This window comes from Sceloporus occidentalis, unplaced genomic scaffold (assembly GCF_023333645.1).
Source record: "Sceloporus occidentalis isolate IW3139 unplaced genomic scaffold, rSceOcc1.0.p SCAF_26, whole genome shotgun sequence".
Lineage (NCBI taxonomy): Eukaryota > Metazoa > Chordata > Lepidosauria > Squamata > Phrynosomatidae > Sceloporus > Sceloporus occidentalis.
Window position 1 is genome coordinate 6,075,427 of NW_028317006.1, and position 72,089 is coordinate 6,147,515.

General features: G+C 41.7%; 1 protein-coding gene across 1 annotated transcript; it reads left to right on the forward strand.

Moving 5' to 3' along the window:
* The first annotated feature begins 41,024 nt into the window (after window positions 1–41,024).
* On the forward strand, window positions 41,025–57,732 carry LOC149300044 (retinaldehyde dehydrogenase 3-like). Its single transcript, XM_089485614.1, has 13 exons — window positions 41,025–41,123; window positions 47,950–48,054; window positions 48,587–48,727; window positions 48,964–49,093; window positions 49,683–49,744; window positions 50,717–50,845; window positions 51,202–51,315; window positions 51,759–51,861; window positions 52,885–53,069; window positions 54,549–54,713; window positions 55,652–55,809; window positions 56,224–56,298; window positions 57,660–57,732. Exons 1-13 carry the CDS (start codon window positions 41,025–41,027, stop codon window positions 57,730–57,732), a joined length of 1,539 nt encoding a protein of 512 aa, XP_089341740.1.
* Window positions 57,733–72,089: the final 14,357 nt, after the last annotated feature.

The window sequence follows — 72,089 nt, forward strand, 5'->3', positions numbered from 1 at the left end:
AGTAGCTGAGATGGGCTTATAAGACGTCAGAAGGTTAAAAAGAAGCCCTTTAATGTTTTAATGGAACTTCTGAAGCGCAGTATTAGTAACAGCAGGAAAAACTTCAGTAAGCATCTGTTTTGAACCTGTTGTGTCACGTGTTGAGCTGGGTCTGGCTGAAACTGGCAGGAATGTTCATGAAAGTATCCTGAGCTATCAACATCAAAAGGTTAGATATGATATATCGCTTCAGAGAGATGTATATGTGTAGACAGGGTGGGTGCATGCATGGAGGTCTGCATCAGATAATGATCCAACCCTTTGAGGCGCCAGTAAACACATAGGAGGGCCATCATATAGTAATTTTATATACACGAAAACTTTATATCAAAACACTAGGTAATAAGTGGTGGCTTTGAAACAATCCAAACTGCATGATAATCAGGAATTTGAAGGTAACATAGTGTACAAGTCAATTTTGCTTTCTTGTGAGACTTGAAAGCTACTTTGGTATTATATATAAAATGAGATCATTGTCATGGGGAATACCGTAATTTATGAATAATGTTCTCACATCCTTAGACTCTTGAAATATATTCTTCAACAGTTGGAGTCTGGTCTTCATGAGTAGTAAAAGTGTTTAGCCCATTGTGGTAGAGGAGAAATAGTAAGTACTTGTTATCTTTTTGTCAATTTATTGAGTTCTATATTAACATAATTCAGAATGTTTAACCATGAGGCATAGAATGAGTAGGCTAAAAATCCATCACATTTTAGTCCCGGAAAATTGTGGGTCAGGTTCATGTATGGTTCATCATGAGTTACCCTTGGTTTTTCCACTTTGGTTTAATAAAGTAGAACTATTGTAATATGGTTTTGAAGCTTTTTCCTGGATTCCGGTTCAATTTTCTCCAGCCGGCGGATCAGTGTTTGCCCACTCCGTGCCCTCTTGCCTCATACACCCTGCCCACTTATCTTTTACTCCACATCCCTAAAAGCTATCTGGGTTAACCCCATCCATATGTGAGGCTAGTTTTGCCCCTACATATAAACATTCCACAAGAAGAGGGAGAGCCTCAGGTAGCTTACCCTAGAAGGATTATAGGTACGTTTACTGCCCTCAACACTTCCTGAAGTGTCACATACATCATGATGTTACAGGCAATCACGTTATTGCCCATTTTCTAATTTGGACATTTTTTGTTACTCGGCTCTAGCACCAGCACGCATTTTGAAAAAAAAATAACAGAAAGCACAAAAGGCTCAGGACCCCCTGTTTTCCCGAGTGTAGTACTCTACACAATCCCATTTATGTTTCAGTGGTTATTCTTTCCCCTTAGTTTTATACGTTTCAAACCACCTGTAACCACTGAATGCAAATTCCCTTTCACTGCTTTAAACTAAACCCTTCACTTAAAATAGAAACATATTTTACTGACTTTGGTCAGGTAATAAAATGCTTATTCTAGTTAATGCTAGCAAAGACAGAAGATGATTGTAGAGAGCATGTCCTGCCTGAACCTGTTCTTGTTTTCCACAAGCAGGTGGTTTCTCAAGCTCTCACACCTTTGAGAACATCCTCTCCGTGCAATGTTTACTCAGAACGTATACCTTTATAGAGGACACATTCAACAATCCAGCAGGTGTATCTGTAGGGTCCACACCACTTACCTGGCTTCTGCATGGTGGTTAAGTCACGGATGCATAATTAAGTCATAGTTGAGACATAGACAAAGCAAAACAATTATATTGACTTATTGACATCTGACAACCCCTGTGGATGTCAACAGCTATGAGCAATTATATAGGAAAGGCTGGCCACTCAGCTTCACTTGGAGCAAGGATGAGTATCTTCTCTCCGTGTTTGTTAGATTTCAACATCTGGTATGAAAGGGGTTAATCCATCCAGACATAATTTGTGCAAAAGTACATAGTGCGGCCTCGAGCTGTGGTGATTAAACAAGGAATTAACTGTCCCCTTGGCAGAAATGATGAAATAGCCACTAAAAGCGATGAAAGTAAAGATACAAAAATGGATCAAGATGTTGTCTTAAGTAAAAACATTCAATAAATGTTAAGGCAATTAGGCACTTCAAGGACATGTTTAATGTATGCCACAAGGGCTGGGTGCCCCCAAAGGAAAAGTATTATCCTCTTTTAACCTATTCCAGTCATAAAAGTCAAATACTCAAAGTATGTAGGATAGGTTCTGATATTTGGGAGACTTTAGTAATTGGCACTATGTTTATGGAAGAAGCATTTGAAGTTTTTATCTGTATCTGTCATTAATATTATCATTATTATTTTAACCCCTTGGCTGCTAAGCCATTTCCCACCCTGGTGCTAAGGTGGTTTTCGGCATTTTGGTGCATCTCACGTTTAAACGCGAAGTACATTTCTTGGGAATAAACTATACAAACCATATATTGTTTTTTTCAGCACACCCAGCAGATTCCAAATATACCATTTTTATATGTGTATGTCTCATTAGTTTTGCAAAATAAAGCCAAAAATGGGGGAAAAGTGTAATTTTTCACTTCCGACTCAATAAAAACTAGTTTGTCATTTTAGTTTTCTAAACTCTAATATCAAAAGCTGTGTTGCTAAATATTTGTAGTAGGTAACCGGTCTAAAATAAAGAGAAATTGAGAACAGTAGACTGTTTTTCTAATATTTTATTGCTAAAAGTTAAATTTATTAGACTATCTCAAAAGACATCTTTAAATGTAATGCGTGGCTGCCGTCAACTAAACAGCTCTAGCTGCCCGGGATGTTAAAATATGCCAACAAAACTATATATTTTTAGAAACTACACCCCCAGCTGCAGCAAATGAGGTCTTATTTGTATTTGTATCACAAATCTGACGTGCACAACAAATAAGTGAATTTCACACTTCTAAAAATAAAAAATAAATTCAATTAAAAGCGACAAGTTCATTTATGTGTTGTGCACTCCAGTCTTGTGCTACTAATACATGCAGCCCCTCATTTGATGCGCCAAGGGGTGTAGTTTCTGAAAATGTATACTTTATGTACCATAATTTAACTTACCAGCTGTCTAGAGCTGTCTAAATGCAGCCATCACCCCTAAATGTTTTAAGACAATTTTTTAACAAGATTCTCAAATCTGCCATATCTGAAGTTAAAGTGGTCTAGACATCTGGGAAGTTAAATTAGAGTACATAAAGTACACATTTCAAGAAACTACACCCCTTGGAGCTTCAAATGAGGGGCTACATCTATTTCTAGGACAAAAGTTGAGTGCACAAATAATGACGGAATATGTCGATTCGGCTAGAAAATATGTTTTTTCTAACCATAGCGACATGTTCATTTGTGTCTTGCGCACTCCAGGTTTGTACTAGAAACACATGCAGCCCCTCATTTGATGCGCCAAGGGGTGTAGTTTTTGCAAATGTATACTTTTTGTGCCATAATTTAACTTCTTACGTAAGCAGTAATGCCACGTCAAGGCTTCAACCCTAATTACTGACCTTTCATATCTCCATTCACTCGTAGAAGCACACACCATACTTTCCATACATTCACTCGCGGAAGCACACACCATTCTTTCCCCCTTACAATCCCAAAGAAATGATGGTAAAGGGAGAAAAAAAATCACTTTTACAGCAAAAATAAGTTTTACTGTAAAAATGCAAGGAGCTCCAGGGATGAGATGGTTACTCATGTACAGCACGGGCTAAATGGCTGATTTTAATAATATTTGCAGTTAATTTACAGTTCATCAAGATTTCAAAAGTTGCCTCCCTCTACCACTGGCTAAATTTAACCCCATGAAAAAAGGGATCATGGGGTTAAAATTTAGTATCGGCCATTTTTAAAAAGGGAATGTGACTTTTCATAGCTATATGATCGCTGTGGTAACATTGGCTACCACAGTGATCATTTAGCTAGAATACTTAAACTTTTTTTTTTTTTAAGTTAAACTAGTTTATGTTTAGGTAATTTAATTTGGGGGTCTCTAGGCAATTTTGATCTTTATTTATCTGCCTTTAGAGACCCCCAAATCATTTTTTTTTACTTTTTTTATATTTTTATTTTTTTTACTTAATATTTTTTATTCTTTCTTTCATGTTGGGGGTCTGTAGCTGCTTAGATTCCTGAGATACAGGCATCTAAGCAGAATGCCCCCATACCTCTTTAACTGACAATTGTCAGTTTTCAATAAAGTTGCCCAGTGACGTCATCGCGTCACTACGCGCGACGTCACCGGCCGGATCGGGTGCTCCTGGTGATGCCCTTCAATGTGAGGGGCAGATCGCCGGGGTGGGTAGTGATGGAGGTCCACAGACCCCCATCAAGGTAGGGTAGTGCTAGCGATGGCATGGTGCCGTCGTAAGCACCTGACTGGGACTGCTAGCGACAGCACCATGCCGTCGTTAGCAGTCAAGGGATTAATAGAACAAGAGATTGTTGGCTGAACTTTCAAAAGAGGAAGAAGAGCGCAGTTTATAGAATAATGGATACCTAGATTTTCCTTCCAACTGCAGTTGAAAGTAGACTTGGGCGCCAGCCAACTCTTCGTGTTCGTCTTTTAACCCCTGCGATGCTACATAGACAAGGTAGGCTAGAGGAGAAAGGGACCAGGGAGATTAGTTTGGAGATATATCGTGTTGTGTGTCTTCGTGTCTGTTTTACCCCCACCATGTTCGTTTCTTCTGTATTTGGGCTGAACAACGAAAACGCACCCTTTGTGTTCATTTTCATGTTTGCCCGAATACGAATGCACAAGTCTAGTTGAAAGACTTCATAGATTGTAATCTTACAAGAGCAGGACCTTCTTCTGTATCCTTACTTAATACCTCATAGGACATCACATGTCGTAAGGGTGTGAGGGACTGCAGGAGCCAGATTACACAGATCTTTGCAGACATGTATTTGCTCTCATAGGTATTGTAAAAAAAGATATGTGGGGTCAGCTGCATTGGACCTTTGGCCCCTGAACTGAAGAGAAATATTAGGCATATAAACTAGGGTTACCTCTTGAAAAGAGAAAGCTGGTCCTGGCCCCCAGGTTAAGGGACCATAGATTTTATGGTCATAAGACAAGGCCAGGCATAATAAGGTTTAAGGTCATTCTTGTAGGTGAAAACCATGGGCAGACTAGATGGGCCAAATAGCTGTAATCTTCCATCAAGTTCCACATTTATTTGTTGATAAAAAATCCCTTTTTATGGAAACATTTACATTCTGTTATCTTGTTTCCTATATCTTGATGATTTTGCAGCTATTCACTGCTGACATGGATAGCTATGGCTGAGTCTGGCTCTAGCTCCTGGACACATCCCAGCTTTATTAAGACATGAAGGTTTGCTTGTACAGCAAAAAAAAAAAAAAATTACTGGGAAGATTCAGTATTTTTTTACTTGAGACATATCATAACACTGAGATTACGTTTGACTTCGAGAGTCACAGAGGAGTCGAATTTGGCCAAGTATGAGAAATGACCCTGAAAATTCATTCGCAACACGTCAGTATGTTTTGTGAAACATGAGGGGAATGGAGAAAGGACAAGAACAGATGAGGCATAGAAAAACAGAAATATTAGATACGTATTCATTTTTGACTGCATAGTTTTATTGATTAGTATCAAAACTTGAAGCTTTGTTTATATTTAGCTTTTTATTGAGCTAAGAAAACAATGTATATGAAGACTTAAGCCAGAGGGGCATGTAGGTAGAGTTTCCAGCACTCTAAGGGACATATGCTTCTGGCACCCCGTTCTGCATGCAACTGTCTGCTAAGACACGAGAGAACCAACCCCCCCTACCAGCTCAGTACCATAGGCAGCTGCCTAGTGTGCCTAAAAGACAGAGCCAGCCCTGGATGTAACTAATATGATTAATCCCAGTAAACCTTTATCACTCCTTAAAGGTCAATTTATGAATCCTCAAGGATTAGGTATTGAGTTAAGAGGTAAAAACTGGATAAACCAGCCACTACACTTATCAACTCTTTCTCACACTAGGGTGACCACATGAGCCATGTTATCCAGGACATGTATTTTTTCATGTTGCTGACCAGCATAGTATGTGCGATGTATAGACTGGAAGGAAACCAATTAGTTAGTTATACATCCCCTATATTGCAGGGCAGCAATTTAACTGGGCTGGTTAGCACTATGAAAAAAGTATATGTGTCCTGGAAAATATGGCTGCTGTGGTCCTCCTACATCACAAGAGCATTAATATGTAGTTGCCTTCCTCCTTTGCTGCTTTAATAGCCTCTACTCTCTTGGGAAGGCTGGTAGTCCGTTTAGCCAAAAGAACATTTATGTGCCACTGAATGGGGTTGAGGTCAGGGGTGTGTGCAGACCACTTGAGTTCCTCCGCACAAAACTCGTCAAACCATGTCTTTATAGACCTTGCTTTGTGTACAGGGGCATAGTGTCCAAACCCTGAAAAACAGCCCCAGACAATTATCCCTCCTTCACCAAACTTTACAGTAGTCACTATGGCACTGCTTCATGGCTGAGCTGTTGTTACACCTAGAGATGCCTCCAACTCACAATAATAGCACTTATAGTGGACCTAAAGTGGCAGAAATTTCCCAAATTGACTTGTGGCAAAGGTGGCATCCTATGACAGGAAATCTGCAACTTTCTACTGATCTCCGCTGAGCTCCACAGACAGATAAAATGTACTACAAGTTCAACTTAATAAACACCATGTTGGTTCTCAACCATAAAAAAGATTTGAAAGACCTACATGATACCCAATTTAAGCAATCTGAGATAGTCTAAAAATGTGGGGAATTACAAAACACCCTTTTACTGGCACGTTATGCCTTTGTTATGTGACATACAATATAGTTGCACGCTGGTCAGCCCTGGAACACACTAGATGTAACATAGGAGCCCGGGCTAATGAATCCCTTCAGAGCTGTAGGATTTCAGTCAAAGTGAGTCATTGTGGGAAGAGTTAGGAAAACAGATCAGGATGTATTCTGGCTATTTAGAGCCGTGACACATGCTGCCAAATCCTTATAGATGATTCTTTTTTGATAAATTATACAGCGAGATAAAGATTGGGCTGGAAGACAGATCTTTATCCCTTCCTTAGGGCAATAGGCCTGAAATCCCATCCATCAGAAAGAAAACATCTAATAAGAAAGTGCCAAAAAGATGTAACAATTTCCCTCGACGATGTCTCTCCTCACACTCTGTATACCATGAATAAATATATTTACCTTTAAACTGAAATAGGTAATCTTCCTGTCTCAGAGAGAACCAAATTAAATGTCAATTAATATTTATACATACAGTATAAGTATATAGGAAACACATAGCAGGCCATTTAAGAAAAATATGTTTTTAGTGGAATGTTCCCGCTGAATGGTCCAACTTTTCCTCCCTTTTTCCTCTTTTTCCTTCTCCCGTTACAGTAACTACAGAATTCTATCTGTTGCACACAGACACATGGACGTTAGAGTACTGATACCAGCGAAGTATTTCTGCATGTCACGTGTCCTACTCCACCAGTGTGTGGAAGTAATTACATCTCAGCTGGTCACAGAACAGGACACTTATGATGGATTGCAGTGGTTTTGGTAATTAGGAGGCTGAGTAATTTTGGATGAACTGATTTGACCTGTTTGATGACTGTATTAATTAAAGATATGCATTAATAGCTCATAGTTAATGGGATGAGTTAATCAAAAGTAGATATCAAACAGTAGAATGCACTGGCTGAAACTCTAAAAACACATTTATTTCCAATAAGAAAACATGTGGTTGGTTGCAAAATGTTACAAAACCTGGAGACCTCAAAGCACTACCCAATATGACGGCAGTGCCAAAACAAGAAAAAAAAAACCAGACAGCAGTGCCAAAACACAAGATAATGTAGTGGTGCTTTTTAAAGTCTGTACTACAAGTCAAGAAAGGATCAAAACAAGGGTAAATGAGGATAGTTGTTAACAACGTGATAATAAACATGCTGCATGAATGTGAATGACAACAGAATAATTTATAATTCATTTTAATCAGGCACACATTTTAAATATGTATACTACAAAAAGCATTTTTATATATATATATATATATATATATATATATATATATATATTGTATCTTTTTAAAGGAGCCAGCTAGTCAACTTTTTACATACACTAATGACTTAGTGGGGAATCCAGGTGGCCAGTGCTTATGAGGGATTCACATATCTATTCACATGAATTAAAATGATAAGAATTTCTAAGCATGTGTTAGTTTGGTGAAAAGGGAACTTATATTATCAAGTTAATGCCCTAATAATGACAGATTTGATTTTCATGTGAGGGCAGGCATATGATCCATATTCCTTTAGAGTATGATATCCTATCTCACCTTTAATATCGGGACATGCATGTCCTACTCCTGCTTTCAATTTCCCAAGTTGTGTATGGGTGGGCAGAGGTTACCCTTACGTGGGGTGCCATTTGGTGTGAGTCTAGTCCTGCTCGACATATTGCTACATATATTGCATTTTGATATTTCCATAGCCAAACATAAACAGTTCTTAAGTATCAAAAACACTTAGAGCTTGTATGTATGTATTAATCTAGACCAGGGGTGGGCAATTAATTTTCCCATGGGGCCACATGAGAAATTGGAATGGTTTTAGAGGGCCAGACCTCTACAAACTACAAACTCCGAAGCCTTGTCCATTTTGTTAACTTATGTGCTGTTTAATAAAGTTATTCAAGCCTACGTCATTGGTAGAGGTGCTTGAATAAGTAAGGCCTGAATAACTATTAGCACAGCACAGAAGTGAACAAAATGAACAAGGCTTCGGAGTGCATACCGTATTTTTCGCTCTATAAGACGCACCTGCTGATAAGACGCACCTAGATTTTAGAGGAGAAAAAAAAGGAAAAAATATTTTGAGCTAAAAAATGGGCTAAAATATTTATTACAATAACTGAATAAGCTATGAACACAGTAAGACACACGCAGTAAGACACACAGACACAGTAAGACACACACAGACACAGTAAGACACACACAGACACAGTGAGACACACACAGACACAGTAAGACACACACAGACACAGTAAGACACACACAGACACAGTGAGACACACACAGACACAGTAAGATACACACAGACACAGTGAGACACACACAGACACAGTAAGACACACACAGACACAGTAAGACACACACAGACACAGTAAGACACACACAGACACAGTAAGACACAGTAAGACACACACAGACACAGTGAGACACACACAGACACAGTAAGACACACACAGACACAGTGAGACACACACAGACACAGTAAGACACACACAGACACAGTAAGACACACACAGACACAGTGAGACACACACAGACACAGTAAGATACACACACACAGTAAGACACACACACACAAACACAGTAAGACACACACACACAGTAAGACCTCCCTCCCTAACCCCCCTTCTCAGTATCTCCCCTCTAACTCCCTAACCCCCCCTTCTCAGTATCTCCCCTCTAACTCCCTAACCCCCCCTTCTCAGGATCTCCCCCCCCGCCCCGGTCACTTACCTTAAACTCCTGTGTTGGAAGCGTGAGGCGTTTGTCTCGGGTGCCGGCGCTTCACTGCTGATCGCCGGCGTCTGACGTCATATGCCGGCGCCCAGCGTAAAGCGCCGGCACCCGAGACAAACGCTTCCAACACAGGAGTTTAAGGTAAGTGACCGGGGCGGGGGGGGACACCGGACTCATTGGTGAGTCACCAGGACACTCTTTGCGGGCCGGTCCGAGCTATTCAGCGGGCCGGATGTGGCCCGCGGGCCGTGCTTTGCCCAGGTCTGATCTAGACAGACAAGGGTGGCTAGATTTTCTAATTGTTATTATTTGACAAGATGTGGCTTTAGCAGGGCACAATAGGGATTCAATAAAAATCTGTCCTTGTTCATCTACATGAATGCCACAAATAACAGAATAAAACAGAATAACATTACCTTTTAAAATAATAAGATTATATAGATTATATATATATAAATATAAATCAATAAAGGACCACAAATGTGGGCGAGCAACTTTCAGGGACATTCAGGGACAATTACTTGCAACTGAGGGTGTTGCAGTATAACCCCTATCATTATATATTGATCCAGACACAGATGGTGGTACAGCATGACTCCAATCATTATATAGTGAGCCAGACACAGTGGTACAGGATGCCTGTACATACGGTACATGTGGTACATACGGTAATTGCTCCTATTACGATATATTGAACCAGACATTAGCAGTGGTACAGCATAACTCCCACCTCTATATCAGTCCTGAGGCAGACATTGATGGTGGTACAGTAAAACTCCCATCACTACATACTGAGCCAGATATTGGCGGTGGTATACCAAAACTCCCATTGCTATATACTGAGCCAGACATTGATAGTGGTACAGCATGACTCCCATCATCATTTGCATTTCTTTGCTTTTTCCCTCTCACTCTTACTCACTCTTACCCTTACCCACACTCTCTCTCACGCTTTCTCACTCACTATTACTCATCGCTTCTGGCTTCCTGTTTCCTTTCCTGCAGCTCTGCTCCTTCCCTTGCCTTGTCTTCCTCTGTCTGCTTTATTTCTTTGCTTCTCCCAGGTATCAGCTCCATTTACCAGGCTTTCCAGAATGCTTCTGCATAAGGGCAGAGCCTCCGCACACCACTTGGACAGCCTCCCCTGACTGGATTAACAAGAAGGCTGTCCACGTGGTTCGTACTATTTAATATTTTAGCTCTGAATAGTATTGTATTATTGAATTAGAAATATATACAATGCATAAATGTTTTAATTGTTTCAAAACTGTGGCTTGTTTTCGACTAAAGAGGTCCCTCACTGCACAACAGTTGTTTTTGGTGTTTTTCATCACTAAAACTTTTTCTGCTATAGTACTAAAGTAGTATGGTTTTTTATATGCAAAAATAATAGTATGGTATTTATTTATTATTCCCTTAACCAATGTTGTGATGTGAGTACACAATTTTACATTATTTGTAAGAACAGAAGCTATATCATATATCTTGTGGTATAATACTCTTTTGTACTTCAACTTGTTAGAAAAAAGTGTGGTGATTTGCTGAAGGTTATTCAGGAGACAAATGGTTAATGATAAGAATCAGCACTTGAGTTTCTATCTGTGCTGCACATAGATATCTTATCCATGACTTCTACATTATCTCTGCCCCTCTCTTGGATTGCAAATTGCTCTGGTCTGATCAGACAAAGGCATATCTCATTCACCAAATTACTGAGTACCCTACAGAATAATGTGGGAATAAAGAGGAAGATATCCTCTCTCAGATCAAAGCTTCAAGCCTTGTCATGCACAGGTATGGTATACGCCTCTTCACTACCAAAGAGGTGAGCATTGTTGATAACTTGAAACATTTATCTACCAAAATAGCCCCAATAACCCAATGTACAGCACAGAAATAGTGTTTCCAATATTTTTCTTATCTACAAAAGAGCCTTGGGTTCATGAACAACAACTACAACCAAAAACCTGAAAAGTCTGGGGTACAGTCCACATGGTCTCAAATACAAGCACCACTACCCCTTACTGGTTCTAATGGGTTATCTAGTACTTTGCACTGGAGCCCAATCCAAATGTAGAGAACACTCAGGTATGGGTGCATGGCTCTGTTGTATGTAAGAAAAAGTAATGTACCAAAAAAATTGTCATCATTTTTAGCAGAGAGAAATATATTGTGCATGATGAAAGTAAAATCATGCCCTTTTTTTTTCTTCAGACATTAGTAAAGCAAACAGTGTTCTCCATTGTTGTTCTTTCAACAAAATGAGATACGTTTCAATTAGAAGTACCATCTATTGCCACTTTAAGGCCCATATTTGGATGGTATTAAGAAATACCATCCCTGCCACTTTAAGGCCCATGGCCCTGATGACATAGGTATATCAGGCATATCAAGAAGCTGGACACACCCTGCTGGAGTGGCAGATCGGGTGAGCGTGGGGTGTTGATGGCCAATGGTCTACCAGGCATTTGCCAAGTGTGCCACATAGCCACTCCAAGCCAACTTATTCTGCTCCCAGAGAATCCCCAGAACCAAGCCCTGCTTGGTCCCATCCATGCTATAGGCATACATGAGAACTTCCCAGGTGCTTTGTGGGGGTGGGGCTAGCCCTAGACACCCTTAAGTAATAGGGGAAGTGGGCGGGAGTGGGTGTGGCTTAACATCTAACCATGTGGAGGAAAATGACCCGGAGACCCTGAGAAGATGCACTTCACCTGAAGACTTTGGTATGGCTATAAACAGTCTAGTATCCAAGATCAGTGAAAAGAGAAGGGAAGTTGCACTTAAAAACCTTCTACTTAGCCAAAGGATACTGTAGGATTTCCCTTTTTGGCCACAATGAACTGCCGTATTGAAAACAAATGGACAAAAAAATCCTTACAAAAGCCACAGTGAGAAACTGTTCACAATAAATCAAAATGCTGACCACACAAATATTACATTAAAAACAAACATTACCCACTCCAGATATGCACACTGTTGCCAAAACAGGTGCAGTGATCCCAGTCGGCAGGAGACCATTCAAAAACACAAAACAAACCACAATGACTGATTACGTGCCCCTTGCCAGGCTAATTCAGACAGGAATGTTGGAAAAAAACAATAAGTATGTTTATTAAAAAATAAAAAGGTCTTTGGTTGATTGAGTCATCAGGCTAGTCAGGCTAACATGTTATGCCTTTACAGATGGACATTTTCTCAAATGAGTGATGGAGGACTGAATTGGAAAGCCTGGAGAACACTTATGAAGACCAGGTCTGGACTGGCCACCGGTCACATTAAGCAAGTGCCTGATGGGGCATTGCCAGAACAATTTGCCTCTCTTTAATGCTACTTGTACAGCTGTAGAGGTGGCCAGGGCTGATTTAATCCCCAGTGCTCTCCTGATGAGGACCAGTGTACTCTATGTTGTTGTCCTGAAAAAGGAGACAACCAGTGCATCTGGAGAGCTGCCATGTGGGATGACATTGTGGTGGGATTCCTTATTGAACCAAGCTGGCTCTATAGCATATTGCACTGTAACTGCAGTCTACAGTATAGGGGAGGCTTGGGGTTGTCGTGTGTGTGTAAAATGACATGACACAACAGCATTTTAGCTGTTTTTTTTTCTTCTTCTTCCTCTCTCCCCTCCACCCAGCTCATAACTGCTCCTTACTACTAGACTAACAATGTCTTGTGTAATGTTTTCAGACAAATGCCAAGCAAACTTTTCCACACAAAAAATGTGTTTTCCACACGTACTGAGATCAGAGAATGAGAACTTAAAACACGGAGCGGGACAAGATCCAATCTTTGACCCGCAAACCTTGCCCAGCATTAAAGACAATTCTCAATTCACATGCGTATGTAGAGTTAAGCTTCTGAAAGCTGTAAGCTTGGGGGTTCCTTTCAAGACAGTAAATATCATAATTGTGCCAGATTTTGCCACAGATTTTATCTTCTTTGATATATTAACGTTTGAAACCATCATCTACCTTTTATTATAGCAGCAGGGACTGACGCAGGTGCTAGTGGATCAGCGTATAATGGGCCAGCCATAGTGTAGAACCCTACGCTGCTGGTGGAGGTCAGTTGACCATGAGAATAAATGACTGCCATTTCCAAGAACAGTTAATATGCAATTCTCTGGCAGTGCTAAGATTTGATATGAGGAGATATGTTATGCTGTGGGATTTCAGTTTCACGTTGAGAGACGATTTACTCGCTAATAGAATCAGTGCTGTCCTGATATTACATCTTCCATAGTTACTGGATTACAATGATAATTTCCTCACCCTCCAGCTGCCATGATGTAGTTACTAGCAGTTACTGGGACAGTTTCCAGATGCAAAGGAGTTAACATTCCCCACTGCTTTTTTTTGGTTACATAGGAAAGTATTTTAGTCGAATTACCCTTGTCTGATATAAGAGGCCTGACTGTATATATACAGCAACACAACCAGCTGGGAACAACCCATTCAACCAGCACGGCTTCTGTATCCTCCCAGGACAGTGAAAAGGTCCTTTGTTCCGGACCCAAACACCTGGGCGAGCCCTGCCTGTAGCTGTGTTTCGTGGGTATAGCAGCTGCTACACGCATGGGAGAACATGGCTGAACCCCAGCCAAAATCTCAGCTCCCACTGCGCCTTAGCACTGTATGTCCCAAGGGTTTCAGAGCCTGTAGGCTTGTTGGTTCTGTGGTAGCGCAGGAATAACACCCTGCTTCCAGGATCCTACACTAAATACATGGACAGATAAAAGAGATTTTTTTTTGGTTGAAAACATTCAGCAATTATTATTTAGCCACCAGCTTATACAGTAACCTGTTTGGTTTCAGTGGAAAGCTAAGACACTACCATATAGTCTAAGAATCCATCCTCAAAAGATAGAAGGGATAATGATACACATAGTGATGTATTTGAAGGCATGGTTTTAACTGAGATGGTGTAATTTTGGAGAAAGGTTGGTAGAGTCGTATAATATCTCCCTGGTATAAGTGAATGTGTCTATAACAGTGGCATTTTCACATGGTAGGTGTATACACCATCTATCTTTCAGTCTAATATTCCATGCATCCCCCCATGAAATTATACATAATAAAGTACTTATTTTAAGAAATGAAACCATTTTTCTTTAAAAGAAGCCGCAGAGTAATGTCCTTTTCCATGGTCTCCTTTTTGCGCCACTGATTGACTGCTTGAAACAGCCAATCGGTAGCAGGAATCTACTAACCTTGAAATCAATGGGAGCACCTTCTGCATATGCCAATATGACCACAAGGTCGCAGGCAGAAGGAGATGTCTTTGGGGAAGCATCCCGCTAACCAAGGAGCTGTGGGAAGCAGCAAAGAGGCAAATGCATATGCATTTGTAAGGTTGACCACATGAAAATGAAAAAGGACCACTCAGCTATAATATGCCCTACATAATAATAATAACAATAAATGGTTGGTTGGTTGGTTGGTTGATTATACACATAGATGAAATTTAAAATGGTAAATTTATATGCATTTTAATTAATATATAAAAGTTGTGGTCACTTTTCTGGCTTGTTATAATAGATCCTGTGAAATATCTGGAAACGCTTGTGTAATTGGGGTCCCCGGCACATTGTACACATTATCTGTGTTCTGTCCCATGGAACAGGCCTCAGCCAACGGGTGGGAGAATGGAAATTTGTTTAAAGAAGTGTGAGGTTGCTGATACTTTCAGTGTGTGAAGCAATTAGTAAATATTTGAAATTGAACCAATATAAACACAAATACACATCCTCTGCTCTCTAATTGGGAGGGTCTGGGATCAACCGAATATTGTTATGGGTTAATGGCAGAATGAAACACTCTATTATTCCATTAATTAAGTGAAATTCCTTTTTGTGTAACGCTTTTCAGAATTGGTACTGGAAGGGGAAAAAAACCAAAACAAAGCTAACATCCAGGGTTAAACATCCCCCGAGGACTGCAAGGGACCAACTTAAGTAAAAGCTGTTTGGGGAAAGATTTAATTATTGGTTTGCAGTGCGCCAAATACACTTGATTATAGCATAATATGTGCCTCTAGGGGTTAAAATGCTATATTCAGGCCCATTATGGATCTGGGACCCAGGAAACTGAATGTGTATGTGTTTTATACTTTTTAGACTGCGTGTGCCTCTATTTCTGTATGCTTTCCGTGCTGTGCATCTTTGCAGGTTCTGACCAAACCTTAGAGTTGAGCAGCCCTCCTACCACACTCATTGGCCTCATTAAGATCCGCCTCATCAACGGTGTCCAGAGAAGGCTTTAAATGGCTCGAGAGTCTTATTTGGGTTAAAATACAGTGCAGTCCATTGATTCAGCTCCTTGGTAAACAATATTGCTGAGGAAAATTAGACAGGACTCTACAAACTTGTGGTGCTTTGACGTAGTGGTGAGTTGAGCAATATATGGCCATATAGTGTTATGGAACCCCCCAATATTTATCCCTTAGATAGTTGGTTTTTGAATGATATTCGCTGGGGATGCACTGAATTCTTGCTTCATTTTGATTATTCAGACTTAGATTGGCCATCTGGCACACTGGACAAATGCAGAAAGCGCCACATACTCACCCACGTATGATGGGCTGCTGCAGTGAGAGGCTTGCAGTTGTATATGCATGAGCATAAAAACAGTGTGTGGTTGGGCATATACAGGGTCAGGGCTACCTCATCCTTGTCAGTTGACAGTGGCTATATCGTCTAGTCTGTTACCCTTTTTATTTATTTTTTATTTAGCTTTCAGTTCCTATATATTTATTTATAGAAAATGCCATATTATGTTTTTGGCAATTATTTGCAATAGTACAAGGTGTATAAATTATACCCTGCTTTAAGTGTATCTGCTGGATTCCAATATTCCCAATGCTAATTCTTATATTTATGTAGAATACATCCATATATTTATTATGTGTTTTTTATTATTATATATATAATATATATATATATATATACATATATATATATATATGTATATATATATGTATATATGTATATATATATATATATATATATATATATATATATATATATATAAAACAGAATGTGGAGTGTGAAGTAGGAATAGTTCCAGGAATGGTCCAAACGCCAGAGGCATAAGTGTCGTTACAAGGTCGAGGATAGAAAACAGGTCCAATTGCCAAATTGTCAGGATCACAGGCAAACAAGTAATGCCCAGTAAAACAAGCCAGGTGTCAGCAAACCAGATCAAGCAGGGAATCAGATATGTCAGGCAGGCAGCACAGAGCCAGAATGATGGGTTCTGGTTACTGGGGGGAATGGGTTTTTTATACAGCTCACCAGCATACGGCTGTCGTGTATATATCACTATGGCAAAGCATAAAGGTCACCTCAACGTGACTGTGCAACTCTTTAGGGAAGCATGCACTAGGACAATGTCTGTGGAACATCCTTCTGGAACATCCTCATAACTGAGAAGCAATCCAATATTCTATGGGAATTTGAGGCATAGTGATAGCTATAAAATTGTTGTTGCAGCTATTTCACAACTCGTTCAAGATCGACCATGTATACCATAAAGAAGGCTGGATTACTAAAAACACATATAAATAAATATATGCATATACTGAAGGAAATGGACATGGGACATGGCCTCTGAAGCTGGCCTCGACTGGACATCTGGAACACCAGACAAATGCAGATAGCACTCCATGCTCTCTTTATCTGCTGCACTAGTGTGCGGCCAATGGTTGGATATCCCCACCGACACGCTATGTGAGCATACAAAATGTAATGTGCCTTATAGTGCCAGGTCCTCCTCGTCATCCCCAGTCTAAACCTGCTCTGAAGCTTTACAGAATTGCCTCACACTTTAGCAGTCTGATAATTCAGAGTTTCATCGTGGGAGCTACCTCTATGATAGTTTGTTATTAGGATCCTATATTCGTTGTAGTTGATGCTATGAGAACATTGTTTCTCCTGTGCTGAAATAGTACAAACATCCAATCTCTTTGAATATAAATTTTATGAGATTGCAAACTGTGTTGGTGTAAACCGATCTATGTGTGACACACATTGTGTCAGAGTTGTGTATGTCAAGTTAAACATTCTTAGACAATGGAATATATGCATGCATACGTCTTGAATACATAATGCTATTTTGCTGGCGTTTTAGCAGGCTATTCCACAGAATGACCTTCTCAAAAACAAAATGTGTAACAGTATCTGTTTCATCCCAGTCCAACACAACCGCTGAGCACAGTACTGAATATGTGGCTCTTCAATCCTAACATTGTTTCTCCCAATTCCCACGCGGTGGAGAAACATATTCACAAAGTATTTGTAGGTTAAGGAAGAACTGTCAAATTTCAGATAAAACTTGAATTTAATCCATCTATCGTTTGTATTATTCTTCTTTATTTACTTATCCATTATTAAGTTATGTTGATTCGTGTTTTTGTAGCTCTTTGTTTGCCTTGACCCAAATTGTGTTCATTTATTTTCCATGATTCCCTACTAAATGTTCTGTTTGTAACATGCTCCCTGGCACCATCTGTTTGGTTTAAGCGGACCTTTAGCATGAGATATTGTTTACAACAATTTAATTCCAAATTATTCAATAAAACTTGGCCTGGCTGTAATTTGTTATAACAGCGCAATATATTTATATTAATAGAATAGTGAGGACTTCTTCATTAGAAAAAGGGAACCTTAAATTATGGGTTTCCAAATAAAATGTCTTTTGTGCATTCTTTATAACGTATTGGTTGGTGATGTGCGGGTCCTTGAAAACCATAGCCTGGAATTAGCTATTGCATTTATTACAAGTGTATGTATGTGACACATGAGACAGGTTTCAGTAGTAAAATAGAGCACTTGCTGCACCACCAAAGGGTGGGATCTTTTAGATTTTAACACAGCACTGAGCGAATTTGGATTTACCAAGACTCTTCCTTTTGGCCCAAATTCTGTAGCTGCCTAAACAGATATTCAGGTGGCCGGGGATCTGAGTTAAACTGTTATTTAAAAAAAACCTTTTGTAGCTCTAAAGGCCCTGCTAACCAAAACACACAGTATATGACCACTTATCAGCATATATTATAATGCACCAGTTGCTAGATGGACAGCAGAGCCGCAGTCGGGGGGGAACTTTTGGTACTGTTGTACTCCTGCGTGGCTGCGGGTCCCTAGCACCAGCCCCCTCAAACCCCCTGGACACCATCACGCTTCCTCCGCCCCATCATGTCGGGGCTAAGCGCCGGAATATGATGTCATTTCCTGGTGTTCAGACACAGTATGTGAGGACCTTGAGGTACCCCCTTCTGAGTCAACGAAGGTAGGTTGTGTAAATGTATATGTTAGTGTGTAAGTAAGGGTGTTATTCTGTGTAAGTATGTTACTGTGGAACTGTAGAATGTTACTATGACTGTGTAAGTATGATACTGTGTGTAACTGTATGTATCGCAGAGGACCCTGACATTTTGAGTAGAGAGGCAGCAGTGTATATGTGAATGTATGTGCACTGGACTGTTATGTTAGAGTCAGTTTTTTTATGTATATAATATACACACACACTGACCCTAACACTATACACACTGTATATACACACATACTAGATTAAAAAAAAATATGAATGTGTATATCCGCATGTATTGTTAGAGTGTGTGTTTATTGGTGTATCAGGCTAGCGTGCCTGTGCATTAGTGTATGGTGCGTATGTGTGTCGCTGTAAGGTGTTAATGTTTGTGACCATATGATGTTAGCATATGTGTGTTACGGTATGGTGTGTAATTTTTTGTGTTTGCATTAGTGTATGTGTGTTAGTATTTGCTGTTATCGTGTGTCGTGGTGTCAGCGTATGATGTTATGGTGAGTTTGTGTGTCAGCGTATGGTGTTGGAGCGTCAGGGGTGAGCCTAGAGTTAGCAGCGTCTTGGAGGGGGAGATGAGTAGCAGGAGAAAGAATGTGTGTATGTTAGTGTACAGTAGTAGAGTGAGTTTGTATGTTAGTATGTATGTGTGTTAGAGGAGCTCTGAGGAAATACTGCACCCAGACGTGTCTAATCCTAGGCTTGTCCCTGTTCTCATAGGGTGTTTACAGGAGGATTTAAAGGCAGAGAGGTGGGTGGAACAGTGGGATGGACATGGGGCAGGCTGATGGGAAGGTCATGGGGGGCTGGGGGGCCCAAAAATTTCTGAAGGCAGTCTTGCTGGATTGTCACTGGGGAGTGTACAAAGAGCACCATTTCACCATGTGGAATTCTACCTCCAGCAATTCTAGGTCCCCACTGTACTGCCCCAAATGTTCTATATCCATACATAGCGTTGTTGGACTATGCCATGGGGGTCACAATTAGACTTGGGCACCAGGGGGCTCTTCGTGTTCGTCTTCGTGCTCGTCTTCGGGGAAAAAAAAATCTTCGTATTCCGCGAATATTCGCCCGTTCCTGTCTTCTCTTCGGGCGAATATTCGCGGACATTCTTCGTGCTCGTTTAATCTTCGTTTTCCTCCTGGTTGCCTAGCAGGGGTTAATACGGGGTTAATAACACATCACAGCAGCAGCAGCTGCCGTGAAGGTACGTGTGTGCAGCTCTATTGGTCGTTTCGGCAGGGGGCTGGTCTGGCATCAACGAGTGAATTGCAGAACTGCAGAATGCACTTCATTCGTTGATGGCAGGCGAGCCCCCTGCCGAAACGACCAATAGAGTTGCACACACATACCGAGGTGTACTGTCCATAGATGTTTAATAAAAGAATAGGGAATATTTTACATTTTTAAATTGATTTTGGACCACTTTACATGCCTAACATTTGCTACCTATTTACAATGGCATACTTTGCAACAACCCAACTTACTTATTGGACAGGACTGGAAAATAGCAGGACTGTCCACCAAAATCTTGGGTGTGTTGGCAGGTATGCTGATGGAAAAATGTTGGACAAGAACTAAAAAATAGCTTAGGGTTAATGTACGGTTATGTTTAAGATTAGTAGCAGTGCACTGGTTTGGTTAAAGATGGATTATGTCTAAATAATAATAATTAAATTTTAATGTTTTTTTTTAAAAAAAAATAGGGGTTTATTTAAATGTATTTTAAAGTTAGATTTATTATTTAGTACTTGATTATATTTATTAAATGTTTATAGTAGCGTTACCTACCGAGCTATAACTACCTATGTGTATTTGCATTTTGCATACCTAGTTTAGCTAAATTAGATGGGACAGGACTGGAAAAAAGCAGGACTGTCCCTGAAAAAGTTGGGTCTGTTGGCAGGTATGTGGATGGAAAAATGTTATAGGGTGAAGTGTGAGTTATAGTGTTAATGTAATGCTATTAGTGAGTGAAGGCCAGGGCAAATAACAAGGAAAAGGTCCTTGTGTTTTGTGCATTGTAAGTGTGTGTGTATGTGTGTTATGTGTGATGTCACTGTGTGTTATATGTGTTATATGTGTTATTGTGTGTGTTATGTTTGGTTGGTTGTGTATCAGAAGGAAAATAATGAAATGGAAAAGGAAATGGGAAAGGCAAATGAGTGGGCAATTGGCGACCCGCTCACCTGTTTCACCCCAGGGCAAAGCACCCAAACACTGTCAGTCTTAGACGTTTGGCAGCAGACTTCCAGAGCTCAGACACAAGGCCCTAGCGTAAGCTGGCCACTCCGGCGGAGGTAGCAGGCGTTGCCACACCGCAAACAGAGGCAGCCAGGGGGGAGAAACTGCCCTTACCATTAGGGACATTTTGGGCATGACTCTAGCCAGGAAGCGAACTGGCAGAGAAGAGATGCTGGCACCACCACCAGCAGCAGCATTGAAAAGGCGAATGAGTGGGCAATTGGCGACCCACTCACCTGTTTCACCCCAGGGCAAAGCACCCAAACACTGTCAGTCTTAGACGTTTGGCAGCAGACTTCCAGAGCTCAGACACAAGGCCCTAGCGTAAGCTGGCCACTCCGGCGGAGGTAGCAGGCGTTGCCACACCGCAGACAGAGGCAGCCAGGGGGGAGAAACTGCCCTTACAATTAGGGACATTTTGGGCATGACTCTAGCCAGGAAGCGAACTGGCAGAGAAGAGATGCTGGCACCACCACCACCACCACCACCACCAGCAGCATTGAAAAATTGGAAAGGCGAATGAGAGGGCAATTGGCGACCCGCTCACCTGTTTCACCCCAGGGCAAAGCACCCAAACACTGTCAGTCTTAGACGTTTGGCAGCAGACTTCCAGAGCTCAGACACAAGGCCCTAGCGTAAGCTGGCCACTCCGGCGGAGGTAGCAGGCGTTGCCACACCGCAGACAGAGGCAGCCAGGGGGGAGAAACTGCCCTTACAATTAGGGACATTTGAGGCATGACACTAGCCAGGAAGCGAACTGGCAGAGAAGAGATGCTGGCACCACCACCAGCAGCAGCATTGAAAAGGCGAATGAGTGGGCAATTGGCGACCCACTCACCTGTTTCACCCCAGGGCAAAGCACCCAAACACTGTCAGTCTTAGACGTTTGGCAGCAGACTTCCAGAGCTCAGACACAAGGCCCTAGCGTAAGCTGGCCACTCCGGCGGAGGTAGCAGGCGTTGCCACACCGCAGACAGAGGCAGCCAGGGGGGAGAAACTGCCCTTACAATTAGGGACATTTTGGGCATGACTCTAGCCAGGAAGCGAACTGGCAGAGAAGAGATGCTGGCACCACCACCACCACCACCACCACCAGCAGCATTGAAAAATTGGAAAGGCGAATGAGAGGGCAATTGGCGACCCGCTCACCTGTTTCACCCCAGGGCAAAGCACCCAAACACTGTCAGTCTTAGACGTTTGGCAGCAGACTTCCAGAGCTCAGACACAAGGCCCTAGCGTAAGCTGGCCACTCCGGCGGAGGTAGCAGGCGTTGCCACACCGCAGACAGAGGCAGCCAGGGGGGAGAAACTGCCCTTACAATTAGGGACATTTGAGGCATGACACTAGCCAGGAAGCGAACTGGCAGAGAAGAGATGCTGGCACCACCACCAGCAGCAGCATTGAAAAGGCGAATGAGTGGGCAATTGGCGACCCACTCACCTGTTTCACCCCAGGGCAAAGCACCCAAACACTGTCAGTCTTAGACGTTTGGCAGCAGACTTCCAGAGCTCAGACACAAGGCCCTAGCGTAAGCTGGCCACTCCGGCGGAGGTAGCAGGCGTTGCCACACCGCAGACAGAGGCAGCCAGGGGGGAGAAACTGCCCTTACAATTAGGGACATTTTGGGCATGACTCTAGCCAGGAAGCGAACTGGCAGAGAAGAGATGCTGGCACCACCACCACCACCACCACCACCAGCAGCATTGAAAAATTGGAAAGGCGAATGAGAGGGCAATTGGCGACCCGCTCACCTGTTTCACCCCAGGGCAAAGCACCCAAACACTGTCAGTCTTAGACGTTTGGCAGCAGACTTCCAGAGCTCAGACACAAGGCCCTAGCGTAAGCTGGCCACTCCGGCGGAGGTAGCAGGCGTTGCCACACCGCAGACAGAGGCAGCCAGGGGGGAGAAACTGCCCTTACAATTAGGGACATTTGAGGCATGACACTAGCCAGGAAGCGAACTGGCAGAGAAGAGATGCTGGCACCACCACCAGCAGCAGCATTGAAAAGGCGAATGAGTGGGCAATTGGCGACCCACTCACCTGTTTCACCCCAGGGCAAAGCACCCAAACACTGTCAGTCTTAGACGTTTGGCAGCAGACTTCCAGAGCTCAGACACAAGGCCCTAGCGTAAGCTGGCCACTCCGGCGGAGGTAGCAGGCGTTGCCACACCGCAAACAGAGGCAGCCAGGGGGGAGAAACTGCCCTTACCATTAGGGACATTTTGGGCATGACTCTAGCCAGGAAGCGAACTGGCAGAGAAGAGATGCTGGCACCACCACCAGCAGCAGCATTGAAAAGGCGAATGAGTGGGCAATTGGCGACCCACTCACCTGTTTCACCCCAGGGCAAAGCACCCAAACACTGTCAGTCTTAGACGTTTGGCAGCAGACTTCCAGAGCTCAGACACAAGGCCCTAGCGTAAGCTGGCCACTCCGGCGGAGGTAGCAGGCGTTGCCACACCGCAGACAGAGGCAGCCAGGGGGGAGAAACTGCCCTTACAATTAGGGACATTTTGGGCATGACTCTAGCCAGGAAGCGAACTGGCAGAGAAGAGATGCTGGCACCACCACCACCACCACCACCACCACCAGCAGCATTGAAAAATTGGAAAGGCGAATGAGAGGGCAATTGGCGACCCGCTCACCTGTTTCACCCCAGGGCAAAGCACCCAAACACTGTCAGTCTTAGACGTTTGGCAGCAGACTTCCAGAGCTCAGACACAAGGCCCTAGCGTAAGCTGGCCACTCCGGCGGAGGTAGCAGGCGTTGCCACACCGCAGACAGAGGCAGCCAGGGAGGAGAAACTGCCCTTACAATTAGGGACATTTTGGGCATGACTCTAGCCAGGAAGCGAACTGGCAGAGAAGAGATGCTGGCACCACCACCACCACCACCACCACCACCACCAGCAGCATTGAAAAATTGGAAAGGCGAATGAGAGGGCAATTGGCGACCCGCTCACCTGTTTCACCCCAGGGCAAAGCACCCAAACACTGTCAGTCTTAGACGTTTGGCAGCAGACTTCCAGAGCTCAGACACAAGGCCCTAGCGTAAGCTGGCCACTCCGGCGGAGGTAGCAGGCGTTGCCACACCGCAAACAGACGCAGCCAGAGGGGAGAAACTGCCCTTACCACTAGGGACATTTTGGGCATGACTCTAGCCAGGAAGCGAACTGGCAGAGAAGAGATGCTGGCACCACCACCACCACCAGCAGCAGCATTGAAAAATGGGAAAGGCGAATGAGTGGGCAATTGGCGACCCACTCACCTGTTTCACCCCAGGGCAAAGCACCCAAACACTGTCAGTCTTAAACGTTTGGCAGCAGACTTCCAGAGCTCAGACACAAGGCCCTAGCGTAAGCTGGCCACTCCGGCGGAGGTAGCAGGCGTTGCCACACCGCAGACAGAGGCAGCCAGGGGGGAGAAACTGCCCTTACCATTAGGGACATTTGATTCATGACACTAGCCAGGAAGCGAACTGGCATCGAAGAGACACTGGCACCACCACCAGCAGCAGCAGCAGCAGAATTGGGAAAGGCGAATGAGTGGGCAATTGGCGACCCACTCACCTGTTTCACCCCAGGGCAAAGCATCCAAAAACTGTCAGTCCTTGGCGTTTGGGAGCGGACTTCCAGAACTCAGACACAAGGCCCTAGCGTAAGCTGGCTACACCGGCGGAGGTAGCAGGCGTTGCCACACCGCAACAAGTGCAACCAGGGGGGAGAAACTACCCTTACCATCAGGGACATTCGAGGCATGACACTAGCCAGGAAGCGAACTGGCATTGAAGAGAGACACTGGCACCACCACCAGCAGCAGCAGAATTGGGAAAGGCGAATGAGTGGGCAATTGACGACCCGCTCACCTGTTTCACCCCAGGGCAAAGCATCCAAGCACTGTCAGTCCTTGGCGTTTGGGAGCAGACCTACAGAACTCAGACACAAGGCCCTAGCATAAGCTAGCTACACCGGCGGAGGTAGCAGGCGTTGCCACACCGCAGCAAGTGCAACCAGGGGGGAGAAACTACCCTTTCCATTAGGGACATCTGAGGCATGATTTCAGCCAGGAAGCGAACTGGCAAAAGATACTGGCACCACCACCAGCAGCAGCGTTGGAAACGGAAAAAGGTGAATGAGTGGGCAATTGACGACCCACTCACCTGTTTCACCCCAGGGCAAAGCATCCAAAGACTGTCAGTCCTAGGCGTTTGGGAGCGGACTTACAGAGCTCAGACACTAGGCCCTAGCGTAAATTGGCTACACCAGCGGAGGTAGCAGGCATTGCCACACCGCAGCAAGTGCAACCAGGGGGAGAAACTACCTTAAACATTAGAGAGAAAAAATTTAACTTTCCAAGCTAAGAGCTGGGTAACCCAATTTGGGCAGATTGAATTTAAGAAAGGCAATCTGCTCCATCAGATGAGGTGCCATGCGTGAGCGCTGTGGACTCAGTATGTTTCCAGTCATAGAAAACACGCGCTCACTTTGAACAGTGGTTGGCGGACATGATAGAAGCTGCTGCGCAACCCATGAGAGTGCAGGCCACACACTCTTCTTTTCATCCCAGTAGCTAAGAGGATCAACATTAGGAGCAGAAGGAACTTCACAGAGGTAAAGTTTGACCATTTCAGCAGCACTACTCTCCTTTCTGCTGCTAGCTCTGTCAGATGGTCCAACTATACTGCCAAGTGCCTCTTCCCAAAACGCAGCTGCTCCACTCAGCTGTGTTGTGCTGCTTGTGGCACTGCTGCTGATGCTGCTGCTAGGGGTAGCAGACCACATCATCTCTTCCTCCTCCTGCACCTCACCCTCCTCGGACAGCATTCCCATTTTACGCTGCCAGTCACGCACCTTGTTGACCAATTGCTCCCGGTAGCTACTGAGAACATTGAATTTCAAAGCTAGCTTTCCCTTAATTCTTGGATCACAAAGGCACGCTAGCATCATTTCGGGACTCTCTTCCATTCGCTTGCGAAGGTGTACTTTTAGCAGATCCTTCAGCTTCCTGACTATGGCTGCTACGTCAGGATGTAGAGTGCCACCTTGAACAGCCTCACGGTTTCCAAGGAACACATCCATCTTGCTGCCTAGATGGGAGAACACTGGGATTACCTGGGCCAGACTGGCAGTGTTTGAGCTTAAATTTTCTGTGGCATCCCTGAATGGTTTAAGGACTGCCACTAGCTGGGCGATCACTGTCCAATCCTCCCTATTCAATGGAGAGGTAATCCCAATATTGTGCTCTGAGGCAAGATTATGGATTGCCCTCTGCTGCTCCAAAATCCTCTCTAGCATGTCTAACGTGGAGTTCCACCGTGTACTGACATCCTGACGTAGGCAGTGTACGGGAAGACCTGACCTCTCTTGCTCTTCCCTCAAAAGTTGGCTAGCCTTAACACTATGGTGAAAGTGCCCAGCGATCTTTCTGCAGCGGGACAGAACTACTGCTGCCACATTAGTTCCTTCTGACATTGCTGCCTTCACTACAAGATGGATGATGTGGGCTGCACAGCGCACACCAACAATATGACCATCTCGCAGCGCTTTCACCATATTGGCACCTCCGTCAGTTACCACAAAACCAACTTCAACATTGGTGCCCGCCTCTGCTCCCACCCAAAGGCTAAACATTTTCCTAATCGCATGCAGAATATTTTGGGAAGTGTGCTTTTCATCCATCACTTCTGCATGGAGAAGGAATGATCGGTAGCCTGCTGCAGCAACTTCCTTAGACACACCGGGCTGCCACCAGTGTGCTGTCAAAGAAAGAAAGGCATGCTGGGCGCTAGGTGCACTCCACAAATCTGTAGTGAAATGAACACACTGACCAGCAGCCTTGGAAAGCTCCTCTTTCACTGCTGCAACACAGGACCGATACAGCGAGGGGACAATGTTCCTGCTGAAAGTGGAACGTGACGGAACTGTGTATTGTGGAGCCACAGCCGCCATCAATTGTTTGAAAGGCTCCCCTTCAATCATGGAGAAGGATGCCCCTCCAACAGCAATGAACTGACCAATAAGTCGCGTTACTTTATTGGCCTGCTGTTTGGGCATCGTTCTCTTGGAGTGGAATGCCCCAAATTCTTCCAGGGTGGGCTGGGCATGCAGTGCTCCAACCTGCCTTGGTCTCTGGCTGCCAGCACTAGTTGCTGCTGCTGCTGCTGCTGCTATTGGCTCAGAAGAAGAAGCTGTTGGGGTTTTTCCACGGCCACCAGCTATGCTGCCTGCACTAAGTTTTACCTCTGCATCTTTCCCCAATAGCACAGCGTTGTGTTGAGTGCTGAGGTGATGCTTCATGCTAGCACTGGTAAAATGGCCAGACACTTTCCCTCTGCTTATTAGCTTCCCACAATGTTTGCACTTTCCATAGCGCCCTTCTTCAACATTTTCAAAGTGCTCCCAAATTGGGGCGCGCATAGCCTTGGAGTGTGCCTTGGGTGCTGCTCTTACTGCTCGGGGTGGATGAACAGAGGCAGAACTAGTGGTGGTGGGACTGGTGGTAACAGTACTGGCCATAGTGGGACTGCTAATTGCTTTAGATTTGCTAGGTTTTGCTGCTGCTGCTGGTGGTGGTGATGGTGATGATCGTAGCGGAGAAGGTGGAGGCTCAGGGGAAAATTGTGCACTAGTCATTTGGACACTGCTCCCTGAGGAATCTGATTCCTGACCACTCATCTCCTCTACTTCCTCTGGCTCATAGTCTAGCTCTTCATTAGCCAGATCGAATGGAATTCCTGCTAGGCTGGAGCTAAGACTGATATCGTCGTGAGACTCGTGACTAGTAGTAGTGCGAGCAGGAAGAATAGACTCTGCACTTGGCCTCTCAGTCTCAGGCTCCTCTGCTACCCCGCTAGGTGGAGTTCCACTATGTGTAGCCCTCTCTCTAACTGTCTTTACAAAAATTTTGTAAGGACTTGGTGGCTTGCTAGAGGTACTAGGAGGACATGGCGTGGCGGTACCAGTGGGAACAGTAGGCGCAGCACTAGTGGTGGTAGAGGCGGGGGTGGTGGTGGTGGTGGTTTTCCCTACAAAGGAATGAGATCGCTTTGGTTTGGGACCCCTCTGAGTCTTGCTGCTAATTTGGCTCTGCTTGGTACCTTGCATGCTGCTGGTGGATGGGGAAGATGCTGCTTGGGGCAAAAGGCACTTCTTTTTAGTCACTGGGCTGGTACTACTTGTGCTACCCTTTAACTTTGAACGTGCTTCTGGTGCTTTAGGCTTTCCGTAAAAAACCATAGAGCTTGTGGGCCTAGCCGCACTACTACTGCCTGCTTTTGGTGCCTTTCCTTTACTTGATGATCCTTCAAGCAATGCTTCCCCAAATGATAAGCGAGAGCTTGGCCTACTTGGCCGACTAGACTGACGCAAAGGCTGCATCTTAGAGCTGGTGGTGGTGCTGGTGGTGGTGCTGGTGGTGGTGGTGGTGGTGGTAGATGGAGCTTGTCCCTCCTTAGTCCCAAAAGGAGGATCCATTTCAAATTTTGTGTTGTGTGTGTAGTGTAGTGTAGTGTAGTGTAGTGTAGTGTTTAAAAAACTATAAAAAAAAAAATAAAAAAATAAAAATAAAAAAAAGGAAAAACGAATTAAAGACAAAAAAATTAGAGGAAGTTCTCTTCAGTGCTACTGCTTAAAAAGTAAAACTATGCACTACTGCACTGTGCTGTGTGCAATCTGCCAAAATCCTAAAGTTATTGAAATTATTAACTCAAGATTAACTATTTAATAACTAGCAGTATTTTATTTTTAATTTGAATTTACACGGGCCTAAGAGCTTAGCCTACCACTATGCTAGCCTAAAGCTATATTTCCTTACTATAAGTCTACCTCTAGGCAGACGCTCTCAAACCCACTAAGCTAAAGTGAGGTTAAATCAGATTCAGTATATGATTTATTAATTAATATTAAGTTATATAATATTAATAGATTAGAACTAATTTACTTATATATTATGTATTATAGATAGAAGAATATAGATTATGAATTAGAATTTAGAATTAGAATTACTTATATTATAGATTATGAATTAGAATATTATTATTTATAATATATTATAGATTAAGATTAAAGAAGATTAGAATTATTTTAGTACTACAGCTAGTAGCTTGAAGCTTTGCTTAGTACAGCTCGTCACAGTCAATTTTTCTTGAAAAGAATTAGAAATAAAATAAAATGTCACAGCAAAACAGTTATCTTCACTGCTTGCTGCACTCACTAGCCCAACAAGTTCACTTCACTGATGGACTGAGGTGAGCAAAACACTAAGGGTACTTTTAATAAAATTGAAATAAAATGTAAAATAAATGAGAAAATCTTTGCAAAACAGTTAACGTCACTGCTTGCTGATCAAAAAAAAACACAGCACTTATGCGGCTGCACTCACTAGCCCAACAAGTTCACTTCACTGATGGACTGAGGTGAGCAAAACAAATGAAATAAAATGAAAGATTAATTAAGAAAAATTGACTTGGTCTCTTACTGTTGCTAAAACAAAGCACAAACTATAGAGCTGCAGCACCAGTACTAATAAGATTAGCTGAACTATACGCTAGTAGTAATTAATTAATATTATTACTTTTATTTATAGCTAATTTAATTAACTATTAAGATAAGAAAGAATTAGAGAATTATTGATATTACTGATTTTAGATTAGACACTAGTAGATGTTCTGAATGTCTACAGTACACTCTACACTAGTATACTATTACTAACTATAACTGACAAATATATATATAATTTTATAATGAATTCAATTATTAATTATATTAATTAATATTACTGATTTTAAATTAGACACTAGTAGATGAATGTCTACAGTACACTCTACACTAGTATACTATAGTATATATATATATGACTGACAAATATATATATATATATAATATTATAATGAACTATTAAATTATAGATTCTATTAAATTGTAATTTATAAATTCTATTTAATTTATTTAAGCAGGACAGGCAATAGGCACTAGTGCCAGCCCAGGGCAAGGGCACCCCAGTGCCACTGAGGCACTGGGTGCACTGTCAACTCAACAGCACTTACACTAAAGTTGATGACAAATTAATTTTAAAAAAATTAAATTAATCAAATTATTATTATTAAATATATTAATTAAGTAGCACTGAAGTGAGGATGAAGTACACAGTGAGAAATGGCAGGCTAAGGCTTACCAGTCTCACACAGAACAGAACAATCTCTCTCTGTAACGCTCGGATGCAGCACAGCAGTGTTGCCAAAGCAGTCACAGCGAAAAATGAATGGATCTCTCAGGCAAGCTCTGGTCTTATAAAGGCGCCTTCAGAATTCAAAAAACAGCAGCACAGGCATTGGACGAGACCCTTAGCGTTACGTCACAAGAGTGAGCTGATTGGACAGACGAGGATCAGCTCACTCCTGTTTGAAATTTTGGCGGTTGCGCGGCAAAAACGAAGACGATCACGAAGAATCTTCGAATCTTCGTGATTGTGAGTCTTCGTCTTCGCCTACGGTTTGCCGGCACTGTATTCTGTTCTACGTTCCTTCGGAACGAACAAAAAAACGGCCTCTTCGTGCTCGTTTTCATGTTCGCCCGAAGACGAATGCACAAGTCTAGTCACAATTGACAAAATGGCCAATTTTCTACATGTTTGTTATTTCAATCATTAAAGGGTAAAAGAGTTTTGTAAATGTTCTGGCAATTATTTCTTCTGGGGTATTGTAAATCATTTTGTTGCATTATGTAAATGGAGGCAGTGATCAAATTCATGTTGTGAAATAATGTACTCAAAAAGTAGATGAATAAATACGAGAAAACATAAGCATTTTTGCCAACATATTTCCTGTATAACAAAATGGTATGAGCAGCAGTTACCGATATACTGTTTTCCTTTTGCTGTTCATTGTCCTATGTTATGCAAATAGGAACATATAACATTCCCCACTGAAAATCTGTGATAAACTAATTGTACTTATTTTGCATCAGCTCACACTTGGAATACTTTGATAAATGACCTTGGGGAGCTTGTTAAGTGGTGCCCTGTGCCCCATCTCCGTCCAAAGCTTTCCTGCGTGTGTTTTTTCTCCTTTCCGCACACCCACAAGGCTCTCTAAACCTCCCCTCGTTAGGAAGTGTTAGAAAGCCGCTGAAGTGACAAATGAGGCTGTGAAAGCTCGTTGTCCTAATTAAACTCTGACAAGAAGAAGTGACAAGAGGCAATGGAGGGGAAACAATGACAACAGTGTGTGAGGACAGGTCCTGCGCTGGGAAAAGCTTTGTGACCAGGGATAAAAGCTCTTGTTTCCATGTGTTAAACCTTATTAGACTTTACCAGTTCCAGCATCTACCACAGCTTTACATTGGAACCCGATACCTCCATCCACCAGCACTGGCCTTATCCAGTCAGGTAGCACTATTCCTTTGAACAGGAACGAAAAATATGGTTGGAAGATGCTACCAGAAGCAGCATTCTGGGCATTTTTGCTGAAAACATCTATTTCCCATATTAATGGTGACTCACGTTGGTTGGTTAAAGCCAGCTAATCAATTGTCCTGATGAATGCAATTGTTCTGGTCCTTGAATCCAGTGCTTTGGGTCTTTCATACCTATTAAGATTCAGATACAGGGTATACAGAAAAGACTCTACAAATTGTAAATGCTCCAGAACTATGGGCATATCAAATGGGGGGATTAGGTTCCTAAATGTGCTCTTTTACTTCCTTGTACTTGAGGAAGTGCAAAGAGATATAAGGCTTCTATAGAGATCTTCTCTTATCTTCTTTAGTAACCTCTATGAACATCAGCATTAACACCTCTCCTCCCATTTTCCTATAGTTCACCTTTCATAATCCCTCTTCTGCCTTCAAACAATACTTATACTAATGTACAACTTATTTTAACTTCTTGTAGATTGTAAGCTTGTTTGAGCAGGGCCCTCCTTACCTCTTCTTTTCAAAATGTTATACAATAATACTTGTCATGTCCTGTTTACCCATTTTACAGCACTGTGGAATATGATGGTGCTATATGAAACAATTAATAATAACAAGGCAGGCACCTGGGAAGAGGGCATCAGAACAGAGGCGTATCTACTGAAAATAGCGCCTATGGCAAGCACTGAAATTACTCCCCTGTCCAAATATCTAAAACCCATTTACTAGCCCTTGCTGTCCATATATATATAAATATTAGTCCCTGCTGCCGATAGCAGGTATAGATCAACACACAAAGCCAGATCAATTGAAATTCATTTGTGATCTCAGCACTGAAGGTATATATCAAATAAACAGAATCAGACATACAAATCCTGTATTTGCAGGTATACAATAATATATGAAACGTAGCATCGCAGGTATAGATCAAATAAATACGAGGAAACAGCATTGCAGGTATTAATCAACTGAATAAGACATATTAACCCTGTATTTGCAGGTATACATAAATAATGTATGGAAACATAGCATAGCAGATATGGATCTACAGAATAACACAAAAACCCAGCTTTGCAGGTAAAGATCAATTGCAATTCACATAAAAACACGGCTTTAAAGGTATATTTAAAACCCCCTAAATTACAGGCATAGATCACAGATTGCACACCGCAAAGCCAGCCCTGGCGTCCTCACTGTCCACATAGAACCTGACCAGCACCCAGATAACACACATAAGATTTGCCATCTTTGTCCCCAAATAGCCCAGCACAAGTCAACTTTGTCCCCAAACAGTCCGGCCTGTGCCATCTTTGTCCCATATACACCCTGCCTGTGCCATCTTGGTCCCCAAGGCTCAAACCTCCTGCTAGTGCCATCTTTGCCCTTCCACAATTATACATCTATGATACACACAAACATTTTTACAGTCAATCACTAATTCACACTTTAATTCAGACAACTCATCCACACATTAACTCATGCTCTCCCTCATTCAGACAATTCATCCACACATTAACTCATGCTCTCCCTCATTCAGACAACTCATGCTCTTCCTCATTCAGACAATTCATCCACATATTAACTCATGCTCTCCCTCAATCAGACAACTCATGCTCTCCCTCATTCAGACAACTCATGCTCTCCCTCATTCAGACAATTCATCCACATATTAACTCATGCTCTTCCTCATTCAGACAACTCATGCTCTCCCTCATTCAGACAACTCATGCTCTCCCTCATTCAGACAACTCATGCTCTCCCTCATTCACTCAATGCATCCACACATTAATTCACACTCTTTACTTATCTACCCCCTCTCCTTCCCTTATCACTTTCTAACCCCTCTCCTTCCCTTATCAGTTTCTAATCCCTCTCCTTCCCTTATCACTTTCTAACCCCACTCCCTCCCTTATCACTTTCTAACCCCTCTCCCTCCCTTATCACTATCTAACTCCTCTCCTTCCCTTATCACTTTCTAACCCCTCTCCCTCCCTTATCACTATCTAACCCCTCTCCCTCCCTTATTACTGTCTAACCCCTCTCCCTCCCTTATCACTATCTAACCCCTCTCCCCCTTTGTAGTTCTCTCACCTTGAGGTCCAGCGACGGGAGCACGAGGCTTCTGTCTTCCTGCACTGCCCGCTGCTTCACTGCTGAGTGCCGTAATATGACGTCATATTTTGGCGCTCAGCAGTGAAGCAGCGGGCACCAGCGAGCGGCTTTTAAACACTGTCTTTTTTTTTTGATGCAGGAGAGAACGAGGGGCGCCGAGCGGTTGCTAGACGCCCCCTCTCTCCTCCGCATCAAAAAAAAAGACAGCGTTTAAAAGCCGCTCGCTGGTGCCCGCTGCTTCACTGCTGAGCGCCGAAATATGACGTCATATTACGGCGCTCAGCATGAAATGTCGGCACCAGCACCGGGACGGAGGTAGAGGCCTCTCTCCTCCGCATCAAAACAACAAAAAAAAAAGACGGCGTTTGAAAGTGGCTCACTGTGGCCCCTGTCAAATGGCGCCTATGGCAGGAGCCATAGGTGCCATACCCTAGATACGCCTCTGCATCAGAATTAAAATTAAAACTGGCAAAGTAAAACGAGGTTGTGTCTGGAGAGGGTGTTATGCCTCTCCCCTCTTCTCAGATTCATGACCCTGTCTGGAACCTGCAGGACTGCTCTTAATGTTTTTGCCTTTCTTAGGAAGGGGCGAATGGGACTCCTGTTCTCCCTCTTGTACTCTCTACATCACTGAGAACGCAGAGCGTTGGGATATGACATCATAGTTTAGACATAGCTTAGTAATGCAGAGACCATGAGTTTGTGGGGGAGGTGAGTAGTGTCAGGCCCAGACTGGTCATCTTATGGGCAGGTTGAGTCTTGCAGTGTGTGGCTGCTTGCTGTATATGAGCGGCCGTATGCTGCAGTATCAGTGGCGTCGCTACAGGGGGGCAAGGGGGGGCAATTGCCCCCCTGCCGAATTTGGAATAAAGTCGCAATGCGACTTTAAATCCCGTCTTTTTATTTATTTATTTATATTTTTTTTAATGCGGAGGAGAGAGAGGGTGCGGCCCGCGTAAGATCGGCAGCCAGGGCAACCGATCTTACGCGAGCCGCACCTCGAGCCCTGCTACTTACCTGTGGGAGGGTCTTCTGTACTGTATAGAGGAAGCGGAACCCAGCATAGAACGCAGAGGGAGGCCGCGCCCCCTGCTGAAGTCTGTGAGCGGCTTCGAGGAGCTGCAGTGCAGGTAAGGGGGTGGGGAGGGTGTTTGAATGAGTATGCGTGATTGAGGGAATGAATCTGTGAATGAATGAGTATATGAATGAAAGAGTGTGTGTGGGATAGCATGGATGTGTAAGTGCTGGAACCTAGGCATGATGGGACTGTGATTGCTGTTAGCAATCACACTCCTATCATGCCAAGTCATCCAGTACATGCTGAAACCTAGCTAGCTGACCCCCTTTTGTATTGATGCTGCCAGCAGTATGGGGTCTGCACATCACTTACAGCCACCCTGTACCAGCATGTAGTGGCTGACTTGGCATGATAGGAGTGTGAATGCTAACAGCAATCACAGTCCCATCATGCCTAGGTTCCAGCATTTACTGGTTAGATGTGTAAGTGCTGGAACCTAGGCATGATGGGACTTTGATTGCTGTTAGCAATCACACTCCTATCATGCCAAGTCAGCCAGTACAAGCTGAAACCTAGCTAGCTGCCCCCCTTGTGTATTGATGCTGCCAGCAGTATGGGGTCTGCACATCACTTACAGCCACCCTGTACCAGCATGTAGTGGCTGACTTGGCATGATAGGAGTGTGAATGCTAACAGCAATCACAGCAAGCACAGTCCCATCATGCCTAGGTACCAGCATTTACTGGTTGCCTGGGTATGATAGGAGTGTGATTGCTGTGTGGGCAGTGTGGACGCAACCTGTGATCAATGCCTGTAATTAAGGGGGTTTTAAATATACCTTTTAATGACGTGTTTTTATGTGAATTCCAATTGATCTATACCTGCAAAGCTGGGTTTTTGCGTTATTCTGTAGAGCCATATCTATATATTTCCATACATTATTTATGTATACCTGAAAATACAGTGTTTGTATGTCTTATTCAGTTGATTAATACCTGCAATGCTGTTTCCATGTATTTATTTGATCTATACCTGCAATGCTACGTTTCATATACTATTGTATACCTGCAAATACAGGATTTGTATGTCTGATTCTGTTTATTTGATCTATACCTTCAGTGCTGAGATCACGAGTGAATATCAGTTGATCTATACATGTAAAGCTTGGTTTGTGTGTTAATATGTTGATCTATACCTGCTATCGGCAACTGGGGCTAATATTAATATATATGGGCAATACACAAGGGGCAAAAACACTAAGGGGGTATAAATGACAATGCAGTGTGAAAAATCCATCCTGATGTAGACGTCTGTGACGTAGATTGTGTCCCGCTGTTTGTGTGTTTTTGGTTATTAGTGTAGCAGAGCCTGTCCTCGGGTGTGTGTGTGTGTATAGGTGTTGGTGTGGCAGAGCCTGTCCTGGTGTGTGTTTGGGTGTTGGTGTGGCAGAGCCTGTCCTGGTGTGTGTGTTCAGTTGTCAGTGTGGCAGAGCCTGTCCTAGGGTGTGTGTTTGGATGTGGGTGTGTCAGAGCCTGTCCTGGTGTGTGTGTGTGTGTTTGGATGTGGGTGTGGCAGAGCCTGTCCTGATGTGTATGGGTGTCTGTGTGGCAGAGCCTGTCCTGGTGTGTGTGTGTGTTTGGTTGTCGGTGTGGCAGAGCCTGTCCTGGTGTGTGTGTCTGGGTGTCAGTGTGACAGAGCCTGTGTTGGTGTGTGTGTTTGGTCAGCTGTTTCCTGGCACTTAACTTACAGTAGGAATTATTTAATTTATATTTATCCAGAGATAAAATGCCCTCCTGAAGTTGTAGTGACTTCAGGGGACAAAACGTTCAAGGCCCTGAAATCATTTAGTGGAAAAGTTATTTATTGTGTTATAATATTTATTTCAAGGATTAGTCGCGCTCAATTGTGGCTTTAGGCTTCCCATGTTGAATGATCAAGTATTATTTTAGCCCAATAACAAAAGTATAATTCCATAGCACATTACTTTTGGAAATTATGAATGCCCCCCCAGTTTGACTGTGGTATCTTGTGTGCCCCCTCTATATATTGTTTCTAGAGTGGCCACTGTGCAGTATACAAATGTTTGTTTGGTAAAACTTCATTCAGCATCTGTATAGTTGCAACAACGATGCAGAGTCCAAACATATGCACATAAACAAATATATATACTGAAATAAAAAAAGAAAAACTCAACATAGTGTGTACTATCACTATATATATATATATATATGTATATATATATATATATATATATATATATATATATATATTACATATATAACACCCTTTCATAACAAGTTTCATTGTTGGTCTGATTTCTGTAGTCCAGATCCTACTGAATTTCAAATGAAACAATCGAAGTTCACAAACTGGTGTATTTTGGAATAGGAAAAATAAAGGAAACCGATAATTTCCTTCCTAGTAATGTTAGGAGGTAATGGAGGTGCTGATGGCAAACGTAGTGGCAGTGTCACTGCAGTCACCAAAAACCCTTCTACTTCTATGTCACCTTATCTAATCTATGCAAAAGCAGGTCAACCTCAGTTCTAAGGGGTATAAGGGGTTATTCACTTAACAGTGATTTTAAAAGAAGTTGAGACATTACATTTCAACTATACTTTCTGAAGGCCATGCCGTGTGAGTGTATCCAGGAACAAGGAGCAAGCTGGCCATTAAATGTTTAGTGAATAAGCACCTGTCACACATACTGTACCTCCTATAGAGATTGTGGTAAAGCTACTCAAGCTAGATCTATGTCCCCTTCCACGGTTGGCAGATCCTCCTCTCCTAAGTGTTAGTGCTCTTGTGTGTTTCATCTGGCGTGCACGAGCATCATTTAAGCACTTATTTCCTGGTTCTTTGCCCAGCTGTCAGATGACCTCTAATGAGGCGTACTATTTTAGTTTCTTGTTTGCCTTGATACTTGCCCGTGCAAGGACTCTGAGTGTCCTGATTCCTGACAATTTCTGTTTAGACCTCGCAATTGACCACAAAATTTGCTTTATCCCTGTACTGGGCATTGCCAATATTACCATTAACCTGACCTTGTATTTTGACTACGATATACGCTACTCCTACTAGTTGCCTGACTGATCTACTGTTGCCGACTCTGCATTGTTCTCAGCCTTGTCCATGGCTCATCTTCTGCAAAGATGGTCCAGCCCATGACCTATAGTATTTTTACAACACCCAAGATTACCATTTTTCACTCATTTAATAATAATAACAATCCTATCTAAAAATAATCTGCACCTGATACTGGTAGTGCAGCAACACGTACTCTTACTGTTTCAGTAAGCCACAGTATTAAAGCCACCCCATTAAAATAAGGCACCATGGGAGAGTATCCAAAGTTTACTAACTAAGGAGACGTACCTCATTGGGGTCAACATTTTCTAATTTATCAAGCTACTGTATATCTTCTCAATAAATGGGATTATGTAAATAATGTTGATATATAGAGCAGAGGACCCATGAAATTTCTGATACATTTTACAGTTTATACCAGAGCATGGATTTATTATTTTTTCTTTTTATGAACCGTCAACATTTATTATGTCAACTGCAAATACATAATCCTGTATGATTCCATCTCTGCATTATTTGTATCCTTATTTAATTTATTGATACATACTTTTTATTATTATTATTATTATAATTATTATTATGTTGTGCTGATATAAGCATGTTATGATATACTGTACCTATTTATAATAACATAAAATTACACATTTGCTTTGGTGACATTGAGGTGAAATATTTTCCTGTCAGATATTGTGCATTTCAGTAGTTACTCAAGTCAAAATGGTAACAGGTGCACTCTAACTTGGGTATTATTATTATTATTATTATATTTTGTTTATAACAATTGACACAGCTCTTTTTATAATAAATATATTTATGCAATTATATCAGGGCCCATACTTCTTAACACCTAACATGTCCCATCACCCACATCAATCCATAAAGCTAATAGGGGTTAATTAATCTCACAGTCATTAACACATGAAGACTGAGACTGGGATTGTCAACACATTTATTATTCCCAGAACAATGTTTCTATGGGTTCCACTGGAATAGTGAGGTAGTGAGGGAACTCTGTGAGGTTCACCAGGAGGGACATGTTGATGCTTCATCAGACAATACTCCTGTATAGTCAATGGTGGAAGCTATTCCTGGACAATCCCAGCACTTGGAGAGTAGATGGTAGACTTGTGCATTCGTCTTCGGGCGAACATGGAAACGAACACGAAGAGTGCGTTTTCGTGTTTGTTCCGAAGACACGCTGAAGAGAAGACGGCGGCGGTAAAACGTAGGCGAAGACGAAGACACACACCACGAAGATCTTCGTGATTGTATACGTCTTCGTCTACCATTCTCCCCCCCTCTTCTAACTTACCTTGTCTTCGCAGCTTCGCGGCAGTTCCCGGAAGTGGAAATCCGCAGGTTCGCCGTCACGGGTTACAGGGCAGTGCGAATGAGCTTATTGGTCGCCTACAGGGACCTCCTCTGGCATCAACCAATTGGTTGATGCCAGAGGAAGACCCTGCAGGTGACCAATAGGCTCACTCGCACGGTCTTTGTAACCCCTGCCAGCGAACCTATGGATTTCCGCTCCCGTTAACCCCTTCGATGCTGCGTTATCTAACACAGCATCGAAGGGGTTAACGGGAGCGGAAATCCATAGGTTAAAGGGCCGTGCAAGCGACCAATAGGCTCACTTGCACGGCCCCTTAACCCTTTAAAAAATAAAGTTAACCCCTAACTAATTGAACAGGGAGGGAGACCAGTGGGATCTGCCGGGTAAGTTGCAGCATTGAGGTTTTAAAACCCCAATGCTGCAACTTACCCTGCCGATGCCACTGATCTCCCTCCCTGTTCAATTAGTTAAATGTCCGTACAAGCGACTTTATTGTTCGCTCGTACGGACATTTAATTAATTGAACAAGGAGGGAGACCAGTGGGATGTGCCGGGTAAGTTGCAGCATTGGGGTTTTAAAACCCCAATGCTGCAACTTACCCTGCAGATGCCACTGGTCTCCCTCCCTGTTCAATTAGTTAAAGACCAGTGGCATCTGCAGGGCAAGTTGCAGCATTGGGGTTTTAAAACCTGAATGCTGCAACTTACCCTGCCGATGCCACTGGTCTCCCTCCCTGTTCAATTAGTTAAATGTCCGTACGAACGACTTTATTGGTCGCTCGTACGGACATTTAACTAATAGAACAGGGAGACCAGTGGGATCTGCCGGGTAAGTTACAGCACCAGGACCCTAAAAGTCTGTACGAGCGACCAACAGAGTCGCTCGTACAGACTTTTAAAATCCCAATGCTGCAACTTACCCGGCAGATCCCACTGGTCTCCCTGTTCTATCAGTTAATAAATGATAGAACAGGGAGACCAGCGGGATCTGCCGGACAATTACGGCACCAGGAGTTTAACAGTCTGAACGAGCGACCCTATTGGTCGCCAGCAGGGGGCTCGTCTGCCATCAACCAATGGCAGACGAACCCCCTGCTGACGACCAATAGAGTTGTTCATACGGACATTTAAACTCCTGGCGCCAGAGCGGCTTTAACCCCGTTTTAACCCCTTAACCGGGGAAAACAAAGAAAACCCGAACACGAAGAATGTCCGCGAATATTCGCCCGAAGAGAAGACAGGACCAGGCGAATATTCGCGGAATACGAAGTTTTTTTTTTGCCGAAGACGAGCACGAAGACGAACACGAAGAGCCCCCTGGTGCCCAAGTCTAGTAGATGGTACCAAAGCATAGACATCCAACATTTTTTACATACACTACAATAGTACTGACTGTAAACCATGGACACATTCATCTAAAGCAGAGATACCGGGACATGTTCCTCTCACCTCCAACTAATTCATGTCTGAAAGCATTCTAATTAAAAACATAAGAAAAGCTACTTTTCAGAGGATATTATTCTTATCACAGAACAACAAAGTGGAGGAGAAGTGAGCCGTCTTGATACTTCTTCACAACACACAACAAACGGCACAAGGACCCGCATTACCAAACGTTTCATGGATCAAGTACCAGGACACACAGCCTCGATCTCCTGAAGATATACAGTTGAGACCATCCTTACATATCAATGTATCACACACTAACACGATCACACACACTGCTCCACGGGGAACCTCACTGCCAGACACTCGCATCACTACTGATCTGTTGTAGAAAGAATGGTTTGGGAAGCAGGGGGCGTTACGCCTCCTGTCCTTGCAGCCAATCAGCTGAGTCAATCACTGTATTTCCCCGAACTAGACTTATTAAAGGGAGAGGAGCGCCCCTGACAGTCCGCACACAGAGGCTTCCCAGAACCGGCGCTGCGGAGGAGAGGCACTGCGGACCGGGGCTCAATCGGACAGCGCTACTCAAACATGACAACCACTAATGGGACCACTGAGAATGGGCAACTGGACAAGAAGCCACCAATGCTGCCCCGGCCACTCAGCAACCTGGAGGTCCAGCACTGCAAGGTAACACCTGTGCTGATGTTATCACCTGTACTCATAGCATTCTCTCATATCGTCTAAGGTATACATACACTCATCTATATATCTATAGCTATGTCTATCTATCCATCATCAATCTATATGATCCATCTATCACATAATTATCTATCAATATAAATGTATCTTTAAATTATTAATATACATCTGTGTGTGTGTGTGTATATATATATATATATATATATATATATATATATATATGAATCATATTGTTTTACTATTTATTTACCTGTAATACTACCAGATATGTGCAGCAGAAATGTTTTTTAACACCTTCATACACATTTTAATATACTTGATCTGTTGCTGAGATGATACTCTTTTACACCTGGTATGTAACATACTGTCTTATAATGATTATTCTATATAATTACTTTCTTTCTATGTAATTATATACTACTTTATTGTAATGTATAATAATGCCCTGGCCTATCCTATGCTTTCGCATAGAGTGCTAGGGTATCATGTGCATACAGCATGTTGCTGTTCATACCTAGTCATGTGTAATGTATTATAGATTGTGCAATGCCATGTGTAGTGCATTTTATTGTATGTGTGTACATGCACTATGCATTTAGTGAGGTTCTGTGTTTAGGCTATAGCATATAGCATTTCTGTACTATATATTGCAACCCAGGGTTCTATTAGACTATGTAACATATTGAAATTAGGAGAAAGAGGCCATAATCTAAAACTGGTTTAGATGTAATGTCAGGAAATGTTTCTTCACTGAGATTGTAGTAGATAAATGGAGCGGCCTCCCATCAGAAGTGGTAGAGACTAATTCATTTAGGGACGTTAAACATGCATAGGATAGGCTTAAAGTTATCCTGAATCTAAGACAACATCAAGGAGTGAGTAAGATTTAGGGAGGAATTGGCAGCCTATAAAAGAACCGAATGGCTCTTATCTGCCATCATATTCTATGTTTCTATATTAATCAAACGTAATCTAGCATTTGTTGTAACTCTGCAAAAAGAAAAAATCCCAGAAAAAAATTAATATTGTGTAGTAAATCTATGTTTTGTTATAATTATTAAGTATATATATATATAGAGAGAGAGAGAGAGAGAGTCCAACAATAGTTACCGGCACTCCAGGGACTTTCCAAATAACCACACAAACAACTTCGGTTTTCAAGTCAACGTTTCAGTCTTGTTTAGGACCTGATGAAAGTCTGTAATAAACAAGACTGAAACGTATTATTTACTGCTACAGCTATTTGGCACCGGGGAGAAACTTGGCATTTGGAGTGCAATTGTTATAATGTGTGTGTGTATATATATATATATATATATATATATACATTATACATTTATATATTGATAGAACATATATCTCTGTATCTATTTAACCGTAGTGTCTTGTAGAATTCTCTATTCATAACCTGCTCTGATGTCCGTCTGTTATTAGGATGATGTATGGCCCCTTTTAATAGCTAGTAAAGTTTACAGGCTATGTGTCCCTCTGTTAGAGGCGCCCTACCTAGCCCATATTATGTTCAGGGACAACACTTTTACCTATGCTCGGAGACTGTTCTGTACACCTAAACTCACCATGTGGTATGTACTATGTAGTGTTACCATGTAACATTTATCACTAAAGCCGGTCCGCTATGTGTGGAGTATTTAGTCAAAATTTATATCTTTTATTGGACCAACAAAAACAAATCTTTTGAGACCACTGAGGTCTCTCCCTCAGATGGAATAAAGATAGTAGTAATGATCTGTTCCAGATGTTACTAACAACTGATGTTGTATATGTTGTCATGTACAGAATCCATAATCACACAGAGCTGTCAGTGAGAAGAGATCGCTCTGCACCAGATATCAGTGACACATATATCTGTTTATTAGGTAATTAGACAGCATTAGGCATGTCATAACCCCGATACGCTCAAGGACCGGTTTCCAAATGTGTGTAAACAGTGGTGGTTCTAGATTTCTAGGGGGCTCAAGCAAATAGTTTTTAGAAGGCCCCATTTATAATGTAGATGATTAAAGGAATAAATATACATAAATCAAGAAAACACACTATTTAGGATTATTTCTATGTTTAAAAAAAATTATGCACTAGCAACCTCATTTATGAGAAATCCTTGTCTACCCCTCACCCCAATCCAGTCTGAAGTAGACTCTTATGTCAGTGGTGGCCCTTAGCGGCTTACATTGTTCTATATAAGTAAATTAAACAGCAGTGATGTATCTAAGAAAGCCTCCCCCTTCTGTGTTCGACACGCGCGGGGAGAGAGTGGAGATATGATGTCACATCATGGCGAGTTGTGTCTTAAAGGCGCTCATTGCCTTTTAATGAGCCTGCATGGCATACATAAGCCAGTTGGGGAGATCAAAGCTCTCATTGTATAGCGGAAGACCTGGGCAGGGGGCTTGATTGCCTGATAGTCGGCCTAGGCCATGTCACTGGTAGACAGCGAGTCCACGTTGCAGTACTAACATATCAAGCGCAGTGTGTCCAGATGTAAGGGCAGACTGCAGCAATAGGGCACGCTTTACTGTTGGTCAGTATCTTGGGTAGATTGCAAGTAAAAGCAATTATCTTCATACAAAGACTTTCTAGTACATATGGCTGCTTTGATTGTACGGCTCTTTCACTTTGCACCAGAATTGCTCTTTATACATAGTCAGAATGGGTTTAGCATGGTGTCTTCTGGGTATGGCAAGATGCCCCATTGGAATTTACCCATATCTAGGGCCGAACAGGGGATGACTGCATCTTGGGTGTTCAGAGGTCAAGGCATTAGAGCATAAAAGTTCTCAAATATCATTGCACTCGTCTTCATGTAAATATCACTTCTTAAGCAGAAGTCCGTGTATTATAACGTTTCTTTTACCTTGTTAGATATATGCTTCATATTGCAATTGAACATAATAGCTGACATCATTCGTTCCATCCATGGCTTGGACTTTTAGGCTGTTTATAAATTTTTGCTGAGGAGGTGGGATGCTGACCACATTATATACATTCTATGTTTTTGATGTCATGTAATTCATTGTCTGGATGTCAGTAAGCGTATAACTCAGTGTGTATACTGTACATCAGTGTGTATTTTATACAGTGTCTAGATATTGATAAGCATATAATATCAGGATGGGCATATCTACAGATATGTCAGATACATGCAGGGAAGAGTAGGGACAGAAAATGGCCCTGGTACTTTGTCCAGCCTGCAGCAGCCACTTCACAGCTCAATCTGCTCCTGGAGCGGCAGTAATGGTAAGTATGGGGCTTATTTGCCCAATATGCCAATGGCCAGTCCAGGCGTGGAAACATGAGTGTGTTTCAATGCAAGGCATCTGATTTTCAGCAGGAGCAGCAACTTTACTTTGATTAAAAACCCTGTAATGGCAAGTGACATCAAAGCATTACCCTGCAAACCAACTGGATACTCATGCGTGTCCCACAACACACATCAGATCTTTGTTTATTAAAAGGGAAATTGTCAGGAGAATTTGCAGGAGAGTTGAGTTTCCACTTCTTGACTAGTTGTGTGTTCTTCTAGTGGTAGGGTCAACAGGAAATGTGTCTGGACATCAGAACAGATTGGAGAACACCCAGTAATGGTATCAGGATAGATCACCGTAGGGGATACGTTTTAATATGTGTTTGCAAGTCTAATCAATGTATTTTGAATGGAATAACCTTGTATCTATAATAAATAATATATTTACATTGTATAAAACAAGTTTTTTTCCTTTGATTTTAATAAAGATGAATAATTAAAGACAAGTTGTATCAGTGTAGATGGTATAAATAAGGCTTCCAATGGGCTGGCATCAAATTCTAATCATATTAATGAATCTAAAGGATTAACTATTTTTATAGCTTTACTTTAATTGACTTTTCCGCTTGGGGTAGATCTCCCTGATGTTTTTCTCATACATATATCAAATGCTTTTGCACATCACCTTGCTGCGTGCTTACATTTCAGAAGATGATACAATCCCTGGCTATAGAACATGCATATATATGTATATGTGTGTATGAACTGTATGTATATGTATATATACACCGTATTTGCTCGATTATAAGACGACCCTGATTATAAGACGACCCCCCAAATCTGAATATTAATTTAGGGGAAAAAAAAGAAAAAGCCTGAATATAAGACGACCCTATAGGAAAATTTTTTATCAGTAAATGTTAATTTATGTAAACTTTTTTTTTAATAAAAGCTATGATTGAGAAAAATATTTTGGTTTTATTTCCTTCTATTTTCCAACCTTCCCCCCCCCCCAGTTATGCACATCTGCCCCAGAAATGCCTTATACCCCCTATATGCCACTGTGCCCCATGATATGCCTTTTAACCCTCTAAATGCCACTGTGCCCCATGATATGCCTTTTAACCCTATATGCCACTGTGCCCCATGATATGCTTTTTGACCCCCTATGTGCCACTCTGCCTCCAGAAATGCCTTATACCCCTATATGCCACTCTGGCATTAAGGGGGTTAAAAGGCATATTATGGGGCACAGTGGCATATAGGGAGGTTTAAGGCATTTCAGGAGGCAGAGTGACATTAAGGGGGTTAAAAGGCATTTCATAGAACACTCTGCCTCCAGAAATGCCTTATGCCCCCCATTTAACACCCCCCCCAAAACTTACCGGTGCTTCTGACTCCCCTGTCATGCAGCCGGGGCAGCGTGTAGATGTCTACGCGATTCGTGGGAACTCTGATCTCTGACACCCGGGGAAAGTCTGCGCGATGGACGCAGACAACCCCCGCTGCTAGCCACACCTCCTTCCCGCTGCAGCGTAAGTCGTCTACGCGAATCGCCTAGACATCTACACGCTGCCCCGGCTACATGACAGGGGACTCAGAAGCACCGGTAAGTGGGGGGGGGGATACAGGAGGATCCAGGTCCCCTGCAGCTGCGGGGGATCTGGATCTTAGTCGTCTCATAGTCAGACCTATTTGAGGGCTGATTAAAAGACGACCCCGATTATAAGACGAGGGGTATTTTTCAGAGCATTTGCTCTGAGAAAAACCTCGTCTTATAATCGAGCAAATACTGTATATATATATATATATATTTATATTAAACTGCAGAACAAATTACAGTGTCTCAGATAGTGGCTTAGATATCACCATATTGGAACAGAATGCGGCGTGTACACATTATAGACTACAGAATGCGGTGTGTACACATTATAGACTACAGAATGCGGCGTGTACACATTATAGACTACAGAATGCGGCGTGTACACATTATAGACTACAGAATGCGGCCTGTACACATTATAGACTACAGAATGCGGTGTGTACACATGATAGACTACAGAATGCGGTGTGTACACATGATAGACTACAGAATGCGGCGTGTACATATTATAGACTACAGAATGCGGTGTGTACACATTATAGACTACAAAATGCGGCCTGTACACATTATAGACTACAGAATGCGGCCTGTACACATTATAGACTACAGAATGCGGCCTGTACACATTATAGACTACAGAATGCGGCCTGTACACATTATAGACTACAGAATGCGGCCTGTACACATTATAGACTACAGAATGCGGTGTGTACACATTATAGACTACAGAATGCGGCGTGTACACATTATAGACTACAGAATGCGGCGTGTACACATTATAGACTACAGAATGCGGTGTGTACACATGATAGACTACAGAATGCGGCGTGTACACATGATAGACTACAGAATGCGGCGTGTACACATTATAGACTACAGAATGCGGCGTGTACACATTATAGACTACAAAATGCGGCCTGTACACATTATAGACTACAGAATGCGGCCTGTACACATTATAGACTACAGAATGCGGCCTGTACACATTATAGACTACAGAATGCGGCCTGTACACATTATAGACTACAGAATGCGGCCTGTACACATTATAGACTACAGAATGCGGCGTGTACACATTATAGACTACAGAATGCGGCGTGTACACATTATAGACTACAGAATGCGGCCTGTACACATTATAGACTACAGAATGCGGCGTGTACACATTATAGACTACAGAATGCGGCCTGTACACATTATAGACTACAGAATGCGGCGTGTACACATTATAGACTACAGAATGCGGTGTGTACACATTATAGACTACAAAATGCGGCGTGTACACATTATAGACTACAGAATTTGGCGTGTATGCATCACTGCATGCAGAATGCACTGCACATACATCACTGCAGGCAGAGTGCAGGCAGATCACAGCATTAACGGAAGAATACAGAATGTTCACAGCACTGGAGGGAAGTTCGAGTGTATACCAATTACTGAACACCAAATACAATGTGCCTTTGATAGCAAGAAGAAAACTACGTTTTACTGGTTAATAAAAGATACATATGGTGTGAATGCATATCCCACAGGACAAGTCATGGTGTGTACCCATCAGTCAGAACATGATGATGTAAAGGGCTGGGCTACACCATAGTAACTGCTACTATCCAAAGGAACAGCTCCAAAGGCCTAGAGGCCGCTGTGATCACACCACAAGGAGAAGAAGAAACCATATTGTCCACAGTCAGAGCGGACAGCAAAGGATAATAAGAGAGAAGCACAAGAGCAAAATCAGGAAACATTATGTGTCAAAACCTAAAGAGACAATCGAAGCGATGGAAGCCTAATGTATAAGCAGACGATATCGTACGGGATGGGGCTTTGTAGTAAAGTTTGGCACCAGTCTTGCATTAGTGGGGACGGGTTACTTTATGTGTTGACTTCAGTTTGTTTTGGATATCAAGCTTAATCAGATCCCACACATTTCGTGTGTCTTTTTCTAGATATTTATTAACAATGAGTGGCACCAATCGGTGAGCGGCAGAACATTTCCCGTATACAACCCGGCCACTGGCAAAGAGATTTGTGAGGTGGAGGAAGGGGATAAGGTAAGGAATGTATATTTCATTGCCGTCTGTATATTGCATTGCAGCCGGTGGTGTGTCTAGGCCTGACCCAGGGCAGCACCCATAATTTACCTACATGCTGAACACCAGGATATGACGTTTATATCCTGAGATCGGCATTATGAGGACGTACAATGTGTAAACGGGCTGCTTACAAGCGAGATCTCTGATTCCCCAAACTGGTCCATTAACTAAGTGGTGCACCAGGTGGCACCTATTGCCTGGTAGGTCATGCAACGTGTCTTTTCAAATATAAAAAGTGAGCTTTATATACAGTGCTTGCTGCCTCCAATGTCCACTAGATATAAGCATTGTTCAAGATATGTATATAATGCCTACATACAGTAGCACTATTACAAGGAAATGTCATAGCATTTCAGAAATACATTTTTCAGCAGATTAAAGTGTTGACCCCTCTCTGGTTTTAATTTTAACACACAAAGAAGCGATTGTAAGAGTTATAATAAATGATACAAGTGTTTATCACTGTTGTTGTGTTGATTGTATCCTTCAGGAAGACGTTGATAAAGCAGTGAAAGCGGCTAGGGCTGCATTCCAGAGGGGGTCTCCATGGAGGAGACTGGATGCCACCGGTAGAGGCAGACTTCTTCACAAGCTCAGTGACCTCATCGAGCGGGACAGAATCATTCTGGCTGTAAGGGAGATGCTGATAAATGTATTCACTTACCCACTGGTGTCGTTAATGTTGCATGAACATACACTATGACCTATACCCTTCAAGAATAGGGTATCCTTTTTGTAAGAAGATTTATCTACTCCGAAGAGTGATACAAAATTGTATAAGTTTTGAACAAATATACCAATTATGCCCTCATCTGGATGATAGTATCTCTTATATTTGTATTCTCTTCCACCTTCATGTTGCGGTAGACTCTGGAAACAATGGACACCGGGAAACCTTTCCTGCACGCCTTTTTGGTGGACCTGGAGGGCTGCATCAGGACTCTGCGTTACTTTGCTGGCTGGGCTGACAAAATACAGGGGAAGACGGTCCCTGTAGGTGAGTAATGGGTGTTTCTTCACGGATAGTGGATGTCTATACTTTTTATCTTATATGGCTGTGCAGTCTTGGATGGTTACTTTATACCTGGGAGTTTGCAGGTAGGGGTTATGATCAGGATTTCAAAGAAGAATTCCCAGTAAAAGCTTGTGTTGTAATTTTATGCTTAAATTGTTGACACTGGTCACCTCCAAAGTGTTATTTACTACTATTTTTAGTAGTTTTGTTGAAGTAATGTGTTGTATTTTCTTTTATCCTGTGTTAAATAATATTGTTTGTATGCAAAAAGCATATCTAGAATTCTTTAAATATTTACTTACAGTAAAAAGCTTACTTTGTTTACTCTTATAAAGGTTAAAAAACTTGACAACAGTACTTGCGTATTTCATTTTTCAATTACACTTTAAGTAATGCTGGAAAGGAGAATATTCAGGGAGACAAACTTACTCAAAAGTCAGTATTGGTATAATAAAAAAGAAGAAATACATGATTAAATGACCTGCATTTTGGGTCCAAAACTTTAAATCTCTTATTGGCCTTTATAGTTGCAGGAGTCTTCAATAATGTAAAAAATTGTTATTTCTTTTAGATGACAGTTTTCTCTGCTACACTGTACATGAACCCATTGGTACATGTGGAGCCATCACACCTGTGAGTATTTGTTATACGTGTACCCAATGCTTAATCTTAGTAACCACAATCCAACAGCAGTAGTCATTTATATACCGAGAAATAAGCTACTGCAGATCCTCCTTAGAAACAATGATAGTGAAAGATTCCAAGAGGTTCTGCACATCCTTTATCATAAACAACATGGCCCTCAATCATACCAAACTGCACATCTCCCAGAATCTTACTTGTGTCGCCTGCAAACCCAGTTGTCCAAGAAGAGTGATCGGGACACTACAAAGGTTTCTAGTGGAGGTCCTGGTTGAGTACGCCACAGGAAAGTTTACTGTAGGAACCAAGTAAAGCGAGATGTGAGTGCTAGCATTTTACGCTTTAAGGAAATGGGACGGATGGCATAGTAGAGGACTAAGTGTGTTTAGCCTCAGCTTTTTTAGATTTGCAGTTCCACAAGCATGTGGCGTTCAAACCTGTAGGCAGCATTTCAGCAACTGAAAACAAGCAGAGCCACATTGATACCTTTATTGGCCAACTGAGTAGAATTAGGGTGCAACGGTGACTTAACTTCTCTTGAAACCTTACACTCTAATTCTGCTCAGGTAGCCAATAAAGGTATCACCTTGACTCTACTTGTTTTCTGGATTTCCACCGTACCACTATCCACTTATATCAGCATAACTGTATCTTCTTAGAAACGTCCACTTATTTTTGTCCTCAGTACAGTTTAGGCATTTGCCAGCACTTGGGTCTAGGCTGAAAGATGTCAGCCAGACGTTGTAGTCAAGATTTCTAAAGTGTGATTACAATTTCAGTGCTGTGGGCCAAGTTAATATACTGTTGACAAGGTTACAGAATCCTTAGTCGGTTGATACACTGTAAGATTCCAGTGCTGTTGGTCACGTTAGTACATTGTAGCTAAGGTTCCATGTGTTTTGGGTGAGGATATTAGTATATTGTTGTGGACATAGTGCTATGATATACACTATTATGTTTCAGTGGAACTTCCCTCTGCTCATGCTGACCTGGAAGATGGCTCCAGCTCTTTGCTGTGGGAACACACTGGTTATAAAGCCAGCAGAGCAGACGCCTCTCACATCTCTCTACATGGGATCATTAATCAAAGAGGTAATATCACAGCACTCTCTGTAGATACCTACTATTATGTTATGTGCAGTTACAAAAACTACCACCTCTATTCTGTATCCAAATACCTGCTATGACATTATTTGTTATTATAAGCTCTACTGCTTTCACCTGGCTGTATCTTATTTAGAACATATTTTATATGTTGTGCTGTATGGAAGACTAACTCTTATTTTAATTATGCATTTAATCATCACCCCTATTTAACATATCATGCCATATATAATATATATGTTAAGCGCTGCGTAAACTGTTGGCGCTATATAAATAAAAGATAATAATAATAGTAATAATTGTGAGTAAAAGAGCAGTATGAACCCAGCTACCTATCATTTCAGGCTGGCTTCCCCCCTGGGGTAGTTAATATTGTTCCTGGATACGGCCCCACAGCTGGAGCTGCCATCTCTCACCATCCAGATATTGACAAAGTCGCTTTCACTGGATCTACAGAGGTAAGACTTTGAATAATGGTCCTGCATTGACACTACATCACAAGTTACTTTCTTATTGCCGTATCAAGACTTTCAGGGGCTATTAGTATTATGGGAAATTCTAGCCAGCTGCTATGATATTATTTACCAAAAACTATTTTAAAAAATCTTCAAAAAGCAACTGTATTGGATTTCTAGCAGACTTCGTATAAAGCAGTTTTTCTTGGACAATGATTATATTTTAGTTATAGTTCTAATTACAGTTCTCAGCTGTTCCAGAAAAAAAGCTACTTATTTTGGTCACAACACCTCAAATCTTTTTTTTTTATATAAATTCTGGAACATTTGGCTACTTTGGGAACTTTGTTTTGTATGGAAACAGCGCCATCTAGTGTTTTGTGTTAAGCAATGCATTTGCTGCCTGTGAGAAAGATATTCTATTGCTAATAGTTTTGTCTATGCAGGTTGGGAAGTTAATTAAAGAAGCTGCTTCCAAAAGTAATCTGAAACGCTGCACTTTGGAGCTTGGAGGAAAAAACCCCTGCATTGTGTTTGCGGATGCTGACAGTAAGTAACTGAATAGTATCTGGTGCTTTCTGTACAATAAACATAAGTGCAGCGGCATATCATTTTAGCTCATTCAGATAACCATTTCTCTCCACTTAATTCATAGGACCTTTTATCTCCATCTCCTCCATAGAATCATTTTTGTACCGTTTGTGTAGCCAGGCAGTGTAATACTTTAGGACCTAGATGGTATTTTTCCCTTCATACAAGAACTACTATATTTTCCAGATTTTTGCTGTTATTTATTTATAAAGCAGTTATTATGCAGTATATATTGTAACATTACAAATGTAGATATGGGATTAGATAATTAATTTCGGTTCCACTACCATTGACCATTGGAGTTTTATCTGCCTATATTGTAGGATATATCAATATTCAGCAACATAAATGTTACTGAATTGATACTTTACCTATGCAACTCTGTCCAATGATCTATTAACACATTTAAAACAATTTAAAACAATAAAGGATGTGTTAGATGTATTATCCACATAAGGACCATGGTTTCTGTTGCGATACTTAATTAATGGTGCTTGTACCCTGATCGTACAAAAATATAAACAATATTTTGTAAAATTAATGTTTATCTCCTTTTCTCCATTATACATGTGTTGTCTCCTTTAAACAAATAGGTTAAATGTTTTCCACTGGGAGGCTCTGCATACCTGATATGAGGACAGTCATTAAATTGTACTGTTTAAAGTTTTATAGCGACCATAAACTGTTAAACATGTACAATATTTTTAGCTTGCTGAAAAGTTACAGAGACTCATTTTCAATCTTTATGCTTTCAGTATTCAGTTTTCGCATCCATGTCTTTGTATTATTGTTATATTCCAGCATCAGAACTAAATAATATTACATAAGAAAAATGTGATTGTGCTATATTACAAACCTAACTATGGTAAAGAAAATTTTAAACTTCTGAGACAAATTATATTTCATTTTCAATAAAGTGGCTTTTCATCTTGTAGTATAGAGTATTACTCATTCAGCCATCTCACTTGGCTTTTTCTGCAGTGGATCTCGCTGTGGAATGCGCTCACCAAGGAGTTTTCTTCAATCAAGGCCAGTGCTGTACAGCAGCCTCCCGTGTCTTTGTGGAAGAATCAATCTATCCTGATTTTGTGAGACGAAGTGTAGAATATGCCAAACGGCGACATGTCGGCGACCCCTTTGATTCCAAAACTGAACAGGGTCCTCAGGTACAGTTACAGTAGCACTGAGGTCATTGTGTCTCTTTAAAAGAGATGAAAAAACATTTATATGGTCTAAGGTGTCAGATTAATGCTGGTGTCACAGATGTGCCCTCTGTGTACTAAAAAGCAGGTATTTTCCTATTATTCAGCCCGAGCACCACCACCGCTATCTCATAGTGAGAAGTATTGCTATTAGCTGGACTAACATTGAGGACTTACTATTCAAAGTAACAGAGCATACATATAAAGTATATGAGATGTTTAGGTATTATGCCGTAGGAAGTTTAGGCATGGAGGGTGTTAAGGCTGCTGCCATTCAGAACAACCAGGGCCGGCCCAAGACAAAATGCCGCCTGGGGCGAAGTTTAAAATGACGCCCCCCCCCATCATTATCTACCCTTCCTCTCCCTCTTGAGCGCCGGAAATGACGTCATCTTCCAGCGCTCGGCATTACAAGCCGGCACCGAGACCGAGCTAGAGGGCTTGCAGAGGAGAGAGAGGGGCGCCGAGCGGGTACTGACAATTTGGTAAGATAAAACCACTCAGCCCCCTCTCTCTCTCTTCTCGCCTTAAAAAAAAATAAAAAAAAAGGGCAGCCTGCAGCGGTTGCCCCACTCGGCTCCATTGTCGGGCTGGCCCTGATAACAACTCAAATTAGTCCATAGGATAACCTCAACATCCATAGGATAACCTCAGATGCTCATTTCCATAAATGATACAAGGACAAATAGCCAAAGGGGCTGTTAATTAGAAGGGGAAAGGGCAAGATAAGATATATATATATTTTTTTTTATTTATATAGCACTATTGTATTTAAATACTGTAATTGTATTGTAAATACTCTGCAGTTTTTCAGTGTAATAAATGAGAGGTATAATATCTGCAGTCAGCGATAGGCAAAGTGTCCTTACAAGGAAACCAGTGTCTGTGACAATGGTTGTGAATGTCCATGGGACATAATTAACTTGTCCACCACAGACCCCCAGAACATGTCCACCATGAGCAATATTGGTGCCTATCCCTGTGTCCAGTCCTATAAGAGGTGTATTAGGTACAGACAATATGATGGGGTACAGTAGCTATGCATATATATCAGGACAGCTTGCAGTAAGATGCATGGTTTTTGTCTTTCATCTGATTCTCTGAATGGATGGTCACTTGAATTGAAAACCTGTTTCGGTTTCAAAAAGTCATTTACATATCAAAGTCAACATTAGTTGTTACAGGGTCGCTATTTAGTATTTAAGTATCATGGGTTCTTGCCAAACAATCCAGGTTTCTGTACTGCAGCTGTCTAATGTATGTTTTTTTAATATTCTTCTTTTTAAACTGACCCACGATGGAGATAATTTCTAGTAATGAGGCAAGTATACACCTATATATATATATATATATATCATTTTGATGGTCTTTGTGTTATTTCTTAAAAGCGTGATTGGGGTTCCTTGGAATCGAGAATTAACTTTTTCTTTGTGTGATATTTAGATTGACCAAGAACAGTTTAACAAGGTTCTGGAGTTTATACAGAGTGGGAAGGAAGAGGGAGCAAAGTTGGAATGTGGCGGCTCTGCCATCGGGGATCAAGGCTTCTTTATTAAACCCACGGTTTTCTCAGAGGTGTCAGATGACATGAGGATAGCCAAGGAGGAGGTAAATAAGGCACATTTTTGTAAAAAGATCTATAGGTATATAGTTAATTTTTGTAATAACATTGGAATGTGTGTATTATGTATTATTGTTCAGCGACATACATATGTACACGCGTGTCAAAAATGCCGTTAAGGAAATATCTGTGCCAAAAGCAAAAATATTTTAAAAGTGTTATACCAAAAGAGACATACCAACGATATTACATCAATGAAGCCCAGGAGAGGCCAAGACAAATGTCTGATTTGGACTGTCCTTATGGGTTGGATAAATGTGAATTTATTATAATTTTATTATAATTTTTTTGTTCTACTGGCCTAATTCACACAGAATATATATATTCAGAGATCAAGATTTTACAAGATGTTCAATGAAAGTAAAGAAATGATGTGACAGATGTGCATCCCTGGGAACTTCTGAGCTCCAGCCAGCCGGAGCCTTCCCTTGCAGGACGCGTCCTGGACTGCCCACTGATGCCAGCGGGCGGTCCCGATGACGTCAGCAGGTGGTCCCGATGATGTCAGCAGGTGGTCCCATGACATCGGTGGGCGGTCCCATGACATCGGTGGGCCGTTCCATGACATCGGTGGGGGGTTCCATGACATTGGGGGGTGGGAAACACCCCCATTTAAAGGGAAAATGGGCAATGAAGCTTGCCACATAACCCACAACATCTCCATTAGCCTCCATTACATGTCTGTTCATATGCCCCCTAAAAAGTATAGTATTTATTCTAAGTATGATCCTATAACCTGTTGTGTTTGTGCCCCACTAGACCTCGAGAACTGGAGTTTGAGACCTTGTAGTAACAAAAGTTCTTAGAACTAGGGCCTTGATCGCCATCTTTTTTGCTTTGTCTTGAATGTTATATTTATGACACAACACAAATGAAAACTCTTCCACGTACATTGCTCTAAACTCAACTTCCCTGTTCTATGTAGATTTTTGGCCCTGTTCAAGCGATACTAAAATTCAGAAACGTGGAGGAAGTGATAACAAGGGCAAACAACACGGAATATGGCCTGACAGCTGCAGTGTTTACCAGGAGCTTGGACAAAGCAATAAGCGTTGCCTCTGCCCTGCAGTCTGGAACCGTGTGGTAAGTGCCCTGGGCGTCTCTCTTCATGTCTCAGGTTCTAACGGGGTTGTATTGTAGTGTTCTTCACTAAACCTAGATCTCCAGCTACTGGAGTTACCAGATAATCCTCAATCAATCAAAGCTTAATAGAGACAATAAATGCAAATTCTTAGCTCATACTCACCTTAAGCAACTTAAACAGACTCCTCTAGAACACACCGGTGCTGGTGTTCCTCTGGCCCAAACACACAGGACTAGAATTAGAATGATATACACTAGGCATTTGTTTAGCTCAAAAGAACAGATTGACTAAATTGTAGTCCCATCCTCTGTTGTAACCCTATGATTGTTGCTATACCCTCCCCTTTACCCAATTTTAAATTGCTTAAGACAATTGATAGATGTCATATCTAAAAATGTCTGTCTATTTTGTAGGGTGAACTGTTACAACGCTCTCCACGCACAAACACCTTTTGGAGGTTACAAAATGTCAGGAAATGGCAGAGAATTGTAAGTCCCTTTCTGTGCATAATGTGTTAGTCTGGTGAGAAAGTCTGTGTTTTGCGCATAGACATTGTATACATTGTATAGAGAAGATCATAACAATCACAATGAAATAAAATAAGTATACAACAGGTTGTCGAGGGTATATGTAATAGGCATTTATCTAACAATTAGCACAAGGTCCTCCATTTCTTTCTGCCTCTTGCATGAAGGTGGATTATTGAAGTCCAAACATGCAAGTCCAAGATACGTTGCCCAATAAAGCTCAGATCCACCGGCCCCCTTTCATCCCTGAGGTCACTCTTTTTAATTAACTCGGAATGTCTGGTGGATATTATCACAGTGTTATCACGGTGTTCCTTACCCTAAAAGTCACAAAATATGTTTAGAACTTAAATAGTTGACATAAGATACATTAAAATACTTCCTTGCATGAATGACTAAGCAAAATGTCTAAAAGGCACAAAAAGTCTCAGTAAAGAAGAACCTCTCGCCACTCCTTTAAGACGCATTTCTTAAGGCTACTCTTAAAAGACAAGAGTATACCTGTTTGACGCTTGAAATGTTAGGAGGTATCCTAGGGTTTCTTCGTGTATTTTATTTAAAACATAGAAGTGAATTTTGTTGCCATGATGGGTTTTTTTACATGACTTTTGTTATTTCAAGGTATGCTTATTGTTTTTTAGGACATTTTATATACATACAAATCCATTAGCGAACTCTTCTTAAGTCAGTGTTGTGTTAATTCTCAGAAGTAACAAAGCAAAGCCAAGTGTGTCCTTCAGACTTACGGAGCTACTGCACATAGATGTGGAACACAGCCTTCTCTAATCGGATGCCACAAATCTTTCTCATGCTCCTAATTGAAATACGGGTTGTGTTTGCTCTTTCAATGAATGTTTGAAATACTCTAAATACTCTGAGTATAGGAGTTCTCACATGAATATAATCATGTTCATTAAATAATGAACATGTGGCTTTAAGGTTGGTGAAGGGGAGCTGCAGGTGGTTCGCTCTTTCATGACTTCTTTGAGACAAAAAGGGGCTAAAATTGGGGAAATCATTATAAAAGGCAGTTCTAACATTTTATAAAAATTCTCACCATAGCAACAAATGTACCTGTAAAATCAGCATGAACATCCCATTGGTTGCTATAATAATGAGATGGCTTTAAAACCTCTGCACCAGTATTGCTCTAGGACCAATTGATGTAGCCAACCCTTTTGGACCACTGTAGCTGTATAAAATTATAGTTGCCATGCTGAGCTGTATATAGAGGAGGGTGAGGGATACAATTGGCTAAGTTTATTTTATACCTTAGTAATATTTGACAATCGTTCGTCTTCATTAACTCATTCTCCTTGCAGGGGTGAATATGCACTTACAGAATACACAGAAGTTAAAACGGTCACCATTAAACTTGCACAGAATAATCACTGAGAGACTGCAGCTGGCAGAACAGAGAGGGACGAGAGAGAAGACTCAGTACTCTCACTGTGACGGCACAGGAGAACAGGCACATCCAGCTCATCTAGAGGAGACTTCTTTTTTGTATATTTCTTTTTTAAAAAGCCAGATTTTTTTTACGCTGACCTCAACATAATTTTGCAATTTGTATTGTAAATCCAACAAATAGCCAATACAGTGATAAAATGATTAACTGTATATCTAGTGACACGAACGTTACAGACTATTTCCTGGATATTTCAAAATGCCAGTTTTCCTTTTTTTTCATAATTCCTATTTTGTCTCCCTCTAAACATGTTCAATTTACCATCAAATTACGCTTTGGAGGGCGATTGCCTCCTGATTGTCTCGGCTTCTGGGAAAAGAGGGAAAATTATTTTCACATTTATACAGGAACTATTTTTGTTATATAGAGCTTTATTACTGACATTAATTCGTTTGGACGGCACCATAAAGGTAGAATATTTTTTTTATACGTATACATATAAAGGGAGTTTCTCTTTTTTTATCACATTCCTATATCTACAAGTGTGTACATTTGCCCTACACTGAATATATAATATTCTCTTAGTATAGACTGTATACACGTTTTTTTCTACAAACACATAAAATAAAAATAACAAAAATATATATTTATGGAATAGTAAAGATATAGTAAACAAATAATGTGATTTTCTTTAGTATTTTAATAGCACAAATTATTCATAGTTATAATCATTTCGGGGTGAAGTATCAGTTCTCAAACGAAAAGAGCATAAGGACCTACTGGATATACAGGTAAACAGATATAGAAGTGTTACCTCTCCACACTCCGTTGTATTTAATTGCATTTTACATTGTTTTTAATTGTGAGTGATACTTCCTCCTTGAGCATCTCATGTATTGAAAGGTACCGATGTTTTGTAATGACAGTTAATAAATATATACAATTCTTAATAAAATGAAGTGAAGGTTTTGGAGCACTAGTGTTTTCTTCCATTTGTAGTAAATAATCTTACTTGCTGCTTGGAACCCACATCATGGGTCACAGTAAACATTTTTGGGTTTCCATATTTAATGTGGCCCTGCGTATTGTAGTTTATCCCTTAGTTAGTATACTTCTTACATAAAACCCTTTCTATAAGCTCCTTTTTACTTTAGAATCATAACATCACATATCGAATGTCTTATGTTCTATGTCTTGGCTGCAATCAGGCCCGGACTGGCCATCGGGCACACCGGGCGTTTGCCCGGTGGGCCGGGCCACGGCAGGGCCGCATTGACTTAGGGGCTGATGGAGCTGCAGCTCCAGGCCCCTATCCTACCTACGGCCGCATTAACGCAGGGCATAAGGGGCACCTGCCCCTTAAGCCCGCCGCAACTGCGACCGGGTCCGCCACTCTAAGGGGCCGGGAAGTCCCCACCAAGGCCGGCCTTACGGGTCTGCGGCCGCACAGGGTTTAAATTAAAACATCGGGGGTTTTTTTAACTTTATTTAACATCCTCCATGTTAAATAAAGTTTTTTTTTACTTTATTTAACATGGAGGATGTTAAATAAAGTTGAGAAAAAACCCCGATGTTTTAATTTAAACCCTGTGCGGCCGCAAACCCCTAAAGCCGGCCCTGGTGGGGGCTTCCCGGCCCCTTAGAGCAGGACCGGCCTTTGGGGTGTGCGACCGCACAGGGCGTCACACTCTAGGGGGCGGTCCGCACCGGGTGCCGCTCATCAGCGGGTGCCAACTTGCGGCACCCGGCACCCCTCCAGAGACGGACAGTAATGTCCGCCGCTGGAGGAGCAGGCTCGCAAGGGAGCGGTATCGGAGGTCTTTAACAGACCTCCGGTTCCCTTGAGTGATTTTAAGCCGGGTTCAACCCGGCTTAAAATCACTCAAGGGAGCCGGAGGTCTGCTAAAGACCTCCGATACCGCTCCCTTGTGATCCGCGCGGCAACAGCTGCTGTGCGCCGGGGTTTGTTGTTAGATCCCGGCGCACAACACTGAAGCCGCGCCCACCGCTGTCCGTGCCCTCTGAACCGGAAGAAGACAGAGAAGACAGAAGAACTGAAGAAGAGGAGCGAAGAGGAGGAAAAGGAGCTGTAAGGAGAAAAGAGTAAAGGTAGGAAAATATTCAGTGAGAGTGGATTAGTATATATGTGTGGATTGGTATATATGTGTGGATTGGTATATATGTGTGGATTGGTATATATGTGTGGATTGGTATATATGTGTGGATTGGTGTATATGTGTGGATTGGTGTATATGTGTGGATTAGTGTATATGTGTGGATTAGTGTATATGTGTGGATTGGTATATATGTGTGGATTGGTATATATGTGTGGATTGGTATATATGTGTGGATTGGTGTATGTGTGGATTGGTATATATGTGTGGATTGGTGTATGTGTGGATTGGTATATATGTGTGGATTGGTATATATGTGTGGATTGGTATATATGTGTGGATTAGTGTATATGTGTGGATTGGTATATACGTGTGGATTGGTATATACGTGTGGATTGGTATATACGTGTGGATTGGTATATAGGTGTGGATTGGTATAGGTGTGGATTGGTATATATGTGTGGATTGGTATATATGTGTGTATTGGTAAGTGTGTGAGAGTGATGGGTGTTATGCTGTACCATTTCCAATGTCTTTTTCATGATCTAATTATGCTCTAAAAGTACATCATAACTCCCATCACTCTATACTGTTCCATACAGTGGCAGAGCTGGGAGGCAGAGGCCTTGCACCCTCACCGCAGGACTCCTGAAAGGTAAGTGAACTTCAAAGAGGGAGAGGGTAGATAGTTAGGAGGGGGTAGATAGGGAGAAGGGCGTGAGACGGGGGAAAGGGGGTAGATAGGGGGAAAGGGGGTAGATAGGGGAGAAGGGAGTGAGAAGGGGTAGATGGGGCAGAAGGGAGTTAGAAGGGGTAGATAGGGCAATCATACTCCTATCATGCCAAGTCTGCGAGTACATCCTGGAATCTGGGTATGCCTGGGCATGATAGGAATGTGATTGCTGTTAACAATCATATATATATACATATAATATTGTTTTTTAATTGTTTTGTCCTATTTTGGTGTGTTACTTACTTTAAATAAAAGGGGTTTTTTTATGGTGTGGGGAGGTCATATTCGGTTTCGGACAGGTAAATGCTGCATTTTCGGTTTCAGTCCAGAATTCGTTTCGGTGCATCCCTACTACTAAGCCAGACAATGAAGTGGTAGGCCTACACCACAACAATGTTTGGCGTAGTATATAGTGATTGGGGTTATGCTGCACTATTGTCAATGTCTGGCTCAATGTATAGTGATAGGGATTACGCTGTACCACTGTCAATGTGTGCCTCAGTATATAGTGATAGGTGTTATGCTGTACCACCGTCATTGTCTGCCTCAGTATATAGTGGTAGGTGTTATGCTGTACCACCGTCAATTTCTGCCTCAGTATATAGTGATAAGTATTATGCTGTACCACCGTCAATGTCTGCCTCAGTATATAATAACAGTGAGAAGAGGCAGAGGTGGTAGATAGTGATACAGGGGGATAGATAGTGAGAAAGGGGAGTTTTGTTACAAGTTTTTATTCCTTTCTTTTTTTGGGATGGGGGGGCACCAGAGGAGTAGTCCGCACAGGGCGCCAGAACACCTAAGGCCGGCTCTGCCTTAGAGTGGCGGACCCGGTTGCAGTTGCGGCGGGCTTAAGGGGCTCTGCCTTAATGCGGCCATATAGGCCCAGTCAGTCCGGTCCTGACTGGGCCTATTTTAAGGTAGGAGCCTGGAGCGGCAGCTCCATCAGCCCCTAAGTCAATCCTGCCCTGCCACAGGCGCGGTCGCAGTTGCTGCTTGCTCTGGCAACAAGGTAAATAGGGTGAGGGAAGGGGCTGCAGTGAGAAGGGGCAGAGGGGGGTTAGGTAGTGAGAAAGGGGGAGAGGGGATAGATAGAGGGGGTACATATTGAGAAGTGGGGAAGGGGTTACATAGTGAAAAGGGGGAACATAGTGAGAAGGGGCAGATAAGATGATGAGAGGGGGTAGTGTGAATGCGTATGAGAATGAATGAATAAATGTGTGGATGAATTGTGTGAATGCGTATGACAATTAATGAATTCATGTGTGGATGAATTGCTTGAATGATTTGTGAGACTGCATTAATGAATGTGTTAATGATTTGTGTGAATGATTAAATGCAAAGATGGTACATGAAGGGTGGGCTTTAACAATAAATAAATAAATATGGGCTGCTCAGGCTTAAATGCCCGGGCCTATTTTTTGTCCCAGTCCGGGCCTGGCTGCAATACACAATCCATAAAAATATTAATTTTTATTTAAATATTTACCAACATTTTTTAAAGTAGATGAGTTAAATTTAGTAGTTTAGGAAGCTAAACGCAAACACATTCTCAAGAACATTATCATGGTAATCCTCAAAAGTATCAGAACTTCATCATCATCATCATCATCATCATCATCCTTGGTCACATTGTCAGGAGCACACAGGTGGGGTCATGCTGGTGGCACAAAATGAGCCACATTCTTAAAAGTCTACTGGAATTGGTACAAATCCATGAGTAATCAATGGCCACCTTGTAGCCAGGCTATTTAGATCAACTTTAAACTATGTGATAATTGTCTATGATTGATTGTCCTACTTCAGAAGACACTCCAACAGGTCCAAGGCTGTGTTCTGGTGGGAAAAAAATCATAATCATAGTAAAACATGGGTACATATTAATCCATAAGCAAAAAGGGCAGCTATCTGCAAAGGCAAAGAGTTGAGAAAGAAGGGATGGAGGAAGGTTCATAACGTGGCCGGATAATGGTGAATATATGGAACTAAAGCTATGGGTGCCTGGGGGGGGTCATAGACTAAGGCCTGTCGTGACACTTTCTGCAATGGAGATGTGATGTGACGGAGAGACAAGATAAAACAAAGAGTGATTGTCCCTATCAGTCATATTATTATAATCCTACAGCTGCTTCAGTCCTATTCATGGGAGAACACACTATAGGGACACAGTAGGGACACAATATGTATATAGCTTGAACTTGATGGACTTTGGTCTTTTTTCAACCTTATGAACTATGTTACTATGTTACTATAATCGATACATTCGCTAGTCATACAGATCTGCAGTTGATTCCTGTCACCCCTGTAGGCATCATCTATGACCCCTAGGATAGCCATTTCTGGTGTTATATGTGTTGTGTAAGTTTGTGTGTTGATCAGGGGCATTGCCAAAGACAGTGAAAGAGCTCTGCCATCTAAGACCCACAATTGGCACAAAGATCATTCGATTTGAACCCCATTTTATGGAGTTGAATGCGGTTAGAAGCTGCGTGACCTTCACACGTTCCAAATAAAACCAAGGTGACCTCTGATAATGGGGGTTATTGTCACATTTGCCTGGATAGAACATGCAAAAGAATAAAACACATTGTCCTCCTCAGCACAAACTGCATAAAGACAATAGAACCGTGAAATATTGGTTTTATAATTTTATGATTTCACCAAAAGCTGGAAGGGGCACATTCAAAGCAAGAATACCGCAGCCAAAACCTTCACACAGGGAGCGCGCATTGTACATTGATTTTACATTTAAACAACAACTTCAAGAGAAGAATATGAGGGAAAGCCCAGGACCTGGCGGCAGGGTTTGCAGGTGAGTTTTGGTTTCAACTCTCTGGTAAATTGCTCTGCTTCTAGGGATGCACTAGCCCTGCATAATGTATAGGTCAATCACTGAGATGACTTTTAATAAATCTGCTTGCAATATTCCTAATACAGGCTTATCCAAGCTTTTCCTGGAGCAGAATATTGGTGTGGTTGGCAGTTTCTCTTTGCAGCTCCCACTTTAGTGAATTAACCCGTTAATGTTGGCCCCTCATAATAAGGAGTTAACCCAGTGAGATGCCAACTCCCTATTTAGTGAATAGACCTACTCTAAGCCACCATGCACAGGTAATGCCAGACACTCCCTAATATCAAGTCCACATGCTGGCTGCGCCTGATAGGGATGGAATGCGAGTGGCTGCAGGCGCCGAGATCTCCAGCAGGCTCCACTAGCCCGGCTCGGTTAGTTTGTGGCCGTCCGTTTGGCAGTCGGCCTGCACTCCATTGTTTCTTTCATGTTTCTTACATTCCGTCACTCTGCTGGCGGTTCTTCAGTCTCAGCCTCTTTGCTTGTTTTCTCTCTTTCCAGTACAAGGAAGTCTCGCCTCTCTGTCTCTCCTTCTCTCTCTCCTTCTCTCTCCCTCTCTCTCCTCCCTCTTTGAGAATTGAGGAAGTTCACACAGACAGACAGACAGACGAGCTGGGGAAGGCAGCGGTAAGAAACACCCGGAGCAGGGAAGCCATAAGAGTCAGGACAGCACCACCCCACGCGTGACCCTTGGTGGGGGATATGCAGTAAGTCATGGAACTGACGTGGGGCTTGGAGGGTATGTGGGGGCTGCTTGGTTCCGGTCTCCGTGCTGAGGGTGAGCTGCACAGTCATAGCCCCAGTGGCTTGTAGGGCTGCAGTGATACGGTGTGCCTGTGCGAATGATCAGTGCTGTCACTTCGTATACATTGTTGTATAAGATATGTGACTTAACCCTTTGGGTATGTATAAAAGTATGTGCAGTGCCTCTTTAGCACCCACAGGGTTAATGTAATGCAAATACATATGTAACCTCTCCTAGCATAATTTGTAACATGCAGCGCCTTGGCAATGTAAAAGTTAATGCCTCTGCTTTTTTGCATTAACCTTTATTGCGCTGCACACCAAGTGCCCCAGATGTGTATATAGAGTATGAGATTGACTATGAAGCCCTTCCAGCAGGAGGAGAAACCTGTATTCTATACATAAGTGTGGATGTGATGTATTTAGAGCACATGGGTATACCCATCCAATAGCACCAACTCCTACATATATAGAATTTGATTGACAGCCTATCTATTTTATTAATATAATTATGTAAAGGGTCAGTCCTTAATCAGTCCATGGTCTTAGATTCAGGATCGTGCATGGTTAAATTCCCTTACTGTATTAGCCTCTACCACTTCTGATGGGAGGTTTTTCCATATATCTATCACCCTCTCAGGAAAGTAAAACTCCCTTACATGTCAGCTTCCTCTTCTTTATAATTCATAGCTGTAGATGCGGATGTAATCCATATGTTTTTTTCTGTCCTAGCCTCTATGCAGTGATTTTATTATTGATCACTATAAAGGGCCTAGTGAATTAAACAAAAATATTTCACGCTTAGTCAATAAAGAATCTATAACCGATTGAGTGGTGGAAGGGATATTTCCCCCAGGTTTGTGTGTTAACTTATTGTATATTTATTCCCCTTCGTTTTCTATTTAATTGGTGCTCGTTGAAGGATATAATCTGTTGCATATGTCTTCCTGGCATATACTGTATATTAAATTGGATTCTCTATGGATTCAGTTTATGACTCATATACAATCGTAAGCGCTAAAAGGAAAATATGACAGAATACTTATATTCTATATTATGTTATTCATCTGCTCCTGCTGTGTACAAAACGGCCACTCTGTCATATTTTATGCAATGTACAAAATTTAAAGATAAAAGCATTTTGTCAAAAGATGTTTGGGACACAAATTATTGAACGATACAGAATTATTTATTTATGATACAGACTATGTTGTAAAAAAAAAAACCTTGTTATTCCTCTAGGAATATTTAGAATTTGGCTTTTTATGAATTCCAGTTTTATATTCAAATAACAATTATGTTTCAATCTTGTACCTGTTAATATGGCATGCTGTCTTATAATAGCTGTGTAAATTGCAGTGCCATTCTTTCTAAACCATCTGACTCTAGGGCTACTTAAATATCAATCTTTAATAGTCCAGCACAAAAATTAACTGATAATAAAACCTATTCTCTAGTCATATGGACAGCGTAGTCCTTGGCCCAGTCCCAGTCAGGACATGTTTTCATTTTTCACTTTATGAGCCTCTGCCACTTCTGCTGGGAGACTGTTCTGTTTACCACGCTCTCTGTAAAGTAGAACTACCTTCCTTTCCTTCTAAGCCTCTGACCCTCTCGTTATATACTATGACCTCTTGTCTTAACATTATTACTCTGTTCAAATAAGCTTCCCTCTTGTTCTTTGTTAAATCCATTTAAGGTATAGGCATAGAAAGAGAGAAAGAAAATGGAGTAAAGATAATACCGTTATTGGCTAACTGATGAATAATGGATTGCAAGCTTCCAAAACTATCTAGACCTTGTCTTCAGACATATTATACCTGTATAATATGCCAGAAGAAGAGACTTGAAATTCATTCTACGTCAGTTAGCCAAAAAAGGTACAACTTTACCAAATGTGCTTCAATCCCTTTAAGTATTAAAATGTTTCTATTATCTCCCCTCTTCTTTCCTCCAAGCTATATATTAAGATCCCTAATGTAATGTATGTTCAGTTGTTGAATAAACTCAATTGAACCTCTCTCTTCCTGCTACTAATGCCTCTAGCTATACTACCCAGCACCCTGCTGGCTTCTTCTGACACTATATTGCATTACTGCTTATCTTTAAGTCATCAGAAATAATGAATCCTAAATTCCAGAACAGCGTCCCCGATGCTATAAGCTCCCTTGGGATTTGTATGTGCTTCTAATTTAATTTTTTCAAATTTAAGACCTTTTATGGCACTCTAACTGGTATTTTTTTTACATTAGAATTTAATATTAAGAATTTAAGAAATGATTATTTCCTTAAAAAAAAAATAAGACACCACTGACGATTAAATAAGATTTCTTAAAAAATTTGAGGAACTGCTATATTCTAAAACTGGCTCGATGCCTTCAAGGTTTGTTAGGTAATTATCCTCTATCTAATAATTGTTCACATCACAAATATTGTCAAAACAATGATAGAACTTAAAAGGCAACTTTCCCCCCCTTATAATATAAAAGTTACATGATTCCTAAGTAAGCCATTAACATTTTGCTAATATAATGGAACTCCTTAGTCTGTGCTACGCAAGGCAAATTCCTTCTCTATAAGAGAACTAACAGTTCCAGGCGTATATAAGTCTCTCCAGAGACTTGTAAGGGCTGAAGGTGGCAGTGCCCACATTTATGTGCAAACCGTGTACCAGCACAATAGTATTTTAAATCTACATTACAATCTCTAAAAGGAAAACCTTTGGGGTTTTCTTTTGCTCTTGAAGGGTTAAAAAATAAGACTTCGTTCTTGGTTAATTACTTCCACAGATAAATCTCCCAAAACCATGAACTGTAGGCAGGAAGCATACTTAAGTACACTTCCTGTTCATGCTCTGTAGCGCTGCTATTAAAGTCAAGGAGATCTGGCCTCCCATTGAACTCCATAGGAGCAGGGTGAGCCAGTCCCATGTGTTCACCAGGTATTATTCCTGCTTTCAGTAGAGGCAGCTGGATTCAATCCCGTTTTCTTATTTCATCTGATCTACACCGGCTGGTCAGATGTTGGAACGCTCGGCATGCTCAGCCAGGCAAGTCACCTGAGTTTACCTTCGCTTTTGATGCTGACTTTACAACAACATGCGGATACCGCAGGGAGCTATTGACTCGTTTTCGGCCCTGCTGAGCTTCAATGAACGTACCATCTGTGATTATTGTAAACTCATTTTACCGAAAATAGAAACTGAGATATGAAAGAGGAACTATATGTGTAAGAGAGAAAAAAAGCTGCAGAAAAAATAAAGAACAGAGAACCTAACATGGCTGGAAGTATTTCTTTTTAGTGAACCAGCGTAAACCAATACCAGTATGTTCCGCGGCAGCCAGATCTTTTTATTTTTCTTTCTTATTTACATGCTGTAGAAACAAGGAGGAAAAATACGAGCTAGAAGAATTGTTACAAATGAAAATACATAGTGCAGCCAACATAGTGTGACGACAGATGCGAGGCTGTGACCACTATCGTCGTAATCCAAAAGCACGGTCCTGTGATAAATGCAAAAGGACCTCTTTTTTTTAACCTTAAGGTACCCAAATGCATCATGGGCATAGCATCTATTGGTGATTACTGATTAATCAATTACCTTTGAACATGCTACATGTGTCATGCCCCAACCAAAGAAAACTACATGCATAAATTATTCATTTTAGTAATCCAGGAAGGCTCAATCTATATCCATTAGTTGACCATTAGAAGTATCTCCTTGAAATAATCCAATTTGTTCTTGTTCCAAAAATAGGAATAGTACAGTATTTCAAGGATGCTGCTGTAAATGTACTTTTTCATTCCTGTCCAGGATGCCAGGGGGTGCATTCATACAAACATCGCGCAGGGCGAGTTGGAAGCCCGCCTTGGACCCGTCCTTAATACATCTTATTGAAAATAAAAAGAGGTTTTCTCAAGGTCGTGGATTTCCTTGATTACAGGGTTGTCCTAATGTAACATGATTCTCTGTACTACAAGATAACAAAAGTGACTGAATTTGATGCCTTCAGAAGTGTCTGCAATGTCAGGACCTCAGAGGCTTCTCTGAAGGCACAAAAATGTATTGAAAATTATATGTCTTTCTTTGATTTGGCCCTATAAGATATCCCCTTTGACGAAAGACTTCATCTTGTTTTGGACCAGTAAGGCTGTTTCTCTTTACCATGCCAAATAGAAAAGAAGGAGCGGCACATGCCATGTGATCCCGTTGCAGGACCGTTGTTGTCCACCCTCCTGTCTTTTTTTTGCTGATGCGTCTTAAGTATAGTACTCATTTAGATTTTTGTGGCATGTATTTAATTGCTGATTTTTGAAAATTGTGCCCAGTTGAAGGAGGTTTTTCTTTTCACCAAGGAGCATACTTACCTATTTCATGGCTCCCAATGAGTAATGTCACACATCGGTCCACCTACAATACCTTGGCGTCTTGAGGGGTCCATGAAAGCCAAAAAGTATGTCTGTGGTTGTTTCTCTACTGTAGAGAAAATCTGACTTGCGTCTACATTCTAGCTGCTCTTGTGTATAGGATTATTCTGATAATTTCCTATCAGCCCTAGTGTGTGAATGGTCACCTTCACCAAAAATATGGGTCTGTTTATGTTGGGGGGCCTTTCTTTTTACCCCTACCCCCTTCTATCTAGTCCTTTAGAAAGGGGCCACAGTGACCCTTCTTATTGTGTAGTATCAGAAGTAAGCTTTATGCTCAGATAAACAATGCTTTAATGACTGATCGCCTTCCATTGATGTTGTGTCACAGAATAATTGATGTACAACTTATGAAAACCTGTGTTGTATAATAAAGAGTTGACAAAAGACAATCACTGGGATGCATTTATTTAGCCCTATTCCTCCTTGCGTTTGGATGACAACCCTATGATACTCCATCATCATAACTGCCCTTCAACTGTTTTCCCGTATGTATTATTATTAGGAGCCATCCCTATACGTTTTTCTTTTATCAGATGAAGTATATGTTGTTGACATGTAAAATAAATTAAGCAAACCTTTATATTCTCCTTCCAGGTCTGATGATTTGGTGCTGGTCTGATACAATAGCCCGATGATGTACTGGTGTGTTGGTACTGAAGCATGTGCTGGGAGCCGCGGTGGAAGCATGGATTCTCACAATGGTGGGTATAATCATATATACAACTATTTGTTGTAGAAAAACATTGGTTGGTTGTTTGAAGCCAAGGCTGATTTTGCTTCTCTAGTCCAGTGCTGGGTCAGTTTACCCATGCAGGCACAGATTGTGTATTGCAATCTTCTTTATATGGTTTTTTTTGCCTGGGGACCACTTTTCCAATTCTACTTCTTCCAGCGTTATGCGATATATCATTTCATAAGAAAAACGACAATGTATTTTAATGCAAAGCCTACGTTTCAAGTGAGGAATGAGTTTCTTGCTCTTGGTTTATGTCCCCTGTACTAGCATGTTTTCACATCGCAACAGATGGTTTGTTTGAAGGGCATATTCATAGAATAGGTGAGGAAGAAGAGTAAATTAGGTGAGATGGACATGACAGTCACTCGAGCTGACTGAATTCTTACTTCATGCAGGGTTGACCCGATTTCTTGAAGCAAGCCTGGCCCAGGCTCTTAAAGTGTGACATATTGGACTGGCACTTGCTTTGTGACGGGCACTCAGTGGGGCCGCAATGTTATGTTACACTGTGCTAGAAGAGTGACTGCTCACAGAGTGAATGTAATATGTGTTTCGGTGTTATCTTGTGCGGAAAGATCCCAGCCTTCCCCTATAGACTTTTCTTGTACGATGTATGACTAGTCTCAGTTGTTGTTTCATAGCTCTGCTGTCCTCTGTATGTCACGGAATTTCATAGGTTGGGTTCTAGAAATATTCAAAGTCAGTCTTTGCCCATTATCCTCCAAAACTATATCCTCCAAAACTGCTCTGTAAAGGTATAGACACATTGGATGAGTAGTAAAAATGTGTGAAAGTTGAAAGGTTTCATTAAAGAAAATATAACCTTGCAAAAGCCTCACAGTTATTTTATGGGCTCCTTTTCCATCCCAAAGCTAACCTATGGAAATTTATTCCACCGGGCTCAGTGAAAATGTCAATTGATTTCAGTTGGTTCAGACACATTTCTTTTACAGGCTGAACTTTATAACCCTTGTGTATTAGTAAATGTTGCTAATAAGTCGGAGGTCACATCATTACATTCATTTTGACAAATTAAAAGTAAACCTCTCATAATGCTGATCAAGCAATACATTGTTAATATATATGGGGGGGGGGGGGTATTTCTATGCACGTTGCTTTCTAAAGAAGAGCTAAGTGGACTAAAGCACAGAATCTGGGAGATCATAACCATGGGAGAATTCATCAATCAGACCCTCGAGCTAAAGAGATTTCTTTTCAATTAGTGCTTGAAAGATGCAGACATCTAAAATGGTAAATTATTAGGAAAGGCTATGGTATCCCAATATGTTTAGCTTGGAGTAAAGAAGAGAGAGGGGAAAAGGGATTTAACAAAGTACAGGAGGGGCGTTTATTTTGGAGGAGAGATGTTAGAACAAAAAGCCATATTCCAAAAGAGAAGGACAAAATAAAGGACTGATTAAGGTCTAAGTCTCAATGTCAGGAAAAATGGGCCAACGGTTCTTGTCTGCCCTGTAAGATGTATGAACCGAACATGTTCCTCTATTTTTTATAGCGCTGCTGTCCTCCATATGTAATGGAATTTCATGGCTTGGGTTCTAGAAATATCCAAAGTCGGTGTCTGCCCAGTATTGTCTCCTCTAAGGCTGCTCTGTTAAGCCATAGAAACATGGGATGACCTATGTTTGTGAAATTTGGAAAGCTATCCTAAATTTAAGACCAAGAACTGATTAAGGTCTGAGTTTGTATATCAGAAAACATGGGCAGACTAGGTAGGCTGAATGTTTCTTATCAAATTCCGTGTTTATATATGTGTAATGTGTGTATGTGCCTTGGGAGTGATGTGTGTATGTGCCTTGTGAGTGATGTGTGTATGTGCCTTGTGTGTAATGTGTGTATGTGCCTTGTGAGTGATGTGTGTATGTGCCTTGTGAGTGATGTGTGTATGTGCCTTGTGAGTGATGTGTGTATGTGCCTTGTGAGTGATGTGTGTATGTGCCTTGTGAGTGATGTGTGTATGTGCCTTGTGAGTGATGTGTGTATGTGCCTTGTGAGTGATGTGTGTATGTGCCTTGTGAGTGATGTGTGTATGTGCCTTGTGAGTAATGTGTGTATGTGCTGGCAGGTTGGTACATAGCAACTAGTAAGGTTCTTTTGTTAATTCACAAGAGAAAGTCCTTAAATTAGCATTTCCCTTTTAACTAAAAGGCTACTAAAAATAAAATATACGGAGTTCCAACAGTTTTGCGCTGAGTCTTATATTCCAGGAAATTCAATAACTGGTTGTCCTTGATTTAGAATATATGGAGAATTTTTCTGCTGCCTCTTGATACGTTTTCTGCCGAGAACTTTCTCTGTTTATAGAGGGAAGTATAGAGAGGGCCAAAAGAATGACGTCTGAAATGAAATTATAACTGTGCTCTATAAGACTGCCTGCCTAATATACTCGTCTATGGACTTATTGTACCACAGTTCTTTTGTACTACAATCACAGAATAGTAATTCAGGAAAGGGAAATAATTACACGCTTTGTTTAAAGATGAACAGCTTGATGATATAAATAAGGACTATACTTAATAAACTGAACTGTCACTAAATATACATTGGAATTTATTATTCTTATTATTATATTTTATTTATAGGGCACCGGTAGATTCTGTGGTGCTATCACAATAACATGAGAGTCTAAAATTAACAATAACAATAAAAATAAAGAATGAAAAAATAGAGCAATTGCTATATTTTATCCAACTTTTAATAAATCAATTAAAAATAAT

Coding starts and splice junctions, on each gene's coding strand:
- LOC149300044 (XM_089485614.1), top strand. CDS start 41,025: ATGACAACCACTAATGGGACCACTGAGAATGGGCAACTGGACAAGAAG. Junction 48,055..48,586: donor AGGTGGAGGAAGGGGATAAG/GTAAGGAATGTA, acceptor TGTATCCTTCAG/GAAGACGTTGATAAAGCAGT. Junction 51,862..52,884: donor TGTGTTTGCGGATGCTGACA/GTAAGTAACTGA, acceptor CTTTTTCTGCAG/TGGATCTCGCTGTGGAATGC.